Source organism: Haplochromis burtoni, unplaced genomic scaffold (assembly GCF_018398535.1).
Source record: "Haplochromis burtoni strain Fernald_Lab_line unplaced genomic scaffold, NCSU_Asbu1 Contig_46, whole genome shotgun sequence".
Taxonomy (NCBI): Eukaryota; Metazoa; Chordata; class Actinopteri; order Cichliformes; family Cichlidae; genus Haplochromis; species Haplochromis burtoni.
In genome coordinates, this window is record NW_024582407.1 from 1,047,243 (window position 1) to 1,118,383 (window position 71,141).

At 39.0% G+C, this 71,141-nt stretch overlaps 4 protein-coding genes across 7 annotated transcripts in view; 2 read left to right on the top strand and 2 right to left on the bottom strand.

Moving 5' to 3' along the window:
- The first annotated feature begins 1,938 nt into the window (after nt 1-1,938).
- On the top strand, nt 1,939-11,144 carry LOC102309946 (polyribonucleotide nucleotidyltransferase 1, mitochondrial). The gene is made up of 28 exons (XM_005930575.3): nt 1,939-2,150; nt 2,258-2,318; nt 2,791-2,865; nt 2,981-3,086; nt 3,199-3,248; nt 3,368-3,431; nt 3,531-3,578; nt 3,700-3,813; nt 4,238-4,424; nt 4,638-4,689; nt 4,786-4,843; nt 4,950-5,046; nt 5,140-5,242; nt 5,612-5,682; nt 6,181-6,217; nt 6,319-6,385; nt 6,480-6,569; nt 6,679-6,732; nt 6,931-7,040; nt 7,176-7,247; nt 7,588-7,651; nt 7,738-7,821; nt 7,921-8,004; nt 8,155-8,261; nt 8,697-8,752; nt 8,888-8,966; nt 9,056-9,103; nt 9,183-11,144. Exons 1-28 carry the CDS (start codon nt 2,032-2,034, stop codon nt 9,336-9,338), a joined length of 2,313 nt encoding a protein of 770 aa, XP_005930637.1. The 5' UTR covers nt 1,939-2,031; the 3' UTR covers nt 9,339-11,144.
- A 483-nt stretch (nt 11,145-11,627) lies between these two features.
- On the top strand, nt 11,628-23,250 carry LOC102309120 (protein phosphatase 4, regulatory subunit 3B). The gene is made up of 16 exons (XM_005930572.3): nt 11,628-12,082; nt 12,612-12,667; nt 14,719-14,817; nt 15,023-15,646; nt 16,362-16,439; nt 16,683-16,799; nt 16,913-17,029; nt 17,604-17,735; nt 18,222-18,324; nt 18,406-18,447; nt 18,839-18,997; nt 19,174-19,343; nt 19,424-19,563; nt 19,851-19,996; nt 20,080-20,219; nt 20,531-23,250. The coding sequence occupies exons 1-16, from the start codon at nt 11,941-11,943 to the stop codon at nt 20,633-20,635; spliced, it is 2,370 nt and encodes a 789-aa protein (XP_005930634.1). The 5' UTR covers nt 11,628-11,940; the 3' UTR covers nt 20,636-23,250.
- Nucleotides 23,251-23,825: 575 nt separating this feature from the next.
- Nucleotides 23,826-33,646, bottom strand: cfap36 (cilia and flagella associated protein 36). 2 transcript variants are annotated; one of them, XM_005930573.3, is made up of 11 exons: nt 33,264-33,646; nt 32,838-32,902; nt 32,610-32,711; nt 30,536-30,650; nt 30,359-30,446; nt 28,502-28,661; nt 27,827-27,917; nt 27,352-27,533; nt 26,288-26,452; nt 25,754-25,873; nt 23,826-25,321 (listed from the first exon to the last, which is right to left on the bottom strand). In XM_005930573.3, exons 1-11 carry the CDS (start codon nt 33,367-33,369, stop codon nt 25,238-25,240), a joined length of 1,278 nt encoding a protein of 425 aa, XP_005930635.1. In that variant the 5' UTR covers nt 33,370-33,646; the 3' UTR covers nt 23,826-25,237. The 2 variants fall into 2 exon arrangements, with proteins under 2 accessions (XP_005930635.1, XP_005930636.1); XM_005930574.3 differs by lacking the exon at nt 25,754-25,873 and having other exon boundaries at nt 33,264-33,642.
- A 3,655-nt stretch (nt 33,647-37,301) lies between these two features.
- Nucleotides 37,302-71,141, bottom strand: part of LOC102308412 (inactive phospholipase D5) — a 68,577-nt gene continuing 34,737 nt past the window's right edge. For all 3 annotated transcript variants that reach the window (XM_005930570.3, XM_005930569.3, XM_005930571.3), the window contains 9 exons: nt 58,813-58,949; nt 46,955-47,141; nt 43,915-44,014; nt 43,554-43,681; nt 41,627-41,824; nt 40,819-40,955; nt 40,520-40,685; nt 40,333-40,423; nt 37,302-38,598 (listed from right to left, as the gene is read on the bottom strand). In XM_005930570.3, coding sequence (XP_005930632.1) covers nt 38,051-38,598; nt 40,333-40,423; nt 40,520-40,685; nt 40,819-40,955; nt 41,627-41,824; nt 43,554-43,681; nt 43,915-44,014; nt 46,955-47,141; nt 58,813-58,949 — 1,692 coding nt within the window. In that variant the 3' untranslated portion in view covers nt 37,302-38,050. The remainder of the gene's footprint in view (nt 38,599-40,332; nt 40,424-40,519; nt 40,686-40,818; nt 40,956-41,626; nt 41,825-43,553; nt 43,682-43,914; nt 44,015-46,954; nt 47,142-58,812; nt 58,950-71,141) is intronic.

The window sequence follows — 71,141 nt, forward strand, 5'->3', positions numbered from 1 at the left end:
AAATCCAGGCCACAGGAGTCTCTGTTAGATGACCAGATGACTTAATGACTGATTGATACAGCCTGTCCGTTAACATATATCAAACTTTTGTATTTGTCTCTAGACATTTACATTTTCTCTTCAAGGCAAACAACACATTATCTTCCACTGAGTTATTTATATGATCCATGTAGTCCTGTGGAAAACACTGAGTGGTCCATTACACAGTAATAGTTTGTGGCTCTGCGTGGTATAAATGAGATCTCAGTGTGTCCTGGAGCCACGGAAACAAGATAAAACTAGTAGAAACCTTAGTAATAATGGGAATGAGAGCTTATGTGTTTCAGTGTGTGTGCCCGTGTGAAATCCTGCTGCTCACCCCTGCAATTAGCTTCTGTGTGTGCGCGTGCGTGTATGCGTGAAAGTAATGCCTGGAGATGCTGTTAACACTTCATCTGTTGCCATAACAACTGCACCAGGCTCAGTGTTAGTGAGCTGGCTCACTGACTGACTGGAAGGCTGTAAACAAACTTCAGGACTGATAGTCTCATGTGGAGGCAAGGTCACTGATTGACTGCCAGATGTACTGACTGATGACTGGACAGGGTCCATGCAATGTTTAATACTAGGTTTCAAGATAAATCATAACAGTTGATACAAAAGCGTTACTCTTCCTGAACAAAGGCAACTTTCTGAATATGGATGAGATAGCAACACAAGCATTTTTTTTCCTTATATGCTGTTATATAGGGTTGAAATAATCTCACCACTTTAATGAAAGTGGCTGGAGGTCGAGCAAACGAAAATATCAGCAGAACTTTTTAAACAAACAAACAAACAAACAAACAAACAAACAAACAAACAAACAAACAAACAAAAATCTATATTTCAACAGTGACGTCCATGGTGAAAATGGAGAGTGTCTGACCGTTGTGGTAGAACTATATGCCTTATATGAGCTTTTTAATCCTGACACCTAGTGGTGAAAATTTAAAATTTCATTTTAGTGACGCAGCAAAAACATAAATATCGCCTTGAAAAATTGTACATAATAATAATACTAATACTTCTACTACTACTACTACTACTACTACTAATAATAATAATAATAATGAAAAGATATAAATAAAAATAGAAAACTGAGGGTAATCTTTCATAAGATGAGAACTGGCTGATTTATGCAAATTCCCACAGAAATGCACAAATTGTCATTTACAGCACGATAATTTCCACGGGCATCTTAGACATCACGATTATTTGTTTGCTTAAGACATTTTGCATATAGCAAATGTTAGATGCAATCTAGATTTTAAGAATTCAGTCACTGACATATATTCTGGGAATGTGAAGAAAGAGTTTTTTTTTAAAGCAAACTTAATACTGTTTTCCCCTTAAACTTTTTACTCGGTCTTAAGAAAATGTGTTTTTTTTAATTTGTGGAATAAGTGGGTCAAATATATCAAACCATTACAATCAGATTTCATGGAGGTCTTAAGTGAATGATCGTGTCATCTTTTGTATTTCCTCTCTCCTCTAGCAAGTTTTACTCCTCTTTTTTTCTTATATTGCTTTCTAAACTCTCACTGATATTTTTTAAGTAACTAGACATCAAGGAGATTATAGGAAAATAAATACAAAAATATATTACATACGTCAAACAATCGAAAAATATGCCATACTTTTGAGCTTTTTTTAAGATTATAGAGAATCAAGTAAAATATGTAAAATGAAAACCTTATTGATTACTAAAAGCCAATTTGAATACACTTGTTTATTTATTTATTTATTTATTTATTTATTTATTTATTTATTTAATTATTCATTCATTTATTTAAATAGATAAATGTAAAGTAGATCAAGCGGAACTGTTGTTTACTGGATGGCAGGAAAGTCCGTGGATGTGACACACTCTCCTCGCTCTGTCCAATCAGAAGAGACAGCTTCTCTACGTAATTCCGCACATGTGACGAACTGTCATGGTAGCCTCCTCGCTCACATCCCAACTGTAAAGACAAACTGAGCGCGGATATTTTTGTTGTTTACTGGTTAAATATGAAGTATTTGCTCCGGCTGGGGCACTCGTTCGCCCGCCTTCATGTCCGGTTATGTCACCAGAGTGTTTACAGCCGCCATACTAACGCATGTAGAGTGGGAGTGGACCTCGGAGAGAAGTGAGTGGTCTTTCCCAGTTTCCATTCTCTTCCATGAACTGTGAAATAAAGCGAGCGGTGCAGGGTCACTGGCAGTTTCACGTGTTGTGTTCTTGCTGTTTTTGTAGGAAACTTGAAATCTCTTCAGGGAGGTTTGCCAGATTTGCTGATGGAGCTGCTGTAGTACAGGTACAAAAAGTCTTCTTTGATTTGTCTTCGCCCTTTCTTTTTGCTTCTTTGTGTATTGTTTCTATTTCTGATTCTGTTTACTACTAATCCTCCTTCTGTTGTGGTAATTCATTAAACACCAGGCATAACTTTGTTGGCAAAAGATCTTTATTACATGATAGTAAAGCATGGGCCATCAGCATGCAGAGAATCGTCACTTATGCACAGGAATCCCACCAAGAAAAAAATCCTTTCAACTGGTAGCAGCCGGTCTATTAGTTTGGCTTTATGTCCCATGTCCGTTTTACCCAGGACGTGTCAGCACAGCACAGCAGAACCTATACTGAGGCTTGTATTGTTCGTGTTCATATGTTCAACTTGTAATTCACCTCTGTGGCTGCTTATTAAAACAGAGCAAAGATGACCTGTGATTTTTTTTTTAAAATGTTGTTCTTCAGGTTTAAATGGTGACCACTTTTTCCTTTTCCCATAGCTTGGAGACACCTCTGTGATGGTGACCGCTGTGAGCAAAACCAAACCTTCTCCGTCTCAGTTCATGCCGCTTGTGGTACGACTCCATGTTTGTTACAGCCGTGTTCTAAGTGGATTTGACTTTATGAATCCCCGATGTAAGGAAACATCTGATGGGGTTCTTTTGATTTAATATCCTTTTCAACTGACAGGTGGACTACAGACAGAAAGCTGCAGCTGCTGGTCGGATTCCCACGAACTACCTGCGGCGAGAGCTGGGCACCACCGACAATGAGATCCTCACCAGCAGACTTATTGGTGAGTTAATAAGATAAGCGCTGTCCTTACTGAGTGTATAACATTGTCGTGGAGGTTTGGTTTCCTGTTTAATTGGAGTGACCTGACTAACTTTCCCGTTCGTGTTGCTCAGATCGGTCGATTAGACCTCTTTTCCCTCCTGGTTATTTCTATGACACTCAGGTAAGTTAAATTTGAAAGAATTTTCACTGTCATGTGGTGATTATGTTGCCACATTTTTGTTTTCTTGCACAAAGGTGATAATCCTCCCATTCTGTTTTAATGTATGTTCACTCCTAAAGATCCTCTGTAACCTGCTAGCAGTCGATGGCGCCAATGATCCAGATGTGCTGGCTATTAATGCAGGTGAGGTAAATCTCAGCTACGGAGATTTCTTCACAAATCAGATTTTTTTGTTTGTTCGTTTTATATCCTCGAGTAAAACATTATATTCTTCCATTAAAGCTTCTGCTGCCCTGGCCCTGTCTGACATCCCCTGGCATGGACCAGTGGGTGAGAAATATTGTTTTATTGATCTGAAATGGTGGTTTTCACTTCACTTTCAGTTCCTGGGACATTTTTGTTATTATTGTTTATCTCCACCTTGGAGCTACTTATGTTATTGTGTGTGCAGGTGCTGTGCGTGTGGGCATGGTAAATGGAGAGTTGCTGGTCAACCCCACGAGGGCAGAGATGGCTTCTAGCAGTCTTAACCTGATAGTGGCTGGAGCTCCCAGCAGTCAAGTGGGTAAGTTAATAATTGGTATGTGATAAGCAGCAGAATATCTAGTGTTTATAGCGGCATGTAGTTAAGCTGCTAAGTTTAGAATTCAAACACTTGATCAAGTGTTTGAATTCTAAACTTAGCTTACCTTTGCTGAGGAGATAGTGCCTGCAGAAGTATTGACTTCCTGTATTTATAGACTTACCTTTATGTAAATTGTCTTTTATTGCTTCTCCTTTATGGGGATTTATTCATAATAGCATTTTGTGTTTTAAATTTGACAATTTCTGCTAAACGTTACCTTGGACTTTTTTTCAATCTTTTTGTGGCCTGGATGTGTGGCTTTCTGTAATAATTCAGTTTCTGAGAATCCTACATTTTCCTGACTCCTGCTTCTCATGCCTGTCTTAGACAGCATCACATACTCATGTTTCTCTGTGTCTGCCAGTGATGATTGAGGCATCAGCTGAAAACGTGCTGCAGCAGGACTTCTGCCATGCTGTGAAGGTGGGAGTGAAACACACCCAGCAAATCATACATGCCATCCAGCAGCTGGCACGAGAGCAGAAGGTGACTAAGCGCACCCCGGTCAAGATGTTTTCACCCCCGGCTGACATGGTGGAACATGTTCGGAGGTAAGAACACAGCCTGAGACTGAGGAAGATGAAGGAAAAGGATGCTGGGAATTAAGCAGTGTATTTTGAAATGTTTTGATAAACGAGAAAACAAAATAATCTTGAGGCAAGGGTAATGATTTCATTTAATGGTTTGGCCAAAAATAGGACAAAAATAGGATTTATATTGTTCTAGCTCTCAGAAATGACTTGCTTTTCCTTTTCCTGTTGCAGATTAGCTTCTGAGAGGATCTACGCTGTTTTTACCGATTATACTCATGACAAGGTAAAATCTATCATCTTTATTCAGCTTTCTGCTTTAGTTTATGTATTAGTGAAGTTTACCTAAATAACTGTAATAATCTCATCATAATCTTTTTAGATTTCGAGAGATGAAGCAATCAACAAAGTTCGGCTGGAAACTGAAGAGGAACTTAAAGGTATTACGCCTTCAAAGTTATGGTGCATGGAAAGAATTTACAGTTGAGTTTCCAGTGTTGCTGTATTTCCATCTAAACCCTGTCAATTGATGTCGTCGATTCATAGAACAATTCCCTCAGGCCGAGCCTTTTGAAGTCATTGAATCCTTTAACACTTTGAGCAAGGAAATCTTCCGTAATCTAGTGCTCAATGAGTACAGGAGGTAAGCACTCTGTGTTGTGGGTGGATATTATAATGTCACATCATCTGGGTGTGGAAAAATGGAAACATTGTGTTTCCCATTTTGTGTTTTTAGGTGTGATGGAAGAGAGCTGACTGGTTTAAGAAACATTTCATGTGATGTAGATCTATTTAAACCGCTGCATGGCTCGGCTCTGTTTCAAAGAGGACAAACACAGGTATGCTAAAGCACAAAGAGCCAACAAAAGTCATAGTTCATTTGGTAAATAAGTTTGGGGTTTTTTTTGAAGGGATTGAAGATGTTTGTGGCTGTTTCTTCAGTTTTGAAAGTAAAAGTATCGCAGGTTTGAATACAACAGCAGGAACGCTGAAACTGTAGTCGAGATATGTCGCTTTAATGACTTTTACACAGGATTTTTTCCTGGCTCAGAGTAGGCCTGTTTGGTACACACTTAAGCATGATCAGTTTAAATAAAGTATCGTCTATGAGTCTGTGTTACCAGTGTACCATTCTGTGTTTAAAAAATCCTCTAAACTGGAAAAACTTGGATGTTACCTGTAACAAAGTCCTCCTCTGCTCCCTGTAGGTGCTGTGCAGTGTCACATTTGATTCCCTGGAGTCCAGCATCAAAACAGATATTATCACTACAGCTTTAAGGTAAAACAACCCGAACACATATCCCAAAAAGTTGATTCTGTTCATCTGGAAGTAGCGTTTTCAGCGGGAGAGAAAATTTCGTTACTCATCCAAGTGACTTCTTCAGTCACTTGCAGACCCCTGCAGGTTTCCCCTTAGATTCTGAGACTGAAGAAGTCACTTTGATGAGTGACTAAACATTTGTCCCGCTGAAAACGCTACTTCCAGATGAACAGAATCAACTTTTTGGAATTTCCTTACATGGATGCTCAGACGGGAGCATGACCATAACTGGATATTTGTTGCTCATGCTGATACTGTTTATCATGGATTAAAAAAACGGCATCACCTCATATACTTTATATATACAGATATGCAGTATGTTAATGTAGTATTGAAAAGGATCATTGTTCAGGAAGTTTCAAGGAATGTATTTCAAAAGCTAGTTATTAATTGTGGAGATACTTCCAGCGTCTACCAACATCTGCACTCCTGTGATGCATGCATTTCTTTTTGCAGTGGCATCAAAGACAAAAACTTTATGCTTCATTATGAAGTAAGTAAAATCATTTTTTAAGTCACATAGTTTATCAGATATTAAATATAATTGTTTTAGTTTTCAAATAGAGCTGTAAAATCAACTTTGCTTTCTTTTAGTTCCCCCCATATGCAACCAATGAGACTGGAAAGATGGGAGGCCTCAACAGGCGAGAGCTTGGACATGGTTTGTTTGACTTTTTTCATCCTCTGTTTGTATTCAGTCTAATAATCCCTCATTTCCATCAAGAATCTTTTGTGCATTGTTCGTGTTTTTGCAGGAGCTCTGGCCGAGAAGGCTCTGAGACCAGTCATTCCTAAAGACTTCCCTTTCACCATCAGGGTCACTGCTGAGGTGTTAGAGTCAAATGGTGAGTGCGGGGAAGCAATTTTATAAGTCGTAATATAAAAAGTCACAAATACGAATGTGTCCATTGCTCTTATTTTTCAACATATTTCCATCTCTGCATGTCCTCTCAGGATCCTCCTCTATGGCTTCAGCGTGTGGGGGCAGCCTCGCTCTTATGGATGCAGGTACTGTTCTGACTTTTTAGTTAATCCAGGAAAAATCCAGTTGTAAATTGCTCTCTGGACCTTAGACGTGCAGACAGCAAACATCAGCTTTTTTTTTTTCAAAGTGACCTGAATTTTGCATGTGTCTGGATACGATGCTAGTCAGATAATATGTCATATAATAATGATTAACTAATATATCTAAATCTGTGTTGCCAGGTGTGCCCATCTCTTCTGCTGTGGCAGGTGTAGCCATTGGTCTCATCTCCAAGGCTAACCCAGAAAAACCTGCTGAGATAGAAAACTACAGACTATTAACAGACATTCTGGTAAGTCCAGTTTGTGATCAGTTATTATCACTAACAAGTGGAAGAAAGATTATAGTTGAATGCTCAAAATGTTATTGTAGTTGTTCCTGGGTATGACAGGTGTTGAATATGAGCTCTTAACTGTTTCGTAAACAGGGAATAGAGGATTACCTGGGAGATATGGACTTCAAACTGGCAGGAACAAACAAGGGTATCACTGCTTTACAGGTACTGCATTGAGTAACTTGTAATAAGTGTCTAAGAAAGATTTTTTAGAAGTAAAATTTAATAAAGCTAGCTGAAGGGACATCACTTTTCATAGAAATGTTTTAATATAAACTGTACTCGATGTGTAAAATATTAAAGAAGAGACCAGTATAGTGTTAGAGCTTTATTTTATTATCTTTTTATTATAAGACAACACTAACTTGTCTCTGTAATGGCAAGTTAAGCAGGATTCTTCTTAGTGAAAGTGTTGTTCTGCTTAAAGGACTGCGTGGTGAAACATAAATGGCCTTTCTGATACAGATGAAATGTATTAACTACATTTTCTTTATTTTACCTCCAGGCTGATGTGAAGATTCCTGGGTTGCCACTGAAGGTGGTCATGGAGGCAATCCAACAGGCCACAGGTAGCCCCAAAACTGAGAAATATACTCTTTATTAAAATTTTATTTGCGTGGCTGTTTTTCAGCATTTGCCTGTTGTTGTGTTTCAGTGGCAAAGAGGGAAATCTTGGGCATTATGAACAAATGCATAGCAAAACCCAGAGAGAGCAGGAAAGAGAATGGACCTGTTGTAGGTAGGTTATGTCTGAATATTATATATATAGAAAGATGCAATATTTAATAGACAGTTTTTACTGTCATCTGTTCCAATATGTGATGTTTTCTGTCTTCAGAAAATGTCCGGGTACCTGTCTCAAGGCGAGCTCGGTTTGTTGGCCCTGGAGGCTACAACCTCCGCAGGCTTCAAGCTCAAACAGGTAATGTATAAGTAATAAAGTCTGAAAAAGGCAACTTGGAATGTGATGGTGACGTGATGCTAATCCAGCAGCACACAGATTTGTTTTTTCATAATAGAAACTGTTGTGCAGAATATAAAAACGTCACCACGTTTTCTTCTTCGCCTTTAGGTGTGACGATAAGTCAGGTAGACGAAGAGACTTTTTCCGTGTTCGCTCCAACACCAGGAGCCATGAACGAAGCCCAACACTTCATCAGCGAGATCTGCAAAGACGATGTGAGTCTCCCCCACTTGTAATTACCTTTATAATAGCAGTCTGTCTTTATTCAGAGCCTTTCAAAATTTGTGTTAAAATGTGCTCTACAGAGAACCCGAAACAGATTTAAAAAAAGAGGAATATAGTATAAAGCTTAAGCTAGATGGCATTTAAACAAAGAAATAAGAGAAATAATCCTGATCAGTACACTTAAAAAAACAGGAAAGCTCTCAGCATACTCTAATAAAACATAAAATATATATATCTATATTTATATATTCTAATAGTTTCTTTGCACCCTTTTATGCACATATATAAACTCAATTGCTGTTTTATATCACAATGCAAACATGACCTGCATAAACAAATCAAAACATTAAGAACAACTGCTTACACATATTACACATATTCATAATGTATGTAGGTGAAAATGGGTCTATTTCTTTGTTTTGCAGCAAGAACAGCAGCTGGAGTTTGGTGCTATCTACACTGCCACCATCACAGAAATAAGGTAAACTAAAACAACGCGTTATTTACCAACAGTGTTTGTTTACAGTTATTTCCCCACACTTGGAAACTGATTTATGTATAAATAAAGTATTGCAGCCTTCATACATTCATCTGTTCTTCTGCTCCTCTGCTTTAGGGACATTGGCGTGATGGTGAAACTTTATCCCAACATGACTCCTGTCCTGCTGCACAACTCCCAGCTGGACCACAAACGGGTTTGTGAATTTGTCTGCGTAAAATGGTTTTCCTTTTGAGTCTGATGGTAGGATTTCTACTTAAGTCACTTCCTTTATTTTCCTTTTAGATCAAACATCCGAGTGCTTTGGGTTTAGAGGTGGGACAGGAGATACAGGTGCGTCTCGGTTACTGCAGACAAGGCATTGCGTATTTCAGTCTGGGATGCTTGTATCTAAACTGTGTTCTGCTAACAGGTCAAGTATTTTGGACGGGACCCAACAGATGGCAGAATGAGGCTTTCGCGGAAGGTGCTCCAGTCTACCGCTGCAAGCGTCGTAAAGAGACTGAATGACAAACAGAGCATCTCCATGGGTTTAAGCGACATGCAGACGACCAGTACAGATTCGTGACACTCCCCCATGACTGCCTAACTTCTGGCTTTTCTGTCAGAGTAGACTTGGACTGAGTCAACTTTCCCTTTTCAAACAACAGATCTTGTTACGAACTATACATAAAGAAGGTTACTCCGCTGCTGAGAGTATGGATGTGGCTAAAATGCTGCTGACATCATGACTCTGAGAATTTGCACAAACAAACGGATAAGACGAGGAGGCAAACATTTTCAAAAATACAAGTGTCTACCCATTTTCATGCTCTGTTGTTTGACTGTATCAAAGTCATAAGATTTTTCTTTCATTACACAACAACAGTGCTTCTGTCATTCACATGTGTGATAATGTTGCCTCTTGAGGCATATTTGGTATCTGTTGTAGCAGCGTGTCCACTAAAGAAAAGAAAGGCAAGTGGGTGATGTGTTAGAGAGAGGCGTTTTCTTAATCTTTATATGGTGTTGCATTTATATTATATGTGAGTAATAAAATGTAAATAAAAAAACCAGCCACAGGTGGGCCACATGCCAGTGCACTCCTAGTGCTGTTACCAACCATGGATAAGTAGGTCAGGAAGGGGATCCGATGTAAAATCTTCAAATCAAATATGTGGATCATCAAGAATGAACGACTACCAATGGTGCTGTTGACCAGCAGGGTGCTGGTGGAAACTGCTGTGCAAAGACAAAGAAAGAGGAAAGAGGGAGGCAGCAGGAGAGAAGGAAAGGTTTGTAAATGAGAGTTTACAAACCCAACTAAAAGGAGTAGCAGTATGTAGACGTAATATGCAAATAAAGTCATTAATGATTTCTTTATTCATGTCTTTAAGTCAACAAAACACCTTCCAACCGTGCCAGAATGTACTGAGTGCATGCATGTAAAATTTTCTTCATAAAAAGCTGATTTAATTGCATGTTTCAGTGGCCACATGCAGGCACACAAGTACTGCTTCAGCGTGTTTTAAAAAAGACAGTTGCTTCACAATAGAAAAGGTTCATCCAGTGGGTCCTTAAAAGAAACTGAATGGTGGAGATGATAACAGGAGAGCTGTAAAATTTCAACATTTATTTAAAACAATTTATTGCATAATATTGGACAGGGAAAGATCTAATAACTCTTTGGAGTCTTACAGAAGAATTAAGTGTTTCTCTGTTCAGCCTTAATCTAAGAGTGTTAGTAGTAATGTGTAGGGTTGCATCAGGAAGGGCCTACAGATCTGGAGGGAGGAGGAATGAAAGTCAGTAGAAGCAGGACAGAATACATGTGTATGACTTAAATACCTCGGGGCTACCATCCAAAACAACAGACAGTGCACAAGACAGTATAGGCAGGGCGGAGTGGCTGTCGAGGTAATTTGTGGATATATTGGACAAAGGATGTTGAAGACAAAGCTTGCCAGACAGGAGGACAAGAGGATAACCTCCGAGAAGATTGATGGATGCAGAGGAAGGTTGATGTGACAGAGGAGGATGGACTGAGATGGAGGCAGATGATCCTCTGTGGCTCACCTTTCTCTGCAGAATAGTTTGAATTCAGTCATGTTGGGAGGTTCGTGAACATGAACGGCCTGTTTAAGGTCACGCGTCTAATTTAGGTCCCAACTTTGAATAGACCAATCCCAAACCTTTGTTTTGTTTTTGTTTTTTTGTTTTTTTGAGGCATTCAGTGAAGTTTTGGTGTTTTGGATCATTGTCTTGCCGCATAACCCAAGTCTGCTAATATTTCAGATGGCTGGACATTCTCCTTCATGATTTTCTGGTAGAGGACAGACTTCACGGTTCCATCAGCTGCATAAAGCAGCAAACCAGCCCCAGACCATCACACTACCGTCACCATGTTTGACTGTTGCTTTGATATTCTTTTAATTAAATGTTAGTTTTACTTACCAAAAAGTTAATCTTTTGTCTGAGGAATATTTTCCAAGAAGTCTAGAAACTTATGCCAAAAAACCCCATCAAGCTTTTATTCCTTTCTTTCTCTGTAGATCATGGCTTGAAGTGTTGCTTTTTCCAAGACAAATTCCTCGTTTGTGTAAAAAAACCCCCAAACTTGTCAGTTATGATTGTGATTAATTAACGTGAAAAACTCTGTTAATCTTCTGCTTAAGTAAGTATCTGCTTCTTCTATGAATTAAACAAGCTGAACAAAATCACATCTGTACATTATGCCAACATCTGCAAACGGCTGTGGGTGCTATTACCTTTCTCCACCGTTGGTGACGCGGTGAGCTAGAGGAGCCGCAGTTCTGCCATTGGACGATGCAGCCCGGGGGAGGAGACCCCGCGGCAGTTAGCGCTTGATTGACGTAGAAAAAGAAAAAGAACACAAGATCGGATTACAAGATGGCGGTCTGTGGACGTTAGCAAGAAGGCCGTTAGAGTTGTTGTGTTCTCTCAGAATTTTCCAGTTTAATATTAGGCCCCTTAATAAGTAGATTCACGTCGTAATATGTTTATGAAATACCTACTAATATATTTTGTTGCTATTGGGAACTAAATTTAAACATGCATGTTTTATAACATGCGGTTGGAAACAAAGTTAACAGGTCGAGGAAAACACTAGACGGGTGAGGTGATAGCTTGTTAGCAGAAAGCTAGCCTGCTAGCTCCGACTCGTTTAAACCATGTCGGACACTCGGCGGCGAGTGAAGGTATATACGCTGAATGAAGATCGGCAATGGGATGATCGGGGTACCGGGCACGTTTCGTCTACATTTGTCGAACGACTGAGGGGGATATCGTTATTAGTTCGGGCTGAATCGGACGGTAAGTTCCCTGTTAGCATAGTTGTTGCGGTGGTTAGCATGCTAACTCCTGGTTGTTCGGAGAGAGCGCTTCGATTGCCCACAGTGGGCACCAGATTACCTTATTAGACTTTTTTTCTACATGTGGGGCAGACTTCGCCGTCACAGTGCCAGAACTGTTAATATTAGGCACGTCTCTCAATAAATGGCAAATATTTATTGAATAGCTGTTGCTAGCATGCTTATTAGTTTAGTCCGACGGGATCTCTGTAGCATGGTGCCCCTGAAAGTCTGAACGCATAAACTTGTTATTGCTCTTTGTGGTTCATGTATGTGACAAAGAAAGTACATAACGTTATTACAATAGAATCTAAGGTCTGCTGTACTTATTTTACCTTTGTTTTTAAGCATTTTAGTTTAATTCGATTGTTTTTGTGTGTATTTGCATAGCCATAACTGTTTATTCCCAGGCAGAATAACAAACCTCGTCTTTAAAGAACCGGCTTTCTAACTGGTTTGAATATTTAGTCACCTATATCTCTGTGCTTTAGGATCACTGCTATTGGAATCGAAGATAAGTCCAAATACTGCATATCAAAAACAACAGGTAAGTTTTTATTATTACCTGAGTCTGGCTCAGGTACAGATAGCACACATATTTAAATAATCCCAACACTGGTTTGAGATCTGCTGCTGGATAGTTAATGTAATCTAGGCGAGACAGTAGAAATTGGCTGACTGATGCAATTGTAAACTTGCTATCGAGTAATAATCGGGTAATGCCGTGAGTAATTACCACATATGCACCACACCTGTTTGTAAATCAAGGTATCATTAGAATTATGGCATAAATATGAAGTCTTCCCACATTTATAGCTAAGTGTCTGAAAGTCAACTTCCACCCTCCTTTAACAGTGAGCTGCTGTAATTGATGAAACATTTAACTAATTCAACTTAACCTTAACCTTGTAACTCTGCAAGTTACTAAATAAAGAAAAATATTTTCCACCTTTTTCTAAATATTTTTGCACGTCTTTAAAATTACTGCTCTTTGTTGAAGGTTGTTGAATAACTTCCTTTTTTTAGGTATTGGAGGCTGACAGCAGCTCTTGTTCTCAGACATGTTGAGGCGTGTTTTTTTTTTCCTTTTCTTTTTTTTTGTTGTTGTGTTGCATGGGTTTTTTTTATGTATCACTGTTATTGTGATATGACACTTTTATATTACCTAAAAATTTATAGCATTATTAATGATTAGGGTCTGGCTAACTTCAGGTTTAATCCTGGATTTCCAGTGTTTTGGAGCTGGTTTACTTCTTATGGGGTACATTACTGTGGCAATTTACACTCGCCTAATCTCCTCAGGAATGGGGCATGTTTGAGACAAGAGACCAACATGTTTGAAATCGCGTCCCATGGAACAATTATTTCTATGAAATAATGCATAAAGATCAATTAGAGCTTAGTGTGCAGATATTAAGAAAATCTGAAGTTTGTCTCAGCATCGGTAAGAAATAGAGATTCTTGAGGGCAACTTTATTCCTTGCTTCTTTCCTGTTGCTTGCAAACAATATTAATGCAACTTTATTGTTGTATAGGCTGCAATACATTGAAATGATACTAAAACAGGCAATTTAAACCTTTTCGTTTTTGACGTCATGAAACATTTGCAAGTTGGCTACTTACCAGTTTGAAATCTTTTATTTTGTTAAATTTTGTCTCTACTTGTCCTTAGACTACCGGTATTTCAAATTGCGGAGACTGAGTGAAAGAAGCGGCAAATCTAAACGTCATTAGCTTCTTTTTATTGTAATATAGTAATGAGGTCTTCCCAGATCTTTGACATTAAGTTTGTTGCCTTAAATTATCAAAATTTGTACACACTTTACTATTTACTTTACCGTAATCATTATTACTTTAAGACATGTATAACAATACTTTAAAATGACACAGCGCTTTTCTTCTCACACAGACTGACACTGCTGTTTTGGCTACAGAAGTTGTGTTGCAGCGAGTCTGTATTATCGGTTTACCTACTTCATGTTATATAATGCTAATTTTATAGCATGATAGTATTCATAAACTATGCCCCTCAGCTGCTAATAGACCGGTTCATGTTTCTGGTTGGTCATGCTGCCATTGCTGCCTCTTTCATGTGAATGTGGTCATAGCTAGATCGAAAAACCCCTGTTTGACTTAGAGTTGATAACCACCTTGGTGAAGCTAGGTACAAAAAAGATATTCTGCATGTGTTTAGCTTGCTTTGTCTGTTGTAGACTTCTGTTCAAATCATTTTCATACTCTGTGGATAAGTCACTGTCATGCTAGAGAAGTGCATTCCCACCAGGATAGAAAGCTTTATCCTTCAGATACACTTTAAGGATTTGCACCCAAATCCTGCCAGCAATACGTACAAGAAGGCATAACGGAGCCACAAGATCCTCTGTCTGCAGGAGTTAAATGTTGACGTTTTTATTTTCCTTTGCTGTGTGTGTGTGTGTGTGTGTGTGTGCACACATTTGTAAGCATGTGTTCAGTTAACATACAATTTAATGAAGTGTATCTTGAATAAGTGTGTGTGTGTGTGTCTGTGAGTGCCTGCCATGAAAGAGTTAAGCGTGTCCGTGTGTAAAGTTTAATAATCCTTTGTCTTTGTTCCAGGACACATTGATTGTCTGGTCAGAAGCAGATAACTATGACCTTGCACTCAGTTTCCAGGAAAAGGCTGGCTGTGATGAGATCTGGGAAAGAATTTGCCAGGTAAAACTCAAACCAGGAACATACAGCTGTTTCGCTGATGCTAAAATTCCATTGAGCCTACCACAATTGGCAAGCTCTGTTGATCTATTTAATAGTTTGTGTACTGGACAAATTACTGAGAAACGTTAACCTGTGCAAAGAGGTGACTGTACACATGATACTATCAATTGTGTTCATTTAATAATAGCTTTTATTTGTGACTCAGGTCCAAGGTAGAGACCCTGCTCTGGACATCACCCAGGACCCCATTGATGAGTCTGAGGAAGAGCGCTTTGAGGAGATTCCAGAGACAAGCCACTTAGTTGAGCTCCCCCCTTGTGAGCAAGGCAGACTGGAGGAAATTGCCGACTTGGTTACCTCTGTCCTTTCCTCACCCATCCGGAGGGAAAAGCTTGCCCTGGCCCTGATGACTGAGGGCTACATCAAGAAACTCCTGGGTCTCTTTAGAGTATGTGAGGAAGTGGACAACAGGGAAGGCCTCCATCACCTCTATGAGATTGTCCGAGGCGTCTTATTTCTCAATAAAGCAGCCCTCTTTGAGGTGATGTTCTCTGACGACTGTATCATGGATGTGGTGGGCTGCCTGGAGTACGACCCAGCATTGGTTCAACCTAAACGCCACCGGGAATTCTTGACCAAGACGGCGAAATTTAAGGAGGTGATCCCTATCACAGACTCTGAACTGCGGCAGAAGATCCACCAGACATACAGAGTTCAGTACATCCAGGACATAATCCTGCCCACACCATCTGTCTTTGAGGAGAACTTCCTATCCACACTCACCTCCTTCATCTTCTTCAACAAGGTGGAAATTGTCAGTATGTTGCAGGTAAGGATTCAAACCAAGCTATTTATAAAACAACATTATGAGTTAATTATTTAATCCACTGTGTAGTTTATCCAGTACATATACAGTATTGCTGTACATGTTGTGACTAATTAAAATTTGTTTGACAAATGACCCTGCTTGTAGATTAGTCCACCAAGATGACTCATGCTTAAAACCAAATTTAAATTTTTTCTTTAAATGTATTTAATTCTCATGTGAAATGTTAAATCAAGTGGGAAAGCTCAAATAATAAGTGTGAACAGATGGAAATGTATAAGCCTGTAATGACTGTACAAATAATGTATGCGTAAGATGTGTGTGTCAAGTTTTGTATTGTGATGATGACCAATTAAAACTATACATTAAAACATTTTCAAAAATCTTTGAGTGAATAGGTTTAGGCCCATTGTAACACTTGTATGTGGATTGTAATATGGTGCAAATGTGAGGCATATGTTCTGAACAATAATTTTTATACCACACAATTATTTTCATGGTGTAAACAAACAGGACCTTAGAATTCTTTCATTTCACAGTCAGGTGACTGATTTTAATTTTCTGTACGGTTCTAGGACTCATGGGTTTATTGCTGGAATAATTTGCCTTTCATTCTTGTTGTGCTGAAATTGCAAGTCAGGATTAGATTTTCTGTTTATTTTTAAGACATGTTTCTTTATTGTTCTGATGTTTTAACCCGGCTTTAAATGTGCCGCAGGAGGATGAGAAGTTCCTAACGGAGGTCTTTGCACAGCTCACAGATGATGCGACTGAGGACAGTAAAAGGAGAGAATTGGCAAGTTTTAAGAAGTTTTTTTTGTTCTTGTTGTTGTTTTTTGGGGGTTTTTTTGGGGTTTTTTTTGGACATATGTTGAAACCTCAAAGTAGTTGTCTTTCATAACCATGTTTGAGAAATGAGCCCAGAAATGGCGGTAGGCACAGTGATTTTTATTTACGACCGGTTTAATTATTTTGATCTTTGCATTTCTCACTTATATTGTCATTTATCTATCTCCTTTTTTTCCCCTCCTCTCCTTAGGTGAACTTCGTCAAAGAATTCTGTGCGTTTTCACAAACGTTGCAGCCTCAAAACAGGGATGCGTTCTTCAAAACTCTGGCAAATCTAGGCATTTTACCTGCTCTTGAAATAGTAATGGTACGTTATAGTTCTGGCATGAATGTGTATCTGAGGTAGTCTTAATAAAAGTATTTTTTGATTGGTCAATGCTCAGTTGAATTAACTTCTTTTTTTTCTTTTTTTTTGTTCAGGGAATGGATGACTTGCAGGTGAGGGCAGCAGCTACTGATATCTTCTCTTACCTGGTGGAATTCAGCCCCTCCATGGTTAGGGAATTTGTCATGCAGGAACCTCAGCAGACAGATGATGTAAGCATCTAATCATTATTTTTTTAAAAAAAAAAAGAACTTTCTCTTTAATGAAAGCAGTGTTTTGGCAGCCCAGGCTCTCTCAGTTTCAAATAGTTCATTACCACATCAGGCATGTAGAACAGTCCATAACTGAGGTGAAATCTAAATAAGGAAAACTGTTTGCTTTATGAACAATGAGGGGAAACAAGAGGTGTTTTGTATTGTGACAACAGCCTGTCACTGTTGGGGCTCACGTGATGACCCAGTTGCTCGATTTTTACTACAGAGTCATAACATTTGAAGGCATTTTATAGCTGATACACAATTTACATGTTTGATAAAGTAGTATAAAAACACAGAACTGTTATAGAGAATTACTGAGACAAAGTTTGATTAACTTTCTTTAGTGTCCTCTGTTGATCTTCTGTTCTGTGTACAAGAAGGCTTTTTTTGTTTGTTTTAATACTGTGTGTTTGCCCTGTTTTTTTTGAGAGAGACAGTTTTATTTTCATGCCATGCAAAATTTATTTTTAATCTGAGCGCGCTACTGTGTTAACTTCTCCTTTGTTTGCTTTGTGTATTTGTGTTTCAGGATGTTCTCCTGATAAATGTTGTGATTAAGCAGATGATTTGTGACTCTGACCCAGAGCTGGGGGGAGCTGTCCAGCTGATGGGTCTGCTCAGGACACTCATCGACCCTGAGAATATGTTGGCTTCCACCAACGTAAGCGAAATCAACCAGATTTTTGTTGATTTCTTCCCCTTTCCTTTTTCTCCAGCCATTGCTCAATGTTGATCACTCTGCTTTTTGATTTAAATCAGTTGTTCTCAGACTTTTATTTGGTGTGACTCATTTCCCCACACTTTTTAGTCATTAACAATGAAGAAAGGATCCAATTTAGTCAAATTAGGGTCAGTGGAGTCTTCTGTATTTAAAAAAACAAAGTCTACAAAGTCAAGTTTATTCAACTTAGTTTCACGCATTATTTTTACCCACCTGCAGTGGGCTCTGCCAGTGAGTCCTGCCTCACAGTTGAAGAAACACTGATGTAAAGCAGCACATTTATGGTGCCTACCTCATTGTTATCTGACAAAATCCCCCATCTGTGTCTCCACATGTCCGTTACCACCGCTAGATTAAGTATATGTGTCCCCTGAGTGAAACCTTAAACACTTATTAAAGTTTTTTTGTGTTTGTTTTTTCTGCTAGAAAACTGAGAAGACAGAGTTTCTGAGTTTCTTCTACAAATACTGCATGCACGTGTTGACTGCTCCTCTGCTGGCCAACACTGCACTTGACAAAAATTCAAAAGGTGAGCTGGGAAGTTAAACTAGGGTACAACAGACTGGAAGAAAGGAAATTTCACTGTTTAATCTATGTAATCACATTTCAGATCTGCAGGAGGGATCAACAAAGGTCAACCCAGTGTGCCCAGGTGGGTGTTATTTAAACTGTCAACCATGAACTACTCAACAGTTAGAAATTTGTGCATTTGAAGTGGCTTGAAAGTACTGCTCTTGTAGTAGACAACATCATTATATTATTTGTTTTTACCTGAACCCTTCCAAAATAAATAACCAGCAGCTCTTACTAAGGGTGTGGTTCTTTTTCTTTTAGAGGACGTGAATAAGAAATAAAATGTTAAGCTAGTCACCAGACTATGGGAACAGCTTCAAATTATTAAGGAAGATGCTGAGGATCACAAAATCTGGAATGACTCTTAAAACCATATATTAAAGGATTGTACACTTGCTGTCTGGCTTGTATTTGGAAATGTACCTGGACAGTGCTGCATGTCCTAACACGATTTGTCTTTATTTGTATAGACAACTTCCAGACAGCTCAGTTGCTGGCACTGATCCTGGAGCTTCTGACCTTTTGTGTGGAACACCACACCTATCACATCAAGACCTACATCATGAACAAAGACCTGCTTAGAAGAGTGCTGGTGCTGATGAACTCAAAGCACACGTTCCTTGCTCTTTGTAAGTTCCCTGTGTTCTGATAGCGACTACATTGTGGTTGAACCTCATATACAGATATAACCATACCAGAGCTGTGTAACTGCTGTTTGTATCCAAGCTCACAGAAATAATACAGATAAGACTTTGAATCATATCGTGCCTCGTTTTTTTACAAAGTGGCTCTGTTTTTGTCCAAGGTGCTCTGCGTTTCATGCGCAGAATCATTGGTCTAAAAGACGAATACTACAACCGCTACATCATCAAAGGGAACCTGTTTGAGCCTGTCATTAATGCCTTGCTGGACAATGGGACCCGATACAACCTCCTCAACTCTGCCATCATAGAGCTCTTTGAGTTTATTAAAGTGGTATGTAAAAGCACAAAGGCTACTTTAACAAGCCTTTGTTTTTGCATTAAATATATAATGATCCACCTTTTGCTTTCCAGGAGGACATCAAATCACTCATAGCTCACATCGTGGATAACTTCTACAAAGCACTTGAATCCATTGAGTATGTCCAGACATTCAAGGGCTTGAAAGGACGATATGAACAGGAAAAAGACCGGCAGAGCCAGAGACTCAACAGGTCAGAAGCAAGGGTCATTCCCTTACTGTGATCTTTATCACTCATGCACTCCACCACATAAATTTACATGTATATATGCCGACTTTACATAGTTTTCTATTCCCATTTTGTGCACACCCCTACCGAATTTCTGCATGTTTTAGTCAACCTCTGTTAACCCTAGTGCTTGTCATCATTGTTCAGCTTCATAACCTTCATTTATATTTAATCAGAGACTTATTACCACAAGGTAGTACTTCCCCTTGTGTAGACACCTGTACCTCATGAAGCAGTTTTCTCAACTGTAGATATCGAAGAGATGCACGGTCTTTGGATGAGGATGAAGAGTTGTGGTTCAATGACGATGATGACGATGACGATGGAGAGGCAGTGGAGAAGAGAATGGGGGATGACTTCTCTGATAGCTACGGCAAGTACATGGAAGCCAAAAAAGGTAAGCTATATTCTCTTACTGTATGAATGTTGCTGGATAGTTTTTCCCAGATTGTTGCATGATCCTAGTTTGTGTTGTTGTAGGAGCTGCCAACGGAGCCAATGGTGCCAATAACAATGGGAAAGCTGCTGCCCTCCCACCTGCCTCACCAGCCGTCACTCCAAACAACAGTTCAGCTTCTTCTGTCAAAACTGTTCCTCTTCCTGCCACACCAGTAGTCAAGGTAATATTTCATGTTGCATTCTGAGAAAGACTTGAATTCCTATCCTGTCCTGTCCTAATCCTTTGTCCAATTTTGGGACAGTATAACAAAGGACAGTCTTTAATTTTCTGTGTTGCACAATATGTTTCGAGTGGTATCACAACATGAATGCAGATAAAAGTTACACAAGTTACTTGTTGTTTGACTTCACTGGTCAGAATAAGTAAAATGTGAGTGAAATTTAGAACACTATGTTTCAGCACTAATAGCTGTCCTGCGCTCCTGCAAAAGTACATGTTGAAATGAAACAGTCACTCTTGTTGTTGTCTTAGACTGCTCTGGTTGGTTTGGTGGACTACCCTGACGATGAAGATGAAGATGAAGATGATGAGGAAGAAGACCAGTCTCCAAGGAAGCGGCCTCGTTTGAGCTCCTAAGGCGAATTGCCCTCTTTGGTCATGGTGGACGGACATTGAGTCCCTTTGAAATCCCCTCCTCTGGTTGTCTCATTGGCTGCCTGCCTGTGCCACCTGTCTCACTGAAGAAATGGACAAAGATGAGCTCCCACCTCTCTCAGTCCCTTCTGATTGCTGCTCCAGCTTCTCCCTCGGCAAAAGGAGATGAAGAGTTGCTTTTGTTTTGTTTTGTTTTGTTTTTGTTTTTTTAAAGAAAGAAGGATCAATCTGTGTCTCAGCCTGTTTACCTCTTCCTTTTCAACAACCTCTTCAGGGAGATTCCCAAATCTCTTTTCTTCCACCTGAGAACCTCATTGACCCTTTGAGAATTCATCTCTCCCCTCTTTCACTCCTTCCTGCTCTCCTTTCCTGTTCTCACTTATTCCTCCTCACCCACAACCCTAAACACCAACAAGACATTAAAGTTTGAATTGGTGGCACAGCAGTTCCCAGCTCTACAGGGCTAAGGAAGCTGCAGTCCAACAAGAGCCCCACTGCGCCTGTCACCTCTTATTTAAAAAAAAATAAAATAAAAAAAAAATAAAAAGCCCTTCCATACTTCTCAAATCCAAATCGATGAGCTCCAGAGAGAGAGGAAGTCAGATCACAACCAGCCAGTGTATGAACTTGACAGCAGGTCAGTCAGGCTAGCAGGACTAGCCATCATAGTAATAGAAAGCTTGACTGGCTGAAGCTGTGTGTGCCGCCCTCCCAGAGAACTACTTACTTTAGTCATGGATAGAGGGACATCATAGAAAAATCCCCAAATTCTTAAGACAAGGGAGCTGACCAGTGAGACTGGGATGAAGACTAAGAGCGAGAGGAGCAGGACTCAAACCTTCAAAAGCCATGTTGTCAGTTTGGTCGAGGCACACACACAAACACACACACACACACATGATGATACATGCACATACAAGACTGTGTTAGCCAGGAAGTCCTGTATTTCATGACTTTGTTAAAAAGTACTGTACAGATCTTTTTGTTCCTCTTTTTAATCTTTTGCCCCTGACGTGATTTTTGAAAGGGGAGCGAGACCCCTACCTGCCTGTGTTCTTTTTGTTGTCGCACAAAAAGGTGGGGTCACTGTTCACCCTTTAGTACAGTTCATTTGATTCAGTGTACAAATACAGAGAAGTCCTAAATGCTGGTTTAAAAATAACAAAAAAACTTGCAGTAAAGTTGTTTCTTTTTTTCAGTCAACATTTCGAGGATGTCTGGAATTTTGTACTTAAGTCAAACTTGGCGTCCTCGTTACAGTGTGCACATCATCAGCCCAGTTTGTGTTTTAAAAGGGTGGCAAACCTGAGTTGTTCATCCTTCTCCCAGACAGATCTCAGGTTCAGAGTTTAACTTGCATCAGAAACAAAAAGCTGCCCACCTTGTTGTGGCACAGCTGGTATAAAAGATGGATGTAGCCAGTGGCGTCACCCACTGGTTTGTGAAGTCCTGTTATGAAGCCTTGAGCTTAGCCTCTTGTAGTTTTAAAACCAGGTGTGAGAAGGTGGGAGATGATCTTGCTGTGAACAAGGATATCACACACTGGATCCTACCCTGACTAATCCTCTTTTCGGATTCTAATAATGACTGCAATTTACAAAAGTGAGCTTCATGTTTTATTCAGTATTACCTGAAACTAGTGATTGAAACCATGAAGCCATAAACAAAGTGTACTGAGGTCATAGGGCAAGCAAGTTGAGGGCCGGTTTCCCATAAACTTCAATTTTTTTTGCAACCAGAGTTGGCCCCATCCACACTGGTTTCACTTTTCAGTCCTGGAAGCTGTGTCCATCTTTTATACTATGTTCTGGCCAGAGTAACACTACTAGATGGTGAATAATCAGATATTACATATACTGTGGAGACTTCTTCTAATGAGATTGAGGTGCTAAAGGGGGCTTTTGTTTTCATTTTGAGGGTTCAAAATGTCGTTCTGCTCTGGTTGAGATCTTCTTACTCCCAAAATTTAAAGCCTATTTCAAGTTTTTTTGTTTTGTTTTTTTCATTTTCTGTTTAAAAAAAAAAAAAAAAACACAAAAAGAAGAAAAATAAACCCTACAGATCAAAAGTTAGTTTAAGTCCTTTTTTAAAAAAAGTTTTCATTGACTGAATGGATGATCTGTTTTTATTAGGTATGATAAATATGATTTACCCCGCAGTCAATGCAGTGAAGTTTTTGAATCAAACAGTGGTTCTTGTGCGTATTATTTCTGACAACACACCGGTGTGATGAAGCGGGATAATTCTGTCGGGTTGGAACATTTCTTTCATTGCTTCTTCTCTCATGGTCCCAACACAAGCACATAGGAAGATGAAGGGAATCTAAACTGGGTAAAAAAAAATGCTAGATCAGTTGTTCATATACAACAACAAAAGCAGGAGGTAGGAAATGAGAGAATTATTGCCAATGTGCTTTTCAGGAGCAGCACCTGCAGTGAATTGTCTTTCCTCCTCTATGTTGGTTCCATCCAACAATGACTGTTTCTGCTCTCCCTTGATGAATTTGTACCAAGTGCATTTACTACCACCATCCATTCTTAACATTTGTATGAATTTATTTGATAAGTTTTGAAATTAAATGTGACCCTGACATTGAACTTGTGAATCTAGCTTTGTTTACTAACTTTGTACCAATTGGCAATTGGAGCTGCAAGCGTCCTAGATTTTATGTTAGGCATTTTGATTGCTTAATAAGAGGCCAGAAAATATTAAGAAAATGGGGTTTAACATCTGAAAAGTTATATGTGCTTTCTTTTACTATGCACTGTATATCAGTTGGCTGAATTGCATGGAAAGTTACAGAGATAAGAGCAGGAGAACAAAAAGCCTGCGCTATTGGCCCTCATGGAGAATGGTCTGAAAAAGAGAAGTGAGCAGCAGTTCTCTGGATGAAAATGCCTTGTCAATGTCAGAGTAGCCAGGCTGCTTTGTTACACTGGTAACAGGAAAAATGTGTAACACACTGAATCTTGCTGCAGCAGTAGAAGATCATATATCAGCTGAGAACAGAAAACAGGCTACTGTTTGCACAGGTTTAAAAAATTGGACAAACTTTGCCGCAATAATTAGGGCAGTTATGAAAACAAAAGGGGGGTCCAACCTAGTACTTAAAAGGTCTAACTACTGAAGTGGGTAGGTTTTTATATATATACATTCAAGTCTAGACTGCAGGTTGTTTCTAAAAAATATATTTTTTATTAAACAGCATACACAATAACAACATTACAAATAAACTGGTGCATTATGGTTGATTGAAGTGAAGACTCTTGATTGGTTTGCAGATAAATACAGCACTCGTAGAAAGCAGCGCACTGTTCTCTTGGCCCCTGTATGAACATGTGATTGGTCATCTTGACAACTTGCACAGCTCTCTTAACTGCCAACGACGTACCAGCTTCCTTGTGGGAGTGCTAACAGTGGAAAACAATCTGTGCACTGGATCCAACTAATACTGCCTTTACCTCAGCGTAGAGTCCTCCCAAATCTGTATTCACTGATTCATCACGTCATGGCCAGTTACTGTTAACTGTTGCTAGAAGGAAATCAGCCAGTGTCTGAATCCAAATCCAGCACTCCAAACATATTGACTAGTTTCAAAGTAGCAAAATGGGTTTCAGAAACTGTGAAGCAAGATTTTGTGCCATTACTGACGAGCATAGTGTTGCATATCTTCTGCTTATTTTCTTAATTGTCCTTCAATTTTAGAAAACCGAGGAAAAAAATACAACTATACACCCTTTTATTTGAAAAGTACAAAATGTCTAAATATCCTCTTTACCTTGGTATGTGACAAAAGAAATATTCAAATCTTCACAATTTTACTTAAAAATGTCAAATTATGACAAAAATAATTAATACCTGTTTGGATTGATTTGTTGTCCAACGGCTAGACATTTCTAAAAAGTAGTGTACAGACTGAAAAAACATTTTTATTCCACTTTTTCAACCAATGGTCTACAAATGTAGCAGTTATACAGCACATTTTAAGTAGTAGTGCTTTGAAGCTATACTCAGTCATGCATTCACACACCAGTGCAGGTGGAGCTGCCAAGTAAGGTGCTGCCTTGCCATCAAGAAGAAACTGGGGTTCATCGTTCTGCTCACTAAACACACTTTGGCATGTGGTGGGGTTGTGGCCGCACCACCAAACCTGCAATTAGGGGCAACCTACTCTTCTCCTGAACCCACGATCCCCACAGTATAATTAAAGTCTGTCTACAAATGAAAAGCAGAGGTTTCGGTACCGCTGGCAGGATATCGCTTGATATACAGAAGCACACAGCCCCTTGTGCTTTAGCTCAATTAACATTTTCTGAACTTAGTCCAATACAGAAAGTAGCTATCAGACCTTTAAATACTCCAGTGGTCTGTTAAGAGTAATGAGTGTCATTTAAAAACAAAGATGCTCTTTTTGCTACACAGAAAAGAACTCAGAAGATGGAAGAGCCCATAATTTTTGTCTTTAGAAAGAAAAGAGAAAAGATTTGCATTACGAAATATGCAGCAGTGTAAAGGAAGCCATGTGTTTGATTGCCAGAGTAAATAGATAAGATATAAGGGAGAATATTGCATTTTGAGGGGAAGTCATTTCTTGATCACTTCTTCTTTCAGCTTGTCGGCAAGGTGCTTTCTCTTCTCCAGCCTCTTTCTTTCCTCAGCAGATATCTCCTGTGAGAAGAGACCAGACCAGGAAGCAGTCAATACTCACCAGCAAAATAGGGAAAGTGGAAAAAGCAGCAAGAAAGGCGACTAAAATACAACCAAGCACATGTGTCTACATACAGTACACAAGCAAGAAAACTAAACACAGGCAGCTAGTACTGGAAACATTGGCATAGTAACTTTGAGGTAAACAAGGTGCTGTCAGAGAATCGCATCTAATAAGGAATAGGAACTGAGTCAAGATCGATGATTTCAGTCAACACAAATCAAGATCTGATTCTCTTCAGTTTGTGGCAATAAAATTATTAATTTAGGGGGGAAAAGATGCAGACCTTTAGTTGGTGATAATGAAGGGAATGATTACTACAAAGCAAAAGCAGATGAACACAAGACATGAACAAGTACAGTTGTTAACATCAGAGGCAGCTGATGGATCACCTTCTGACTGGAGGAGTGCTGTGCTGGAGAAGCACAGTGAGGAGTAGGTGGAGGAGGAGGAGAAGAAGGAGGATGAGGAGGGGAACAGGCCCCATTTCTCTGGGACTGACCCACTGCCTCCTAACAGGCCAGTCCAGAGCAGACACAAGTGGAAGTGGGTGGAAATGAAGAACAAGAAAAAGAAGCAAATAAAACAAGTTGGAAGGGGAAAAAAAACAAGAAGACAAAAAAATTAAATGTAGGTTTAAGAAAATCAGGCGAAATTTGGATAACTGGTCCTGGGTGAGGCATAATTCATAACCAGCGTCAAACTTAAATTTCTAATCTCTAAAGATAACTTTGAAGAACTTTAATAAGCCACTATGAGTATTAATGCATGAATGTGTGTCTAATCAAAAACAATGTATTCACTTCAACACAACTACTGCAAATCCCTGTTTCAACAGATAGAATTTGTGCCAAACTGCCTGCAGCAGTTGGATGAGCAACTTTATGAAGTGAGGTATGGAGAAGGAGGCGAGGACCTGCATTTACCGGGGTAGTGCTGGGTGCTGGTGTGGGACTGCTGGGTGCCTCCTCCGGCAAGGACGATTGCTTGGTTTTCTGCTGCTCTTTTCGGAGCGCGTGCAGCTTGTCCCTCTGCTGACGCAGATATGCCGCCCTCTGCTGGAGCTGCTCCTGCTGTGATACTGATAACTCCTGCAGAGAAACGCAGGTGAAGCTCAATTATTATATTTCAACAGCAATTACAGCTGCTCTCCTATCTCCCAAACTGTTTCCACAGTACATCTGCACATTTGATTTGGCACAGATTTTTACACCTCCTGACACAATCCTCACATTTATCCAGGCTTGGGACTGTTACTAGTCATTCTAGCATGCGGAGCTTTAGTCTCCTCCCAGTTTCAAACTGGCAATCTCTCACACATGAGGCATAAGGGCATGTAAACTTGTTATTGTCAAGTCTCTACATTTCTTTCAAACTCTTAGTTACACCCACTGCATGTTTGTTGAGTCCCTTTTAAAAACACCAAAAATCAAAACATGTAATCTGCAACATTAGTAATACTACTGATGCTGCTCGTTTACATGACTTCCAGCATTAAAAATGTATCTCATCTGACTATGTGGGTTGGCTGTAGCTCAGGAGATTACGCAGGTCACCTACTAATCTGAAGATTGGTGGTCACATTCACAACAAGACCTTACAAAGCATTGGTGAAATCACCGACAACACCTGTCTGTCTTTTATATACAGTCTATGCATTGGTGTTCCTCCCTTAAATTAATGCAGGTCATAATTTGTACTGTATTATGATTATCTGTATCTGTATCTATTGTACATATTTATGTTAGGTAGGGAAGTAAAAAAAATATCTGTATTTTATTTTGTTTTCTTTCAGTAATAGGTAATTCAGTTGTTTAAAACTAAATAATTGTTGTCTACCTAAAAGGAAATATTAAACCCTTCTGTTTAGAGTGCAATTGTGCTTTGGCACTGATCTTTCCTTCAGAGTGAGGATGAGGCAAATCGCTTTTTATGTTATGCGCAGATTTCCTGTAATCTATGGGGTACGTCAGCAGTCTCACAGACTCACAGTATATGGCTTAGAGAAGCCAGCCTCCCTGTGTGCTTCCTCCAGCCACGCCTCGCTTGTAGTCTGGCTGCTGTTGCTCTGCTCCCCGGCATGAGGACTGCTGCTGATGGAGGGCTCACCAGACTTCACAGGAGCTCTCACAGCTGGCAGAACTCGGGATCCCACAGCATCACTACCACGATCTGTGGGCACATACACAAATGACTTTGATGAGCTGCCACTCTCGTGTTGGTTGTGTGTTTAAAATAAAACAAAAGATTAAAAAGCTTCACATGTTATCTGCAACATTAGTAATACTACTGATGCTGCTCGTTTACATGATTTCCAGTAATAAAAATGTTTCTCATCTGACTATGTGGGTTGTCTGTAGCTCAGGAGATCAAGAATAATGTGGTATAGTGGGGTAATTTTATATAACAAGAAGAAAGAAAGAGTTCAGTTGGTCGCAAAGTGTTTGTCTTCTCTTCTAACTTACCTGTTGTGGGTTTAGAGGAGCTACTCCTCTCAGCACCACCTCCTGTAGCAGCTGTCTTGCTCCCTTCTTTTCTAACTGGGTTACTGTTGACCTACAGGTGGGGATATGGGTGATGGAAAGAATGAATGAACATTTAAACTGTCTCCAAATAATGTGCAAAATCCACAAAGCACAAACACTTCAAAGCTGCTTAATGATCCAATAATTAGGCTGGTATTTATATCTGTTAAGAGCAGAGGTCTACTATGCATTTTAGTTTTACCAGCATTTTCTCTCTGTTAGCTATCACAGACACAGCTGGATGGGCATTACTGTATTTCTAGTTAGTAAACTGCAGTGTACTTATTAATACATCCCTGATTAAAATCTTACTGCATGGATGGTTCAACTTTATACTGTGTTTTTCCAGTTACCAGTGTGGTGTGCTGATCATTAACCCATGCTTTCACCTTGGTGAAATTTAAATAGCACATTAATAAAAAAGTGATTTCAAGGTTAAAGGGGACTTCACAATAAGAATTGAGCTCAGGCACTCAATGGAAAAGTAGTTAGTGAGATTATGTGAGATAAAGTCCAACAAAAGGTAACACTGGCATGCACAAGAAGCCTCACTAAGATGCACCATTTGGCTAGTTCACAGGTCTTATTTAACTCATAGTGCTCATGATGCCTCACCTTGGCAGGGCTGATGTGTTGGCTGAGGGCGGAGGAGGTATTCTTGGCTTCATCACACTCTGCCATTAGCTTACTAGAGCAGCCACTGGAGGTGGAACCAACCTCTTTCTCTAATAGCAGCCTCCTGGACATTTCCTCATCATACTCCTCTTTTGACTTTCTACACAGGAATAAGCAGGAGAGAAAAAAAAGAAAGAAAGAGTTCAACATAAGCCTAGGACCAACTAACTGTTTAAACTTCACTATTTCAGCCCTGTTGCAAAGCCTTTGGTCAAGAGCCCTCTCGAAGGGGTTCACAGTATGTTCAGTAGTTCTGGTGTGATAAGAGCATTGACAATTTAGAGGTAAGCCTGTTCTATTGTCCAGTTAGCCCTTGGCTGACAGCACCAGTAGAAACTAGAAAAAGACAGCCGCGTCAGGGATTTCCATGTGGTAACCCCGTTTTGCCCCAACCAGCTCCCAGGCATCACCCGGGAATCACAGCCAGATCCTTTAATTTGATTTATTTAATAGCCTAAATTGTCTCAGTGGAGACTGCTGCAAAGCATTTACAAGTAGGTGTATGGAAACACAGAGATACTGTGACTGGAACTGTGCCTAGTCATAAATCCTGTGAGGATTTTTATAGGTTGATATTGACAGAACATAGATACATTTGAACTGTTGAGGATAAAACAATTAAACATAAACTTGCAGAATTATTACTAGTTTAAGACCCGTCATCAAAATAAGCGTCAGCTTCAGTGATGCAGTTCCAATCAGAGATTACGTAAAACAATTCCTTTATGATGCCACTTATATAGAAGAAACTATTGATAACCTGGAGAGGAGTAGGGGCAGCATAGTGGACCGCTGATAAGGTTCCCTGGTATGACAAAAGGGATGAAACCATCGTTTTTCTCAGCTGCTTGTTTAGTGTCAGTCCCTCCAACCTAAATTAGCTGGATCCTAAGGAGCTTAACTGTGGTCCCATTAGACTCGGTGTGTTCTACTTGGCCAGGCACTCAATAGCAAAATCCCATTAGAGAAGAGTGATAGGAGCTTCGGGAAGCCTTCAGGAAGTGCAATGGATGCATAAAGAAAATGTGGAAATTTCTTAATGGAGGAACAAAAGCCTCATATGTACTATAAAATTAACTGAATTACCTGAAAAGTAAAATTAGTAAACACCTACTGACTAATGTAAATGTGAAATTTCAGCCTAAATACAAAGAAAAAGAATCTATTCAGTTAGGAATAATTGAGAAAAAAATGGGGATTTAACTTCCTGTCAGAGTTGTTAAGCAAATACATTCCTAATTAATGTTAACTTGGAATACAAATAAATAGAGCAGCACTTTTTTATTCTGTTGTAGAAATGATCAAAAACTGTTTCCATGAAATTCCCGTCAGAGACTGTTCAAAATCTGGCTCATAGGACTTCTAAAATATCCTTTCAACAGATGTGCCATAAAAACACGAAGAGCCACAGCATTTAAAAAAAACATTAGAGTGCTCTTAAGTTGGCACAGTGAACTGTGAGGATGTTTCTAAGAAAGGGTGAATGAGATGTCAGGTTCAACAGAACTAGTGATGGTCCACAGTCAGTAAAAAACTATGTGGGGAAAGATAGTTGAGCAGGTACTGGCTCGTTTTGGCGTTCACTGATTGATTCACCTGTGAAACAAACTAACTGAACCAGACACTCACTAAAGGTTTTCTTACAGTCACATATTGAAATATCAACAATCCTAAATCTTCAAATCGGCCATTCGAATAGCTTTACACAACAACTAAAAGTTTATTTTTGGGACACCAGTAAATGTTATGTCAAACACTGAAGGAGTCAGATACCACAAGAATGACAGAGCGACTTACTTAAGAACCTCCTGCAGGATTTTCATCTCTTGCTGTTGCAACTCTGTCATGACGTCCACACCATCAGTCAGACACTCTGGGAGGGCCCCTATGCACACGAAGACATTTAACCTACAGCTGAGCATTTGGCTCTGCAAGTGTGTGTTTGGATTTGCTTTACATGTTAATCCAGCCTACCGTTCCTTTCTTTAATGACCCTGAGGGCTTGGAGCTGCAGCTCCATATTCTTGTGAACCATCAATGAGCGAAAGATCTGGAAGTCATCTGTAGCCAGAACTGGCTGGAATACTGCCTGAAGAACAAAAAAACCAACATCAGTGACGTAGTCCGTTCACAGGTTGTAGTAATGTGTGAAATAGTTGTTGTTTTCATTGACTGGCTTTATTGAACAAACTACTGAGAATTATTATGTATTGAGAAGACAATGAGGCAATGTCAATGTCATATCCAAGACGAATTTAAACTCTGAACAATGCAGGAGGAGAAGCAATTCTTGTGAAAATGAAAATTTTCCATAAAACAACCAATATCACCCTGACCTTAAACATAATTTGGGTGAAGGCTCATCAGGTGATCACTTTGTGCAAGTTTAGTTTATTAAATACTGCCATGGAAGAGTAGCGTGTCCTGTTGATCATGGACAAACCTTACTGGGCCTTCAGTCCAATAAAAACTATGTAAAAAGTTTGTGTTCATATCACATGATAATGAAGACTGAGTGTGTGCTTATAGAAGAGACACAAGTGTAAAATTCAAATTATATTCTGCATCAAAATCTATTCAATTAGACTTTTTTTTTTCTTCACAATTCCAATGTCGTCCAACTGATCACTGCCAGTGGTAATCCATGGACATGGTCTATATTTTTGGACATTTTTGCTTTAGTTCTGGCAACTCGTCAGTTTCACCAAAACAGTTTCAGTCTCTCATAAACACAAAAAAACAACTATATTGTGAAGTATTTGACTCAATAACTAAACACAGAGGAAGACTGAAAACACAGTGACTCCTAATGAAGTGCAGCTTGAAGATGATTTCTTTTGATAAGTCTGCTTTGTGTAATAAACATTCAGACACAGTATAACACTTCATGGTGCTAAGGTTGTAGTACTTACAGAGGGCTTACATTAATCTAAACTAATGTGATAAAATGGAAACAACCGTTTAACCCTTCCTTAATTGATGGCTCAATTCAGAACTAAGAAATGTGTTTTCTGCGGAAAAAGCTCAGTTTGACTATGTTTACAGCAACAGATAAAAAAGCAGAAACAAAAGACAAACATCTCAAACTAATTAGGTTATTTGGCAACAGGATAAGTAACAGAATGAGTATAAAAACAGTGCATTAGTGATCCCAAATCTTTTAGAAGTAATGACTGCAGAGATTCTCCAGTCTGTATAAAAGGGCTAGAGCAAATGTTCAGAAATACATTTGCAAAGAGTTTTCATCATTTTGATGTTTAAAATGGCTAAAGATTCAGAAAATCTGGAAAATGACCATGATTTCAGGATTTCAGGAGGGAATATCAGCATGGGATCAGGAATAATTCCAAAACAAACACTGTCAGATCACAACTTGCATTGATAAATGCAGCTTAAAATTATCATGCAAAGACAAAATGTACCTACACAAATCCAGAAACACTTATCTGGATGCTAAGCTCATTTAAGGTAAACTAGGGGACAATAAAAAAAAAAAAAAAACACAAAAAAACCCCCACTGCCCTCTGGGTTTTGAAGTTCGTTTTGGAATTTATAGATGTATAGATGTATGTATAGATGCTATGCCTTCAGCCAAAAGAGAAAGAATCATTTAACTTAGTGCACAGTTCAATCGCCAGTATCCATGGTGGTGTAGGGGTGAATGAGTTTGCATCTGTAAAAGCACAATATATATACAGGCTTTGCTTATTTCAGTAAGACAATGTCAACCAAACTCAGCATCTGAAAAGTAGTAAGTACCTGACATGTCAAGACCTGTCAGCTATTGAAAACATCTGATGAACTATGCAGCAAAAAACACAGCAAAGATGGCCTTAGACAGCTGGAATGTTGTATAACGCAAGACTGTGAATGTTTCAAATTAAATGGAAACCCCTCCAAACTCATTTTTTAAAAACGTGTTGTTGGCATCAAGCAGTGGGCTTGATGCCAGCAACACTGGGCTTATGTAAGCAAATCCTATCCCTGATTCTCAATTCAGGTTAGCTGGCAGGATGACAGTGGTGTGCAAGCAGGAAGCTTAGAGTACCTCCAGAGCTTTAGACTTGGCAAAGGGAGAAGTACACGCATCCAAAAACTGCTGCTCGTTGATGCCAACCTCCTGCATGTAATTCTCCAACAGCTTCTCCACCTACGAAAGCAAAGCAGCTCACAGCAGTCCATTCTGACGAGTCAGCAATATGAAACTACTACTGACTGATGCTGATGAGGCAATGCACGACATTAGCCAGATTGTAGTAATCACAATTGAACTCACCAATTTCTTATACTGCTCGTGGATTTCTGTGTATGCCAACTTATTCTCATCTTCGTCGTCAAAAACTGAAATATTGAAAACACACAGTTGACAGAAATGAATTGTGTCCACGGAAATATTTTATAGACTTAGCTAGATGCACTGACTTTAGCACGCAGAAAAGTTAAACATGTAAAACCTGTTTATAGGTCCGCTTATATGCAGATGTTTGTTGTATTTGGTGTCGTAAGATTTGCTGTCGCTGTTTCCGCTCGTATCATATGTAAATGTACAGGAGGAGAAAGTCTAGTACTAAACTTGAGTGGATAGACTATCATACAGCATCGCTGTTACACGTTAGCGTTAGCTTAGCCGCAGCGCTAACGGTGCACAGCTCCAGAGAGGCTTAAAGTCTCAGACTAAAATCACCTCATAACCTGTTTTTACCTGTGCATTTGTTTTCCAAAAAGTCCGTTACAGGAACGACCCATTCGGGACTTCCAAGGTAGCCAACGATGCTTTCTAAAACCCATTCACTGTCGTCCTCAGCCATGTTGGTCGTAGCTGGCGGGCGTAAGCAGCAGCAACAACAACAAAGGCAGCAGCGGCAGCCCTGACACAGTGTTGTTCTTCAGGTCGGCGCGTGCAGCACAGCTCACACAGATGGGAAAACACATCTGGTTTATCGTCCCTCATTAACTAGTCCGCATGAGTCTCGGAGGCTGCTTTTTCCATTCTGGACAAGGTGAGAAATGCGCAGTCATGAATTTGAGAATGGTGAGTGGTGACGCCTAATTGGTTGCTAAGGTAACCATTACGTCAGTCAGCTGCTCCTTCTGCCTGGACGAAGCAGAGCCCTCCACTGGCACCGAGACGGAGAAGCCGCTAAAGTAAGCATTAAAAACTCCCCACAGTCCCAAACCTGCAGTTGCTGGAAATATCACAAAAACAAGATAAAACAAAAGTTAATTCTGCATCGTTCGCTCATTGTATATAGATTACTGAGTCTTTTGTTTGTACTTTTTGTTACCATTTAGCGTGTGCTATCTCAAAAAGCAATGTATGGTGAACCAAACGTTTTCAGATTCTACTCCCTTTATTTGTTGTTTTTATGCTTCACATAAAAATGAAATTACATATAGTAGAAATATAAGTTAAAATGAAATAAATAGTATGAGTGTTAAATATTTAAAAATATTACTATGCAGAAATCTCGAGTAACCCCTCATTTCTTTATATTATGCTGGGAATCAGCCTTTACTATTCTCTTTTTTTGAAGGTCTGATGATGGAATTAATTTGTCCTCCTGTTCTCTTGCACATTTTGCCAACTTATGTCATGTTTTCAGCCACTAGCAGTTTGGGAAATACATTGATCATCCAAAAAATACTCTTTTGTGTTGATCAAACTATGTTATCTTTGGGAATTTTCATAGATTTAAAGAAATGGGAACAAATGATGAACCTTTGCAACAGGCTAGTGGTAACAAAACAACTTAAATTGGTTCTTTGTATGTTGTCTGTCTACAACAGAGGTTTAAGTGGCTTAAGAAACAACAACAACAATGACAAAAATGTTCCTTTGAAAATAATCGGGTACAAGAATTTGAAACGAGTGAGAAAAAAAAGCCAGTGCAAAAAGAAGAACTATGACTCAAGACCACTTTAACAATTAGACGAATGTCTGGCTCCTTGGAAGCAAAATATAAAGAAATGAGAGTTGACTCAAGACTTTTGCACATTACTGTACGTAGATTATGTTTTAAGTTGGCCGTGGTACTAATTTTAATCTCACATTAGCTTCATCCTGTGGCAAATCTAATTATTATGGTATAATGGTAAATATGATTGCAATTATTAAATATGATTATGATGATTATTGTTATTCGCCATCCTGTGGTAAGGCTTCTTTGATTGTCCATTCTGGTTACACAGGGCCTTGTCTGTGTAACCTGAATGTGCAGCGATGTACTAAGGATTAACTTCTGAGGTAAACCACTTTACTTAACGAAAGCCAGATCACTAAACAGACACACATACACACAAACGCACAGAGAAACATAAGCTAAGATGCTTATTTTTTATTAATAGTAAAAATCGAGTGATCACATAATTTAGTAGTGCGCATTGACAAGGATATTCAATAAATATACATTCCTTCTGTATCTTTAAAGGTACAAGATTTCATTATTAGCATCATCTCAAGAAAGGCTCATAGCTACTGTGCACAGCTCATAAAGGCAAGGCATGCAAGCAGCAGTCATGCCGAAAAAACATACTAAAGGTAGGCAACATTTAAAAAGCTTTACAGGCAGTATTTGAAATGTATCTCTCGGTAATAGTGCTTTGTTTTGCTAAAATAAGCAGTTCTGCCCTTCTGTGTACAAGAAAAATATGATCTGTTACAGAGTTTTCACTAAAAAATGAACATTTTGCTGGAGCAATGGACAGGCAGACAACACACAATTCAGAAACATTCCAGTTTGTTTTTTTGTTTTTTTAAAATTTTGCTCTGACTCTATAAGTTGCATGTAGCAGATTTTAAACCACTTAAATCTTGGCATCTGTGTACTCTGTACTGTGTACAGAGCTGAAATAATCCCCACTGTAACTGGAAAAAGATTTGTTTTCCAAAACAGAATAGTTACAAAACACAAAAACCATAAAAACCTGGGCAGAATGCAGTACCAGCGTTACCGCCCTCCCCATAGGACAATCATAGATTATAGCAGCGTATAGTAGTGAATCTGACTCCAGGTCAGCTGGCAGATAAGCATTACAGTGTGGTGACACAGTGTTTTACACATAGATATTATTATTGTCATAATCTCTTTATTTGTAGCATTATTGTCATAATGCTACAAATAAAAAACGACTGTGTTTGTCATTTAAGGATACTTTTATGAAGTAATTATTATAGATAGATACGTGGCTGTGTCTTGCACAGAAAGGTATAGGTTCTTAGGGTACACATAAGTAGTAAAAAAAAGTTTTTTGCTTTTCAGAATGAAATTTTTTTTTAAATGGTATTATTATTGTTTATAGTTTATACATTCTGGTGTGAAAGAATCGCTCTCAGGATAGAGTCAGTTAAGTGTTATCTGATAAAACACACACATGCTCATGGAACTGCCTGTTATGCATGTTACACGTGCATAAAATCAGCAGCTGTGAACCAACATGTTGCTTGATCAAGGCTGAATTTTTCATTTAACATTTAATAGCAACTTTTAAGTGAAAGCAAGTAACTTGCCTCGTGACATCCACTAGATGGCAGCAGCTACCCAAGTTTCAACTGACTCGATATTGGCCAACAAACATTTGAAATCCTAAGCCCCTGAAATGAAGAAAACTGGACTTCCTTTTGATCCATGTGCCAATTTAAAAAGATCCAGCTGCCTTCACGTAACATGCTTAGGACTACCACGGCGTGGATGACTGAGAACCTCGACAGAGATTCGTTTTTCAAATGGTACACAGCCTGAAAAATTACCAAACCCGAGATATTGTTTTAGGGATGGAACTAATGTTTTGTTTTCATTGCTGATTAAATTGCTAATATCTTTATTAGTTGGATCAAGAAACGTCACCTCATATATTAATGATAGAAAATTACTGTTTATGTAATTAATACATTATCAGAATACTTGTCAATTAATTCTCTACTGAAATCAGACGTAACACTGATGACACATGTGGCGCTGTCATGTTAAACACTCCATAGCAACACATATATACATTTTAGACACAGACATCCCTACGATTTTCTCTCTGGTGGTGTTTTTGACTTTACTCAGTTAATGGCTTTGAAAGTTGAAAAAAAACCTTCTGTATTATTATAAATCCCACAAGAATCATTTCTAAAGGTTACACTTGTAGCAAAGAGTGTGTAAACATGCAATCATTCGAAATGCAAATAAATGTTGCTTCAAGCTTTCAGTCAAGTATAAACTAAAGATGCTAGATTTGTAGCTCTATCTCCACAAGATAAAGGGAATATATATTCTGTCACAGGCATGACATTACAGGCCAACATGTCCTTGAGGTTAAAATACAGCAACTGCCTCTGTCAAGCTCTGTTAAAAATTCATTGTATTGATTTGGTTGACAGCAGAGACCCTCTGGCCCCTTTCGTCTTAACGCTACTTCAGTATGTGTTCAATAAGTCACAATGCTGGGTTTGAAAGGATACTACAGATATCCATGCAATCCACCTCTAATCCCAGGATTTGTTTATGGTTATCGATAATGATCTTTTAAGACCCTTCTGGATCATTAGCTCCCCCTCCTTCCACCATAAAAGACCACATCTTGCTTTATTGAAAGTAGTGGCTGATGGAGGATGCTAAGCCATCAAATGCATCATCTAATTCAGTCATGCAGTGGAACAATGCACCCATATTCATACTTCTGGAAATGGAAATAAAACATGGTGGACATGGTTTGAGCAATCCCTTAAAAGGCGCACTTCATCAGCTTTTTTTTCCTAAAACAACTAATGCTTACAATTAGAGATCAATACATTACTTGGCTCAGCCACATGAAGCTGTTTGTTTCCAGGAAGCCGATTAAACTTTTATTTCAGTCTCTGCTTAATTGTTGTTTTTAAGAATTTTGCAATTTAAATAATGTTCTGGTGTGAGTGAATACTATGGGAAAAGCATAAACCTGTTTACTTTAGGCTAACATATTCAATACCATTGAGAGCACAGAGGCAGTTAGAGATCTGCAACAGCTTAAGGTGTGTGGTAACCTGTGTGTGGTGAATTCTGAATGCCAGATGTAGCGACTGTAGCTACATATGCTAACGTGCCTCCTGCCTCTTCACATGCAGCTGTTATCCCTCCTTTTAAAGGGTGATTAATTATGAATGTTAGCTTAAGTGACATACAATATTTAGGCAATCAGTGCAATTTATTTCCTTTCCTGGGAGATCTAAACAAGGACAAAAAAATAATATATAAGTTGTAAGGTTGTAAAATATTATTAGCCTATTAATCAGAATTCTAAACCAAAATGATTTGGTTTCATTTGTAAAGAATCAAAAGTGCCAGCCTGCTGTGGAGCATTTACTTTCCTTCCTGAGTTCTTCCTTTTATCAAGTCCTGCAAACCAGATACCTAAATTTGAAAAGTGTCTTTCTATAAAATCACAATAATAAACTGCTACAAAGACCCAGTGTTGGAAGTCCATTGCCACTGGAGGAAAGAAGTTCTTCAAACATGATTTTTGTGGTCACACAAATCCATTGGCGATCTCTCTGCCACCACTGCTCTCAGCGGACTGACTGGGTACTTCCATTGGATTGTTGGCGTTACCTTTTATTTCTACCTGTTTTTGGTCAAAGCGACTCATTTTCATTTGACTCCTCTCTTGGTAGTTGTCCATAACTGGCACTAACCCACTAGCAGTGCCTTGTCGAGTAAGTTTGCTCAGTCTGTCGTTACGGTGCCTTGTTTCGTCCGGTGTCTGTCCAACAACTTTGTGATGATTTCTTGGTAGTATAGATCCTTTATTATGCTGCCCTTTCTGAATAGGCAGTGGTCCATCGCGTAGCTGGCTGGCTTTGAGTAACACCATTGGTTTGATCTGGTGCTTGTTGCAAGCCAGGAATTTATTAGCCTGCAGGGGGATGGTGTACTGTGAAAACCAGTCCCGCTCAAACGCAGCCTGTAACTGCTCCACGACGGTGAAGTTCCTGTCGTCGATATCTTCTAGCTTACTGATCACAAGGCCTGCTCCTGCATTAAAGGTAAATTCATCCCCCTCCCAGTCAAGATTACCTGTCAGGAAATAGACCACAGTGAGAAACACAAATGACATCGCAGTTTTGGGTAACTTGTAGATGAAACTGAAGAACTGAAAAGCATATCTGAGTTTATAGACTGTAAATAAAAGTGGAAATTGTACCGATGAACTCATTTGCAATCAAACAGTGATGATTGATATAACTTGTGGGTTTTAGGTCTGTATATTCAACCTGCATTCTCTTCACTTTTCAGCAGGGAGAGTCTCCTTGAGTGGGGTGATATGTGACAGGAGCAGCATGAGGGTAAGGTAAAGGAAGGTTTACATAGCAGTAGTGAGAACTGTTATAGTTTGAAGAGAGTGGCACAAATAAAAAGGCAGGAGGCAAAAGATTAGAAATGAGTACATCACCTAGACAACAAATTAGACACTTCCCTGAATATAGACGAAGTGCACAAAAAGCACCTCTTTTTGTTAAGAAAACTGCATCTTTAGTACAATGCTGCAGATGTTCTATCAGTCTGTGGTGGCAAGTGTGCTGTTCTGTGCTGCAGCCTGCTGGTGAGGCAGCATCAGGAACAAGGAGGCAAGAAGGCTAGAGGAAAGCTGGCTCTGTTATTGAAGCCAGACTGGACATGCTGAAGGAGGTGAAAGAAGGATACACACTAAAGATGTTAGAAGCCATCCTGAACAACTCTGAGCACCTACATTATAAAATCTTTATGGAACAAAAAAACATCCGTCAGGCTTTTCAGTTCTTATACAAATGGCAGATGAGCTATGTCACTAGAGAAAGGATGCTGAAGATGGAGCTGCCAGGCAGGAGGAAAAGAGGAAGACCACACAGGAGGTTCATGGATGTGGTGAAGGAGGACATGCAGAGGGCTGGAGCGATAGAAGAGGATGGTAGGGATAGGGTGAGATGGCGGCAGTGGTGACCACTAAAGGGAGCATCTCAAAGAAAAGGTTGTTCATTTTGTAACGTGTGCTCCCGTAGTAAGTAGAACAGGCAGCAAAGCAGGATAATCTTCGCTAAGTTTGGTTACCAGTATGGTGATGGTCAAAACACTCAAGTCGAGAGTTCAAAACAGGACTACACAAATCGATTTTGTTGATGATACAGTGGCTACATTAGGTTTTTATATTCAGTCGATGGGTGCCACGGACTTTCCTGTCTTGGATGCTCACTGTCTGGTTATTGTTTTCCATAAAAATGGATCAACATCCAGATTTTGGAGATGATTTAGCCGAATTTCAGAGACTGGACCACATGCCTCAAACACTGTTCATACTTGCACCATACGTACATTTGCTCTAGTTTTGTGCAACACCCTCCCTCCTGCCTCTAGCAAAGGTATCAGGTGAACTTGCCAGGGTTACGAGATGCAGCAGATCCTCAGCGAGGCTTTCCCCAAATCACAGTGTCTGGCCTAGCTTGTTGCTTCATTATCACTAAATTATTTTAATTTGTATTTAGGGTTGTTTTCCTGGTTAGTGATAAAGCTTAAACAAATGAAGCACACATATAATTAACCTCTGAACATCTGATTATAGTGTTTTTGACCTTAGAGTGCCAGTACAGTCATTTCCCCTTGTATATTTTTTTCATCTGTGTTAGGCAAATTTCCCCATCATATTGATCTTTTATTCTCACTGTCAGAAAGAAAACAAAAGAGGAAGTATTCCTTTAGGTCCACTAAAAATAGGTCATAGGCATAAAGTGAACAGACATATAGGCCACAGTCATAAAGTCTAGTCGATGAGCTCACCTAAATAAATGGCTCTGTCTGTAACCATAAACCTGTTGTGGTTTATTCCTTCGAGACTGACATCCCTCTGGCCCCTGGGGTTGAAGAATTTCTGCACACACGTACACACACATGCACAGTTATGCAGTGAGCTTTGATAAAGAGTATCTGTAGAGATGAAAATAGTGCATATTGGCCCTGAACTTACAGCTTCTAGTGAGCAGTTGGCCTGCTCCATGCACAGACTCCTCAGGGACCAGATGAAGTTGAAAGTTAGCGGATGAGTCTTTTCCGAGCAACTTATCAGCAGACGGACTCGTACATTCCTCAGGATCAGAGCCTCTCTTATAAGGCTGTCGATACGCGACCAGTACCTTGGCACAGATACAAATACACGCAGAATTAGGCATGCAGCTGGTCCGGCACATACGCAGTTTAAACACTGCACTGAAGCCGCTGGTGATAAATGCCTGCCAAGTCACTGTGCGGCAGCATATTTGCTCTAACCTGCTGGTGTTTCTGCCGATGAGGGGCAGGTAATCAGTAATGGAGATATATATGAAGTGGTTGGCTTCTTGGATGACCCTGGCAATAGCTTCCAGATCACTGCTGCGATGTTTGGGAATGAAAACATCCGGTGAGCTCTGTCAACAGAGAATTAGGGAATGTTGGTGTTGCGTACTCCTCTTTCAAGATACACACAACAGTGATCACAAGAGCATTGTGTAAACAGATAATTATTACCACAGGAATCTTCGTAAACTACAGAGTTGCCACTGTGATCATTAAAGCTGTTATAATCATAATAACTGACTGAGCTTTCCTCGTTATTATCATTGTAAATGAGCATCAGGGTTTCTCGTTGTGTGAATAAGAGAGGATTAAAGTTTCAGTTTTAACTTCCTTGCTGACAGGCACTGTACCCTATGAATGATTAACTCAGAGTGTGTGCTTGAGTGTGCTTTTTGTGTTCATTTTAATATTACTGAAATGGACAGCTTAGCCGAATCAGCATTTTTTTTCTGCTGGATCACCATCACTCTTGTCCAAGAAGATAAGGACACTGAAAGACACAGCATCCTGCAGAGGACTCTATGAAAAATTAACGTTCCCTCTCCTAAGCTGTCGCCACCACTGCAGGCAGCTTTTACACTAATGTGTACTGCACGCACTTATATTTATGTCTAATTTCAGCAAATATGTATTGTAATTTACCAAAAGTTGAGGTTTTGGACTCCAAAAAATGTGTGTTTGCTACATGAACCAATGAATTAATTCATTTATAATGCAAACTAATACTTTAAATGTTACTTACAGAAACATAGGCCAAGGCTTTTGTGCCATTGATTGTGAGATTCAGTGGCGTGTCTCTGTTGGATACAGCAAATAGGCGCTTGGACCAGAAGGAGGGAATAAAGTCTTTATACTGGAGACCCCAGTAGAGACTGAACACTTTGTGGAGGTCCAGAGCCAGACAGCTGCAGTTGTACACCAACACACCCAGCTCCTTCCTCTAAAAAACAAACAAAAAAATAAACAAACACATTTTGTAGAGCAAAACAACAATTGAAACCGGCAGCATTCACATAATTAAAGATGTATATCTTCATTTTTGCCTTTAGTTATTTGAATCAGCCTTTGCCTATCATCTCCATCAACATTTACCTTCCAACTAATATTAACCTGTTTTACTGTTTTAACACTTTTATGCATTCATCTACACACACACACACATTTCTCCGATATTTCCACGTCAGGCCATATTGTCCGCATGCCTAATTCAATTCCAAGCCTTAGTCTATCCTGACAAAAACAGCAGGGAATGTAAATATGTCGCAGTGAGCCTTTCTGTTCCTGATCTTCTTTTTTGCTCTCAGTACCATTTCAAAGTGGCACTTGTCATTTTTTTGATTCTCACCATGCAGTTCTTGGAGTCACCTTTTCTTTCTGTCATTCTACACAACCCAGCAGTGTTCACATGAGTAAAGCATTTCTAATAAATTCTTCTCTTGCAGCTCATGTGTTACTCATGTGTTACTTTTTAAAAAAAAAAAAACGCGAATATATGCACTCCTCAATAGACTAAAAATCTAGTCCATAACCTATTTTCATAGATATCTACAGAAATAAGGAAGGAAAAGAACAATGTCAGTCTGTTTGTTTTGTGGTCTAATTTAAATACAATGTAGCATCAATATAAGCCTGGCTGAGAATGCATCAAACATGCTGACCTGACAAATACTTTTGAATAGTTACCTTGTGCTCCTTGCAGTTCATCTTCCTAAATTAAGGCCCTCACTAACAAATGGTCTCACACTTTAATGAGCTGTCTACCTTTGAAAAACAGATGAAAGATTCTGGATTCTCTATTTTTGGACGCCACCTCCTGCGCTCACAAAAACATATACACAGATATAAACTGACTGTGTGCTAACTATTGTTCTCTGTTAGGTACACTTTGCTAGTAACGCTTGGACCTACAGAAACATCTACACAGATATAGTTGAACCCCCTTTTGCCTTCAACAGTTGCTTTAGTTCTTTGTGGCACAGATTCAGCAAGACTGTGGAAGGATTCTTCATTCCTCTTATTCTATATCGACATCGCAGAGCGGCTCGAACTTCAGCAGGTTGTCTTGATCTTATCTACATGCCTAAATGCACTGGGTAGCTGCCATGTGATTGGCTGCAGTAACAAACAGTTAAGAAAGTGTATATAATGAAGTGCCTGGTGAGTGTATATACAGCACTTTCAAAATGTTTTAGGTGTTTAAGTTCTAAAAGAACTTAAGAGTTTTCACACTAAATGTTGGTATGATTCAGTATTTCTTTCTAATTCCTGCATTGAGGCAACTGGTGGCGTGAGTCGATGCAATATAAATAAAATTGAACAGAATGAATTTGTGTACAGTTAGACGAATAAAACTATTTGTGTATTCATTAAAAAACATTCTAGCTTCCCTCTTGGTGCCTATAATATTTGCACAGCACTCTACAAATACATTAAATCTGAATATTCTTGTTTCGTCAACAATGCTGTTTTTAAGCTATACTGGCTCATACCTTGCGAAATGTAAAGTTTGATCCAATAGATCATTACGAGAACTTTACATTAACAATACCAAATTTCGATAATTTGTGTTACTATCCTGCCTCAGAAATCACAGAAGTAAAATTTGGTTGATTTTTCTCCAAAGTCTCTGTAAGTATTTCTGTGGGTATTGTAAAGTATGGTGGCAGTACGGTGGCCAGAGATCTCCAGTCCATGCTGGCACTGCCGATGTAGAAATGTTTCCTGTCGACCACCCAGAAGGAGGAGTGAAGGTTGCCTTTGGTCAGAGCTGCCATGTTAATATAGTGAACCTCAGCATCTAGAGATGGAGAGAAAAGGGAGTTACATGTGAGACATGGAGGAGGATAAAGACAAATCTGCCAGAAGCCATACAAATAGAGACGGGATAGGAAAGATGGTGAGAGACTGAAAGACTGAAAATGTGACCAGGGGGAGCACATGGCTGAACAGTCAGATCTAAACACAACATAACATCTTATGTGTTATGTCATAACATATAAAGCAATGAAAGTAAGAGCTAGGTGTGATTACTGAGTTTAGTGAGCTCAGTTGAGTTAGCTATTCCAGTTGAGATTTTCAGCTGAATTCCTCTTGCTTTCAGTCCCTGCAGGCTGGACAGCAGAGCCCTGCCCTAGAGGAAACAAACCAGCAAAGCAAGACTGTTACATGAAATCCATGCAGTATAATCAGATACACAGAGTTCAGACTAAGTGCTTACATTTTTTACATTCAAGTACTATCATAAGTGATAAATGTGCTATTTGTGTCGCATTCATTTTTTTCAAAGCACTCGTCTGCAGGCAGCTACTGTAATCTCTATTTTTCTTTTGGAGTCTTATTTAGAAAAATATTTATATGTCTCTTATGGTTTTCCAGTGATGACTACCTCTGATCACTGTAACTATCCAAAAACATGTAACCTTCTGTGCATATTTAGAAGCACAAATTTTACAAACCCACAAACGATGCATGTTATTGCTGTAACACAAAATAAAAAGCAACCTGTTCGACATAATTTACATGCATTCATCTCATGTCATTTAGAAACGAGCAAACTAACAATATATTACACTTGATATGAAGATTAATTTCCAGTTTCATTAAGTTTTCCTTCTTAAAACCGACCTGAAATCCACCCAGAGTACAAGACACCTCTCAATCTTTGAATTCAGGTCTTCTCAGAAACACAGTATGCCTTAGAAACATTCTTAAAAATGGGTTTATCCTAAAGAGCTCACTGAATTCAAGTATGATACTGATAATAGGGTGCTACAATTGCAGCAAATCAGTCTGTGAAATTTCTTCTCTGCCATATAATTTGCAATCAACTGTAAGTGAAATTATTGCAAAGTGGAAGTATTTAGGAACAACACAGCAGAGCCATAAAATGGGGCACTAAGTAAAGTTAAATCGGTGGTGCGTAAGGTTTAAAAGTCACCAGTGCTCTGCTGACTCAATACCTGCAGAGTTCCTAACCTACTTTGGCATTAACATCAGCACAAAACTGTGCACTGGGAGCTTCGTGACATGGGCTCTGTTTGCCGAGTAGCTCTTGTAATGTGTAAGTGACCTCGTACCACTATACTGACACAGAGATTTAAAGATGTTTGCCAAGAGTGTAGTGGAAAAAGGTAGATAAATGCAATATTTTCCAATTTTCAATTTTAAGGATTGTTTTTAAAAATGGTTATCTATGTCACCCCTACAACAGACTGGTCCAAATGCAACCCCCCAACCGCAACCTTGAATTGGATAAGGGGAAGAAAATTAATGGATGGCTCTTAAAAATCTATTTCTTTTGACTTAACTTTATTTCTGGGATTTAGTGCATTGTAGACAGACAGGAAATATGTACTAATATAATCAAACGGACCAGACAGACGGGAGACAAGCCAGGGATCCAGGTACAGAATGCTTTCTAGCGCAAAATCTATAAGCTATTGGTTCCCACCCTGTTTGCAGGACTGACAGATATTCTTTTCAGTGATGGTTTGTAAATACCCACACTGTGTCTCCAGGATTATTAGCTTTATGCCTGTTGTAGCCACACAGATGTTCACAATTTGAAGAAGAAAGCAGAGCACTTCCACCTGCATGCAGTGAAGCTTGCCCTTTTACAGAACATTACATTTTAAATTTCATATACAGCATGTTAAATTTTTAATTGAACATGTTGTAAAATTTTTAGGTTGGTGCAGACTGAAAGAGCATTAGCTCCTCTCTGGCCTGAGGGGAATGAAAGGTGCAATTCGTTTCTGACCATCAGCCTTAGGGTTTCATTAATTCTGACATATTCAATTTTTTATGAACCATGTGTTTTGCCAGGCTACACACACACACACACACACACACACACACACACACGATGGTCAATAACATTCATCCAGTCCAATATGAATGTGTAATTATCAGCAGGAAATATTGTACTTTTTCACGATTTGATTTACTGTTTTACTTGTAAATGTTTATCAAACACACTTTCTGTAACAGTCCAAACACATGGCTGATGCTAGGTTAAGTGGTGATTCTAAATAAGATGTGTTTGCCTGTGTGTGTCAGCCCTGTGATGGACTGGTACTCCCATCTCTCACCCAGTGTCAGTGCGGACAAGTTCTAGCCTCCTAAAAGTGGTTAGGAACATGGATGGATGGATATTGCATAAAGCTACACTTCCAGTTCAACAGGATGATTCACAGAACAGAGCATCAGAGCAGCTGATTAGCACCAACTGCATAAACACAGAGTGACTGTAGGAGTAATGGGAGTTGGATAAAAAGCAAAATAACATCAGTAACATTTCTGAAAGACGCACAAACATAGATTAAAGCCCATAAATTTAAATAAATGTTGCACAAAGAACAAATACAATGTTTAATAATAAAGATATATTCTATCATCACCCCTACAAAACAGAAGTTTTTTGGTTGACACCCTTTACATGTTATGCTTAGGACATTTTGTTAATCTATCAGTAAGCACAATCTCTTTAATCAAAATGATATGTTTAATGCTAAAATATAATTATTGTTGTTATACTTGAATATCAAATTCTGTTTTACAAAAAGCACAGAAAAATATTAGAAAACATTTCTTTGTAATCATCTTGTTTTCTGAAAGAATTTTTCTTTTTAAAGAAAATGTATCCAGTAAATGTATTTAGCAATGCAAGTGTTTAAAAAGGCCGAACAGTCAAATTATTCAATAACCCACAAGATTATAAACACAGCCATCTGCTTAAATTTAAAAATGTAAAACGGACTGAGTACATGTAAAGTAGTAAAAATAAGCTCGCTGATCAACTCTTATAAGCATAAAATCTGATGTTATCACATTTGGATAACATATAATTTACAGTAGCATTTTTCTCTGTGTAAATGTCCTTTTACTTATGAGGTTTAAAATCAGGATCTTGATTTTATTGAACCTTTAATGTATTTAAGGAACCAACTTTGTCTTTCACCAGTTTATACAGACTAACACAGAGAAAAAGAGAGAGAGAAAACGTCACAGGCATAAAATGTAAATACTACTCTTGCAGAATTAAGTCCCTGTTGATTTGCTCTATTTTTACCTGTCGGGCAGCAGGCTGGAAACTGGATTCATTATCAGAGGAGTTAAGGAGCCACTGCGGGGAAACTATCTCTACGACCCGGATAGCTTGGTTCAGTAGGTTGTACAGCCCTATGGAGAGGGGGAGGTGGGATGTGCTGTTGTTTAAGAAGGAAATGTCTTCTGGGATGTTCTCCACGAGCACGACTCTGTGAAATGGAAAGAAAAACATACATATTTATGTAGGAACTGCTTGATAACAGACGCACAAAGTCACAAAAGCATCATTTGGATGGTCACAGAACCCTGTTAATGGGAAAATGGATGTGAAATTAATGCGGGGCTTATGCTCTTTCACAAAGCAATTATGGGTGCACATCAATGGGAGATCTTGTGGTAGTGAAATAAGGTTATACTCCTTCTCTGTGACAAATTAGCTTACTTCAGCCTTCTTCCTCTCTCTGGATCGTTAGCTTAATGAGAGAAAGATTTTGAGACTACACAGGCCCCTTAGATTCTATTAAGCTTCATTAAATTGTGTACAGGTTGCCTCTGGCAGGGGTTGAGAATAATTGAAGGCTGATATGCAGAGTTGTCAGATATGTAGATTCAATTACAGCTAGTCAGGGAAAAATGACATTTTTTGCTGTATTGTCAGTGGTTTCTATTATACACTACTCCCTGTGTGGTCACATGGTGCATTTAATGTAAAGATCAGCAGTCTGGGGTTAGACTGCATACTATAGCTACAGCAAACAGAATATAATGATGTCATGTACAGAGGCAATTCATCCTTTAAATGATCTGATTGAGTGGCACCAGGTTATTTCCTTTTCTTGTAAACCCTTAGCACAAAGTTGAATGATGGGGAAAATGTTCTCTGTGATTGTGTTTTTCTTTTGTATATATCATCCAGTGACTCAGCAGTTGTCATTTTCAGATATCCTGACAAAAATAATAAAGGCATTAGCACTGGAGTAAACAGACTGAATTAGCTGTGGAAGCCAGGCCTAGATCTGCAGCCACTCAGAACCAAGCCATTACCAAGCTCCACTACTTTCTCTCTGCGTTTCTTTAAAGGCAGACATCGATTTATGACAATTGGATTTCAAAAGAGGGAAATACAAAGAGGGGGAGCGGCTATTTTCCTCGAGGGTAAACAGCTTAGCTATCAATTCGGCTGCACCTAGGTTGATTAAGTCTATGAAATAAATGTTGTCCAGGAAGCTAGCAGAACCACTTCTGCACACGACCTTTATGCACTTAAGTGAGAAAATGGATTAAAGTAAGAATTTGTAAGGTAAATATACTGTTGATTACTTTGATGGTTTATCCAGGGGGGTGATTAAATGCCGGAAATTACAGGAAGTCAATAACCACAGAGGCCAGGACCAGGGCTCAAACTGCTGACACTGCAGCGGAGAAACAATTCCTCTACTCTCTAAGGCACCAATGCCAATCTTGTTATTTTTATGAGTGCCTCCATTCACAGTGGAAACGGAAAAGTGTAAAATAACATGATGTCTGTGAAGGTTCTCAGTCATCCAGGTCATCGTAGTCAAAGGAGCTTGCAAAGAAAAGCGTCTGGACTTCTTTAAGTTACTTGAAGACGTTTCACCTCTCATCCGAGAAGCTTCTTCAGTTCAAAGGTCAAATGGTGGAGAGTCCCAGATATAAACCTAGTGGGAGTATCCCGCCACAGAGGGGCAAAAGGACCCCCTGATGATCCTCTAATCGCCTGAGCCAAGGTGTGAAACTGGGTGTGTCTGATCTTCAACTGTGTCTGATCAGACACCAGCGAGGGAGGATAAGAAGGACAGACGCAACAACATTGCCATCCCCTATGTAGCCGGTGTATCAGAAAAACTCAGGAGAGTTTTCTCCAAGCATGACATTCCGGTGCATTTCAGACCCAGCAACACGCTCAGACAGAAACTTGTTCACCCGAAAGACAAAACGCCAAAACACAGACTTAACAATGTGGTGTATGCTGTACAGTGCAGCGAGGAATGCCCAGACCTCTACATTGGAGAGACCAAACAGCCACTTCACAAGCGCATGGCACAACACAGAAGAGCCACCTCCACAGGACAAGACTCAGCAGTCCATCTGCATCTTAAGGATAAAGGACACTCTTTTGAGGATGCCAATGTTCACATTTTGGACAGAGAGGACAGATGGTTTGAAAGAGGAGTGAAGGAAGCCATCTATGTCCACTGTGAGCGACCATCTTTGAACAGAGGCGGTGGTTTACGACACCAACTCTCTGTCATCTATAATCCAGTTTTGAGATCCCTCCCCAGACGCCTTAACGCCCACTCACATCCTGGGCCATCTGACCTCAGGAATTCGCATGATAAGGTGGGGCCAGGTTTCACAATGAACACACCCGAAACTCTGGCTGATTGGGACCCACACCCAGTTTCACACCTTGGCTCAGGCGATTAGAGGATCATCAGGGGGTCCTTTTGTCCCTCTGTGGGGGGATACTCCCACTGGGTTTATATCTGGGACTCTCCGCCATTTGACCTTAGAACTGAAGAAGCTTCTCGGATGAGAGGTGAAACGTCTTCAAGCAACTTAAAGAAGTCCAGACGCTTTTCTTTGCTCCTTTGAGTAAAATAACATGATAAAAGCTCATATGACATACAGTGTATCCTGAAAAGTGGTGTAGTGGAATTTAAAAGTAGCACATTTGCTGGTAAAAAGAACAACAACAACAAAACTGTAAACATTTAAAACGAGTGCAGAGCTTTATCTCTATTCTCTCATGAAAAGGTTGATGGAAGGAAAAGATTAACATTAATGACACATTTATTGATTCATTTTATTTTGGGCAAGATAAGAAATTTCTTCCTTTTTTTGTTTGGCTGTTTTATTTTAGGCTAATTGTTGCACCTTCTATCCACTAATGCTGCAAAGCCAGTTTTGCTTTTCTGCCTTTTGACAAACAACCCACATTTTTGCTAGTTTTTAATACCAGTTGTTATGTAGTGTTACTATGTGGTGCATGTGCCAATCATTGGTAAATTTCTTATGGTAGTCTTTCCCAGAGCAACTGTGAGTGGTTGGGTCTGGCAGTTTGGTGTCGCCTTGATGTTACAAGCTTTTCATCACAGCTACCAGTCTTTTTTGAGTGGAAATGCATGAAATCGGCTGTAGATTGAGCGCTGGCACTGGTGGAACAGGGTTATTAGAGCGGAGCAGAATGGTTTAAAATAGAATACAGTGACTTGTGACTCAAAAAGAATGTGTGATAATAAAGGTTGCTGTTTTTGAGTGATTATTACACAAAAAACATCTGTATAAGCTTTATAATAAAGGTGAAGCCGAATATTAAGTATAAACCAGCTTATCAATATTACTAAGAGGATGTAAATAATATATTGTAATGATGTAATGCTGTAATATAATATACGACTCTGCAGTAATTTCTGAGTATCTAATACTTTGCATTTCATTAGAGTAACACTTTATTATTGACATGCAAAGTTTTTGTAGCATTGTTTGTATTGCATTTATTATTACAGAATTACAAATTGAAAAGCTATTCACCTTTTCAAATTATTTCTACTAACCAACAATGCAAAGTGCAGAAAAACAAACTGATTAGTATACATAGACCTACTTTGAGTACCTGAAGCTAAGTCGCCACTTTCACTCTTACCTGTATTTGTGTAAATGAATCTAATTCATGCCAAATGGATACATTTTAACTGTGGAAATATATATATTTTTTAAAATTAGTTCGTTTATAGGCTACATATTTTTAAAACTGTAGAATGTAAAGAATCACTAACAGCAATATTAAATAAAAGATCGCTATTGCTCTTTTCCATATTTACATTCATCTAGTTTCATTTTGGACTGTAGCAGATAAAGTTAATTATTGTTTCCATGTCCATTCGCGATCATTTGTTCTGTTAAAGCCTAATTTAACCTTTTTGTTTTTCAAATGTCTGCCTGCATGTAGAGTAGTCAGAACACAGGGTCAGCAAAAAAGTGACAGCTCGGGAGCTGGACTCAAGGGCATGCTGGTGGGAGTATGAGCTGCAGGTGATAATGTAGTAGCATCACACCGAGAGGCCAGTTTGCAGTTCACAGCTTGAAAATGTATTCCTGGCTAAAATAAAACAAAGTCAGGGTTTTGGAAAGTTGACAGTGGTCAAACAGTAGGATTCGTTCCCTCGACATGCTGATATCACCACATGGAGAAAAACTGTTAATGTTTAATAAAGCAGAGCAACACCAGTGGCGCTTGCTGAGTTTCTTTTGAGGGATTTAATTCGATGTGTATTCTGTGCTCTGCCATGCACGGAGCTCGAGGACTCGACACTGAGAGTGAGTGAACTGGAAAAGAAATATAGGGAACTGTGATTAAATTATACAGCGTTGCACCTCGCAGTGTACGTAGAGTATCCCTCTTTGTCCTAAATTGACAGCAAAAACTAGGACAGCTGCAGTAAACACCTCACAATGAGGAAAACAAAGATGGATAGGAAAACAGATTGAGGAAGAACAGGGGTAATCTCATTCTGAAAGGAATCCTCTCAGTCCACTTTAGTGGCTGTGAGATATGATAAATAATCACTCTGACCAGTTTAAACAACGAGACAGGATTTGGTATTAAAAGTGAGGGAAGCAGAGAGGCAGCGGTTGTGTCTTCCGGCAGAGGATTCATTGATTTATGCAGTCTGTGTTGTCCACGGCTGGTTCCCTCCTTTGTTACCCATCTGTGCACTTGTGAGTGTGATTCAGCTCAAGCAGCCAATACCTAAGTGGTGTAAACTTCACAGTGTGTGTGTGCATACACGAGGCAGTGACACAGAAAGAAGAACGAGGGTGTCTGAATGTAAAATCTCACACTCTGAATGATAATGGATTTCCAGTTTCAGTGCTGTAAGCGAGAGCAGTTAGATCACTAAAACGTATTCTCTTAAAATTATGCTCTCCTTCCCGATGTTTTGCTCCACAAGGGCTGAACATAAGAATACATTTCACACCGTTACAGGGCTGCCAGAGCTGAGACTGGCATCTTCACATGTTAAAGATACAGCACAGTAAAAAGTGGATACATCGTACGTCGGCATAATGTATGTAATAAAATCTGTTACATGCAAATGCTTTTATCAGCAGGCGCCCGCTGATCCACACCTATAGCATGTTGATATACCTCAGTGTGCCAGAGTCATTCCTGACATCTGATATAAATTATCCACCCTCTCACGAGCTGCCCTGAGCAGTGGGTGCACAGCAGCGAGGACATTAATATGGGTATCACAGAAGCTGCTGCTGCTGCTCTGCTCCCTGCATGATGTTCATTTTATTTTCACCAGGTACAACCAAAGCGCTCCTGTCACAGTAAACACAGCTAGGATGTTTATTTAAATTTACAGTGCTCCCTTCCTGATTTCTTAGTTGTTGTTTTTTTGTCACACTAACAAGTTTACATGTTAATGTTTTTCTAATATTATACAAGATAAGCTAAGTAAATACAAAACACCCTTTTTAAATGATGAATTACTTTATTAAAGGAAAAAAGTTATCCAAACCTGCTTCTACCCCAAGTAATTGTCCCCCTTGTTAAATCATGAATTAACTGTGATTAATCCAATTTTTTGGAAAACAGAGTTCAATTTCATTAACCACACACAGGCCGGATTACAGCCAGACCTGGGGACGCTTTGCTGCTTCAGGACCTGAATGATTTGTTTGACTGATGGATGAATTTTGTTCTCTACCAGAAAATCCTGAAGGACATTTTTGGGCCATTAGTTTGTGCCCTGAAGCTCAAGCTCACTTGGTTTATGCAGCAAGACAATGATCCAAAACATACCAGTAAACCCATCCCCAAATGGCTAAAAAACAAAACAAAATGAAGGTTTTGGAATGGTCTAGTCAAAGTCTGGGATAAAATTGTATTGACTTGCTTTGGTGTGACCTTAAACAGACTACTCATATTCAAAAACCCTGCAGTGTGGATGAATTAAAACAATGCTGCAAAGAGGAGTGAGCTAAATGTTCTTGGCAGAGATGTTGAAAGACTCATTCCCAGTTGTTACAAAAACTTGGTTCAATTACTTTTATTTTTTACACAGGGCTAGAAAGGTTTGGATAGACTTTAAATAATAAATAATAATTTTAAAACTGCATTTTGAATTTATTTGTGGTATATTTGTCTAGTATTAACATTTGTTTGATGACCTGAAACATAAGTGTGATAAATGTGCAAAAAATAAAAAAAATAAAAAGACAAACAAAGTAAATGCTTTTTCATACCTAAAATGATCTGGACTGATTGCCAGTTTGGCCTAAGTACTACATAGCTTTATTTTATACCTGTGTGTTTCAGATACTGGTTGCTGATTGGTTCAGGTAATTTTTTTAATTAGTTCAGCCTTTCATTTTTGGGGACGAGGGTCTATTTAAGGTTTTTGATGTCTGATAATCCATTTGTGCTGAGCGCTGCATTTTGTGCCCTGGAGGCAGGAGCAGCACTGAAAATTTAAACGTAATCTGGTTTGAGCTGAAAAAGGTTATCATTCAGTTTTCACTCGATTAAGCCACACAACACAAACTGCCTCTTATATTGTTATATACTAAATAGCAACACCAATTAAATACAAGTTGCTTGCTTGCTAGTGTTTAACTGATAAGACTTTGCAATGATAAAGTGGACATGATACTTGAAACTCTTTATTCTGGTGTACATTTGAATTAAAATGGATGCTAATGTCTTTGGTAAATAGTATAGTATGTGTGGCACAAGTAATGAAAACAAAATAGCTTATATTTTTATCAGTTTTCTGTCTTGCTGCTCTACGTCTCTTTTGCGTGGTTCACTGCATCCTCTTCCAGCTTTGCCCAGAGGGAAATCTGAAGTGTTTTAATGGTTTGGGTCATGTCAGGAATTGTCAGCAGGTAACAATAAATTGCTCCCCTCTTATTTTTACCTCAAACTAGTAAATCAGTGACCCGCAAACCCTGAGTGTTCCTTTCTGTGCTGACTTGATAGCTACGTTTACCATCATGTCACGATCTGTCGGTTTTAATGTTATTTTGTGGAGTTTTATTCTCTCTAGGATCTTGTTAGGGTGTCTTGCTTTTACTTCCTGTTTTATTTTGTTAGTCCTCTATTTCTGGTGCCTTGTCAGTAGTTTTCAGTTATTATCTTAATTAGTTTCTTCTGTGCTCTGTTAACAGGTTGTTTCCACTCTCCCCGATTACCTCCCATGTCTATTTAGAGCCTCATTTTACTTCCTGTGTCCCTGTTGTCTTGGTCTAAGAAGTCTGTATGTACATCTGCAAACTGCACTTCATGACAAGTCAAATCTTTGATTTGTAGACAACTCAACCTACTGCCTGAAACCCAGCTGCCAAGCTGCTTCCAGTGAGCTTTCCTCTGTTTTCTTAACATTAACAATCACAGTAGCCAATCTGATCCAATTGAAAATGGATATCCATATATATTGGCAGTATATCTGCCATTGTTTCAAATGGTTACTCACAGTTTTCCTGTGCATAGAAAGTACACGCTATTTAACTTTCCCAAAGTCCCAAATAATTAGTTGTTTGGACAGCAGCTACTTTAGAGGCAGTTGCATTGAGATATAGAAACTAGCAGACTTGAAAGACTTCATGCTAAAACCAAGACTTTGTGGACTTGATGTTGCTTGAGCATGCCAATTCTCAAATTCATTAAATCAGCTTATTTAAGAACTTAGACATGGACTTTAAAAAGAAATTAAAACTGAGCTGATTCCATTTAGTAATGAATTTTAAATGTATTTTTTATTTATATTAATAAACTTTTAATTAATTAACTTTTAAGTAGTTTGCAATATATGAACTTTAAACGAGATCTATATGATGTACTCCTTTACACACCATGATGCACCATTTAATCTGTCTTCATGGTGACCTTTTTAATCTTTGTCTGTTCAAGGCTTCATATTTCAGAGAGGTTTGAAATATGAAGCCAGTGTGGAAATGCCGAAAGTTACACTTATTCTCATGGCTGCTTGAGGCTGTCTCACAGTGAGTCAGTCCCCACAGACTCTGATGTTAAAATGGCACGTTTTGAAAACTGTGTTTTTAGTGAGGTACAAAATGTTTTTGGCCTCTATGGGTAGTTTCTATCTTCATAACAACTTTAGTACAGATGATTTTGATTTTGTGCATTGCATTTATAGTACAGTTTATGGCTGACCGAGCCTGAGAGCTTTAGCTAAAAAAGTGTTAGTCCTCTCCTCAAACCAATGGGCGATGCCATGTTGTTAGATCCATACATCATATTCAGATTATCTGTAAATGATATCTGAAACGCGTCTGATTTTAGGGATGAGGCAAGCGTGGTTCTTCAAGCGTACTTTCTGCATTTCCACAGTAGCTGATGGATCGATACTAACCTCCTTATTAGCTGTCTTACGTGAAGCAATTATAGACGTACACCAGGGATGGATCAGACCCGCATTTGGATGCGATGAGATGAGAGGAAAATTAATGCTCCCACTTTGTTCCAACAACAAAGCAACACACGTGCACATTGTTGTATACCTAAGAGGCTTCAAGCTTCAGTGCAGTTGTAGATTACACTGTTTATCATCGGAAGAGGTAGTATAAATCAAATTAATTATGTGTTTGATTATACTGCCAGGAAAACATGAAGCAACTATCTGCGTCAGCGAGGACACAGAGTGGCAGCAACTCCCATCTCATCCCACCCTGTTCTTTGGATGCAAGAATTAGCATCATTCATGATGGAGGCCAAAGCAGATTAAAAGGAAATCTACATAACAAAACAAACAGCTGACAAGTCAAAATTACAACATCACAAATAAAAGCTGCTGACATGTTATTTGGAAGCTCAAAGGGGGTTTTTAGTTAAAGGAGAGTAATGGCTACACAGCATCGAGGTTGCCTGGCTCTGTTCGATTGTTCAGTAGTTTCATTTTTTAAGTTAATCACTAGATCGTTTTCAGAGTGTGAACCTTCCATATAAGACATGCAAGTATGAGCCGTAGATGCATTTGCTTTGATGAATTCGCTTTAGAAATGTAAAGGGCTTGCATGAGCAAATCTCACCGCAACCCCATTACGAATGTGTCAAACTCACAGTGATTTATCATGTTTCAGACCTTGCATTGGGACTTGCTTTGAGCAAATCGCTTTATGAAATCATTAATTACATCTCGTAGTCCTTTAAAATGATGCATGTCACAGTCAAAACGTCATCGCTAAGCTCATGCAAAGTGACTAACAGTGCACGCGTAGAAGTCTGACAGCACACATTTCTGGAATTTGCCTGCCAAGCAAACAACATCTGTTCGTGTCTCACTGATTCAAGCTCCAAGTCTACCCTGATAACTTTTTCTTTTTCTCCCTCCACCTGGATCACCGTCCCTCAATCATTGCACTGGCCTTATATTTATCTCTCATTCTACCCACTAGCTTTAGGGGCCCTTCAGAGGAGAAGGGGAGTCCAATTTGTCTTTACAAGTTGGGACTACACTTTCAGCCTTGAGTGGAACAGATAGATGCCCGATAGAGTTCTCTAAAGGCTTGTTAATAGCTGATTGGAGGAAGAGGAGGGAGAGAGTAAATGGACACAGACTTAAAGAGAGAAGAAGGAAGTAATTCAAGACTGAATGTTAAATTGAATAATAAGAGTCTAATGGAGAGGAACCAGTACGAAGTGGCGAGCAGGAGAACAGGACTGCTGTATCAGCTGGATGCCTGCTGATCAGCCATTTTTACTCTGGACTACAAGGATGTGCTGCAGTGGCTTTTACACTTTTTTTGTCTGGGGATCTATAATCTTAAAACTTGGAACAGACTGTAGAAACTTGCTAAAGTCTGGTTTAAATTAACTGTAGGCACAGCCTGGTCATCATTTCACACCCGTGGGGGAGTGAATAGACATTTGTTATGTTCTGGTGCTTTAGGCAACAGTCAACTCACTTATAATGCAAACAATTCCAGACAGTTGGTTATTACAGTTGCCAAGGCCCAGACAAGCAAAAGAGAAGCTACTTAACTCATGTCAACCGAAGTCTCAAAAGATATTCATTTCTTAGTAAATGCTTCGCTCCTTTGTTGTACTTAACTGCTTCTTCTTATATCTCGCACGTCTACTTGCATCTAAACATCTCAGTGATCTCTAGTTTTGAATCACTTACTTATTTGAGTCTCAGCTGCTGCTCGGGTTTTGATTTCCAGGTGTTTGGAGCTTTGATTTGCATTATTTATTTATTTATTCCATTTATTTATTATTTTTAATTCCCGTGCCATCTTAGATGATTTCATTCCTGTTTTGCTTCATGGCTTTGTTTCTGTTATTAGTAGCTGAAGTTCCTTCACTCATCCTCCATCTGTTTCTTCTTTGGTCTTGTCTTTTTTTGTCTTCATGAGTCTTCTTGAACCCATGTTCAGTATTTTTCCTTTGGATTCGCTTGTCTCCTACTTGTTAAGCGTTAGTATTAATGTCTGTATTTCTTGTTTCATTTTGTCCGGTGTTAGTTTTGCTTGCTGTTTGTCTCCATCCAGTTGTCTTCACATTTGTCTCGTTAAACTTCTATTGACCATTTTGATACTTTTGATTTTGATGCTTCTTTAGTTTGAAAGTCTGCCTGCAGTGTACAGCATTTTGGTGCTATCCACATTAAACCCTGTAAAAACAGAGGAATCACTGTATGTCTCATTTTCAAACTACAGCTTGTTAAATTTTATTCAGCTCTGAGGTTTCTTTTTGTGTGTGTTATTTCCATCTGCCACCTGGTGATATCAGCGTAGAATGTCACAGGGATTTTTATTTTATTGTATTATTTTTGTATTACTTTTTATTTGATTTCAAATGCTAATTTTTAAGTCGCCTTGACTACATCAGAAAATAAGCTCAGTGGGAAATAAACAAAAATGCCACGTTTACATTTTTTGATGATCATCATAAAATGTTTTAATTGATTTAATTTGATCTCCACCACTAAACTTCTGTGTTTGGCATGATGCTTTGAATAGCCTGGACCACGTCCTTGACTTCTGTTGACTTGTTTAGTTACTTGTTACCAAATATCATAAAAGCTTCAAAGTTCAGGAGAGCGGCATTTACTTTTGTGTTTTGTTGCAGATGTTTGTTTGGTTTTTTGTTTGTTTTTTAATCTTTCTGAAGCTTGTGTAAATACAGAGCTCGTTTCAGGCATCCAATCAAAAGCCCTTAAAAAATTTGAACCCCAACCCTAAAAACCTGTTGACTCTGTGATGAGGGAATCACAAGTGAAAAATGCTACGTCATTTCAGGGCTGTAGGACTTGCTGCAGCAAGCCTTTATTCCTGATTTGTGAGCTCACTGTAGATCCTGTGACCTTACAATGCTGTCAACAGTGCACATACTGAATTTTAAAACATAAATAAACTTCCTGACTATGATATCTATACCCTTGCTGATGCAGCACAGATAGATATCAGTGGAAACATTGGAAACTGATGTAACTTTTAAATTCTGTAAATCTATTTATTATCAATTTAAACCAGATTTCCATTATAATTGACTAATGGGAAATGTAATACAATAGAACAAACACAATGAGAAGTACAGGCGAAAGGAAAAATGCTTGAAGGTCTTATGACAAAAAGTCAAAAGGGTCAAAATGTGATAATTATGAAAAACTACTGATATAATTCACAACATAAAAGAATGCCGTGTTTCTCAGCCTAATTTTTTTTTAGTTTCTCCAACTTTTCAGACCTCTTGCAAATAATTTTCTTGCAATTCTAATAAAGAAAAAAAAATCAGCTTTAGCTTTTAACTTGTGATGAGGCAGAAAGTTTGGAAACCACTCTGGGTGTTCTACAGCTGTGTGTTTACAGATCAGCAGTGTTCACCTGCAATCCTTGCTACAGTTCTCCTCTGTGATCCCGTCCTCGTCTTCACCCCAGATGTCCACGGCAGAGAAAATCAAGGCCACCAATACAGCAAAGCAGCACACCAAGGCAAAGATCACAATGCACTTCTGCTGAGACTGCAAGAAAGAATAAAAAACAACAACACTTAAATTATAAAGGCACATTTTCTGCTCTTCATCGCTACTGCAGAAACACAGCCAAAGTTCTTCAACCTTGGCTCCTATTAGCTGTCTGGCTGACAGAAGTGATTTAATGCCCAGCTCAGCGGGTCACTGGATGATAGAGGAGAATTGAACGCCAACATGTAAGAAGTATGACCTCGCAAGTTCTGACTTTCATATAATCCAGAAACAGGAATGAGAAGAAAAGAACAAAAGATATACAAGGAGGTGGTTTTGTTTCTCTCGCTGTCTCTAATTTTTTTAATTTCTTTTTGGTAATATTTATGGTCTCATGAATTTCAACATGCCATATAACTCAGAAGAAAATAAAGGTCACCTGAACTGTGCAACATGCAAATATGAAGTTTGACATCAAAGAATCTGTTTTGCTTGTTAATATTAATCAGCCCTTTGGAGAAATCACAAAGCCAAAATGTAATTTTGTCCCATGCATTGCTGACCAATTACAGTGTGAAAGGAAATGCAATATCTCTACCACATCAGCCAAACAGCCCCTCTGGGTGCAAATCTACTCTGAAAAAAGAACACTATCCAATATTGTTGACAGGAGGAGGAAAAGTTTCTTACTAAGAATATTTCCTTGGGGATTTGTCGACCTTTGAAAGACCCGGCAGTAGCAAAATAACTGTACAGTTTTCTGTTTACCTCCTGAAGATAAACACACCAGAAATGGGATAAAATGTATAAATAATTATAACCAGATTTGTTCCATTTGCTGTTGTTTAAACATACAAGATCTAAAATTGCATGACCCCCAGGAAGTAGAGGAAATGACATAGTACCAGCTCAGAGGTCATGGTAAACGTATCTTGTATTTTGTGTCTTTATATGCCACAAAGCATTTTTGTTTAATTCAGCACATTTTCACAGCATCATATTAAATACGATGTCACCTCTGCTTTTAACGTGCAGTGAAAGCCAAGATGACTTAGAAATGTGTGTGGTTCTGGTGATTATGATGGATCTATAGAAGAAAACTATTTAGGCCAAATATTGCACAAGCTTAAAAAATGATAATAGAAAAGACCTTTAAGACCATTTCAGACCAGTGAAATGAAATGAAATATGACACATATGTAAAATACAATAGTTGTAGTCCAGATACACGTAGTTTTCTATATCGGCTCAAAAGTTCCTACATCACGTTCATTTGCTGTCTTCTTAAGCCTTTGTTTGTTTGTTTGTTTGTTTTTTTAAAAAACCTGCTGAAGGTGGTTCAAGTTTCTTTTTTCTCCTCAAAAAATAGAACAAAACTAAACAAAAAAGCAAACGCATAACAACTGTGCTGTGGATTTTAGCAAAACGTTTAGTATCCACTTTGGATGCTAGAGAGAAGAGGTCCCGGGGACCCCTCCAAACAAGCCATACTTGTTCATTCTTTTTCTAAATGTATTTTTTATAAACTTTAACATTTAACATGCTAATTGAGGCTTGTGGACTCTGAGCTCTTGGGTTTCTGCAATTTCTCTGATCATTGCATGGTCTGAGCTTAGGGTGAATTTACTGGGACGTCCCTGGGAAGATGGTGTTGACACACACCCGAATGGTTCAGACCAACAACCTGCCTAAATGTTTGCCTTTATAAGCAAACCTCCAGCAACGACCTGCGCTGGGGGTCACATCTGCTGATCAGTTAATTAAGTGCAACTAATTAGCACCACCGCTGCTGTTTAGCCCCTTAATTCCTATAGAAACAACAGGGGTGCACTCATTTATATCTATGCTGCTTAACCTGCGTAGATTCCTATAAAAACTTTACTTGACTATAGACGTCTAGAGATAAATATGTAATCATGTGGCTAGTAGGCATACTGTGCATGTTTCCAACTTCTTATAGTGTGTAACTCTGTAAAAGTTTTGGTGATATTGAAGAAAATAATTCACGATACAAAAATGAAATATAGAACTGTATTGATTTTTGCTTGAAATCATATTACAACGCTCTACTAGTCAGTGAAGAAAAGATATTCAAATATTTATATCAGTATGTTAAAGATTTTAATCAACTTTACAACCAACAAGCAGTAAATGGGACATTATGTTTCTATTGTAGTCTCAAGGTACTGACTCATTTACAGAGAACTGCCATAGTTATTTGTAAAATAATAATAAATGCATCCTGATTCCGAGAAACCAGCCAGAAGAGCCCAAATTAATTACCCTTGAACACTTGCACAGCAGATCACTAGCACAGTCAGCTAAACTCTCTGTCTACAAAGAGAAATGTTATATCACAGACCATCAACCTCTGCAAGCCACACAAACACATAGCTTTGGTTGCTGTAGTGTGTTTATTGTAGCTAGAGAGATGAATGCCCACAGGTCCTCAATGTGGGAATTAAATTAATCTTTGAGCCAGTCAATGGAGCATTCCCAGAGAAGCAAAGACACACTAGCTGGGATATTCAGCTTCACACTCTCATTCTCACACAACTATCTGTCTGCGCTGATGTCTGCCATAGGAATGGCGTTTTCCACTGGTGGATGAGATATTACACCGTACATGTTCCATTTAAACCATAATGCAATCAGTTTACATCTTAGACTGACTGGACAAAGAAGATGAAGCAAGGAGATTAACTTAACTGCTGAACCTCCAATCACATGTGATTGGTTGTGTTTGTGCTTGATAGCAGTGATATGAAAAGGTCACGTTAGTGCACACAAGGGACCATGTTACCTGGCACTGGAGCACAGCTAGAAGTCAGTGCTCCTTAAATCATAGGAAGTAGCAGCATTAGCTAGACAAATAAAGAAAACTTTAATGCAATTATCAAAAAATGTGAACAAAATAATTGCTAGTTTGTGCTTCAATTTGTGAGTATACTAACTATACTAACATTAAAGGTACAGTGTGTAAAATCTCACCACTAGATGTCAGTAAATTGCAGATTTCAGTCAACTGAATCCGATCAGTTCAAATACATAATTCATCTCAACTACTGTATTCAGGATGCCGGGCAACATGACAGATTCACAAACTGGTGCTTGCTCCTATGGATCTTTAATAGATTTACGCTTTAATAGTTCCTGAGAACACAGTAATTTTGTTGGAAGACATAAATACAAACTAATCACACTAATCAATGTACTTATTTATAAGCACAACATTCTTGTTTTGTTTTAAGCAACCCCCTAAAATTGCTTACTGTACCTTTATGGCCTCAAAATGTGGAGTTCAAAAAGAGTGAGGCTACATCCTACTTTTACATATTTCCTTTATTATTTTTAATATTTATGTCACAAACCCTCCACAGCAAACAAGACCTCAGACCTCTTTCTCTCCAGCCACGTCCTCCAGCTTATCCAGGGCAACGCTGAGGGGTTACCAGGCCACACAGTCGAGAGATATAATCTCTCCACTTATGTTGTGGGTCACCGGGGCCTCTTCTCGGTAAGACATGCCCAGAACATCCAACCTAGGAAGCATCCTAGTCAGAGTGCCAAGCAACTTCAACTGGCTCCTTTCAATGTAGAGAAGTAGTGGTTTTATCTGGGTCATTCTCAAATGACTGGAGTCTTCACCTTATCTCTAAGGAAGAAGTCAGCCACCCTTTGGAGAAAGCTCATTTCCACTGCTTATGTCTTTGGTCTTGTTCTTTCGGTTACTACTCAAAGCTTGTGACCATAGGTGAGGGTAGCGACATACATTGAGCGGTAACTCAACAACTTTGCTTCTCAGCTTTCTCTTCACCAGGACAGACTGGTACAGCGTCCACATCACCGCAGCTGTGGCTGCAAACCAACTATAAAGACATTAAAGGCAGACCTGGCTCCAGGTGTTACACGTGCTGCTGATTGATATCCATCATAGATCTGCAACAAAATAACAAGCTGAGAGGGAGGCAGGGTACAGACACTATTCACCGTAGCAATGTCTGGCAATCCAATCCTGGTGAAATATGGAAAGATTTTTATGGTTCCCATTTAATCCCCAATTTCCCTGCAAAATAAGTGCATGCATTTTACTCCTCAGACTTCCCCTACACACAATATGCTTAATTTCGTTAATGTAATAGGGGGTTAAAACGGCAACAATCGTTGCCGGTGGGAGCTGATGATAAAACACTGTTCTATACTTCCCACATTGCCATTTCACTGAAAACTGAGCGCCGACACTGCCAGTATCATCTCTAAAACAATAACCCTAAACAGACGAATCCCACAAACAAAATTTCCAGCTAAAATATACAGACTTTTTTTCTGTCATCGCTTTCAAGAAGCTTTTTGGCTGTTTACAGTGATGGTTTTTGTGGCTTAAAAATTCCAATCTTATACCAGAAGCAAAGATAGCCTTGAGTGACTGAGGGGGAAAAAATCATAAATAAGATGATTTAATGAAATTGCTCGCTGGATGTTTTAAAAAGCTCCCCTGAGTCCATCTAAAAAAAAGCCCGTGCAAGGTGGATGGCACAGTGCCAGACTACACACAAAAACAAACACACTCTACACCTCATACTGTCTCCTTGCCTGCTTTTTGAATGCACAAACACACATGCAGACACAGAAGTAAAGGCCAGAGAAGGTGGATGTTTATAAGTGCAGATCAGAGGCAGATGTTTTAAACAAAACTGCCTGTCCTTTCCCTCTGCAACTATCTGCCAAAGCTCTTCTTAGTTGTTTAAAGTTTGCCCTTTTCTTCTTTTTCTTCTTTTGAAAAACTGGCTTATTCTAGTCATCTTATAACCTTTAAAAACTCTGCTGTAAAAAAAGCTTTACTAAAGTGTGGGGGTTATCTAAAGTAGACACTATCTTTCTTAAGTCCTACTTTTTTTGTACTGCAGTGTCACACTATAGTATGCTGAAGAAAAGCAGAAAGATGCTAGAAATATGCAGCAAGCTGACAGTTTGTGAAGGCATATGATCCCTGTGGCTTTGGAAGCACATTTAAGGAAATCTTAAAGTGCGCCTACAGAGAAGCAGAATGAGTTTCTCCACAGTACAGCCAGAGAAAAGTTTGAGGGGCCCAATTATCCTCTTAGGACTGTTTCCTTGTTGTCAAGGGAAGGGGACAGGAAGGAGCCATGTGGCTTAGAGGGGAAGATAAGTTTACACCATACAAACATTGCAACAGAAATATGGGAAAGCTATCAACAACAAATCCTGGTATAATTTGTCTAATGAGCGCTTGGAGTGCCGCAGATGTCGTGGGGATGTTAGGAGGGAGAAGTCAAAGCTCATCACAAGCCTGCAGACGTATTTCAAAGGATGTGCAGTTATGTTTTTATCCACTTCAATTCAGTTTTATTTATATGCCATCAGTTGACAAGGTGAAGACCCTGCAATCCTAGAGAGAGAACCCCAATGATCTGAGACATCTATGGTGACCAGCTGGGAGCAGCACAGAGAGAAAACAAAACAGGATAAAACACTACTGGAAAAAAGTATGCAAAATGAATGACATACAGTAGTGGCATATAAGCACATGGGAAATGAAATGGGGAGCGAAGTGCTGCTTGCATCATGAAAAGTCCTGCAGCAGTCTGTGCCTATAGTAGCAGAACTAAGAGATGGATGGTTCTGGGCCACCTGATTCAGCCCAAACTATATACTTTACCCAAAAGGATAGTTTTAAGCATAATTTTTAAAGTAGTGAAGGTGTCTTAACTGAAATTAGAGCTGCACAGGAGGAGGCCTGACAGCTGGGGGTCTGCATCTCATTCTACTTTTGGAAACTTTAAGACATGATGGGGCCTGTTATTCAAGTCTTTCTGTCGCTTGGTAGGTGAATAAGAAAACCACTAGACTGTGGAGCCAATAATTAGTGATAAAATATAAAATTTAAAAATATGTTAGTTTTTTGAGGAGCGAAATGATGACAAGTGTCCACTGCAGCCATTGTCTGTGCTTCTCGTGCATTTTCTCTTTCGTCTTCAAGATAACTTTTAAAGCAATCAGCAGCCGATGCAGAGTGTGTCTTTGAGGCCTATGCATTGGTTAAATTCCCACAATCCTCTAAAGCAGGGGTCCTCAACTCCAGGCCTCGAGGGCCAGTGTCCTGCAGTTTTTAGATGTGATCCAACAAAGCTGATTCAAATGGCTAAATTACCTCCTCAACATGCCTTGCTGTTCTCCAGGGCTGGTAATGAACTAATCATTTGATTCAGGTGTGATGACCCAGGGTGAGATCTAAAACCTGCAGGACACTGGCCCTTGAGGCCTGGAGTTAGGGACCCCTGCTCTAAAGTGTCTGACTCTGAAGTTCACGATGGAGGTCCGGATGAGAACCTCTGAGCAACCTCTTAGGTGGCCTAATGAATAAGTCCACATGTACTAGACTTTGAGACAGAACTTCAGTTTAATCAACGTAGCCATAAATTTTAACATGCCAAGCTGCTTGAAATACAAATGTGAGAAAATACCATTTTAGTAGTAATGCATATTCATAATGGTCATCTAACTCCCCAAAACAAAAACAAACAAACAAATAAACAAACAAACACTGACACTATAGTCTCTGTATGATCTAAACATATTTTTGGTACTTTTCCATCACTCTAACACTGCTTTCTCCACATTACACCATAATGGATGAATCTAGTAATCACATTTGTGATGAAACAACTGTCTTAAGTGGGGAAAAATCTGTTGTGCTTCAGGCTCATGCCTCAGGCGAAAGCAGATGGTTCACACAGCGGCTGGAAATTCAATAACTTCACATGCTAACAGTATTCACGCAATATACAAAAAAACCTCTCACTATTGTGGTTTTTTTTTTAACCTTTTTTTGTATTTTTTTGCTGACAGGTATGAAAACAATTCATGAATTCTTAAAAACAGTTTATTATTTTGTGGCACGAAAGCTTAACTGTGTTAGACGTCATAATGTGAACACCAGTGTCATCGTGCTGTGATAGAGGAAGGTCTGCATGTATTTCCCTGTAGTATAAAGTGTTACCTTATTTTCACTTTTTTCTTTCAAAATTTCATAAGTACAGGAGAAAGCCACTAAAAACTGCAACCAAATCAGTTTTACACCCACACACAGAGTCTTCAAAAACTGCATATCTGATAGGCCACTAATCAAAACAAGTTATGACATATGAAAAGTCTAAGCTTTACAACAATTTTATCAGGCTCACCTTCAAGCAGCGATTCCTTCTGTACCAAAATATTTTTTTAATATAGTCATATTAATTTTTCTTCCAGCCCTTCAGACTTCATAAATACAGGAGAAAGCCATTTGAAATTTCAGCGCTGAAAAACACATTTAAGCTTTTATATTCAATTGTAATTTTTTTCTATAACCTTTAAATAATTTCTTGTATCCTGTGTTTACCACTAGTCTGAAATCTACTTTAAATGTCTTTGTCTGTAATTATTTCTCTGTCTTGCAAAATGTTCAGATAAATAAAACAGTAGCAACAACAACAAAAATAACCTGTCTATCTCTGAAATGTGAATCCAGGATCAACTTTTCTGCACACAAACACGTAGTCAGCAGCTTTATGTGTTTGTGTGATGATGTGTGTATTTTGTACAGTGGCTTTTGAAAGCTAGAGCTGCACAGGGACTGACTGTAAAGAAAAAATAATATCAGACGGTGTACTGCCATGCTCTCCAAGTAAGTGCTGAGTAGGCGAATTTTTATTATGATCGTGTGTTTCTGTGTGTGTCTTGGAGCTGTGAGCAAAATGCTGGGAGTGCAGTTCATTTCCAGTCACCTATGTGCTTCCTCTCTCTTTTACTTGCTTCTTTTTTGGCTCTGTGTGTTGAGATAAGTCAGGTTATCACTCTAGTTGTGTAAAGTCTGACTTGGTATCTTTTTCTGTGCTGTCGGCTCTATTTTGAGCTCTGTTTCTCTTTCTTCTTTTCAGTGTATTCATCTATCTTTAACTTTATCTTTCCAATTATCAGGGGAAAAAAAGAAACAAGAGAAAAAACTGTGACATTTTCTTGTTGAGCTAAAAGTGAAAATTTGACAGATTTAAATGTGCTTTCTGATGGAGAGTTAGATGAGCAGGACAGCATCACCAGCGACACAGGCTGGCTGGCACTCATTTATTATACAGGCAATTAAAAGGGTATGGCCATAGAAATCTAATATCAAATTGCTTGCCTACTTGACATTATCACAGCCGTTTATGCACACAGAGTGCTGAGGTGAGGGTTTGAGCACACACACTCACATATACAGACCACCCATACAAACTGTTATTTGGTCAAAATATGCATAAACCTGGTTTAATGTGTACATTCTCTGTTTCTGGTGTGAACAAAAAGCTTTTATTACTTACATTTGTTATTTAACTCTCAACATTTTACTCTATAACAGCTGTTTTGTAGAACTGCTGGCACAACACAAAACGACTTTACCTAAATCTTTCATTTGAGGCTGGTTGGAGTATTCTAAATTACTGCATGACAGAAATGATAACACAAAAGACAAGGTGTGCCAAACATCCGGGCTGTCCCCTACTCATGCTTATCTTTATTTAAACGCAACACTGTCATGGAGCTTGGTGTCTGTTGTATTTGTCCTATTTGTTACTCTGTTAGCCTTCTCATGTCTCATTTATAGTCATTTCTTTCTTTATTTTGGTGATTGCTTTTCCTGGTGTATCTTCTGCCTCCTCATGTCTTCAGTTTTTTTCCTCTTGTGTTTTTGCTTTTTGGTTAAACTTAATTCCTGTACTTTTCTTTACACACTTAAAAGTTAAAGTAACTTATTAATTCGATTCAGTTTTATTGAATAGCGGCGTATCACAACAACATTTACCTCAAGGCGCTTCATATTGTAGGATAGACCCTACAATAATACATATGGAGAAAAAGCTAACAATTATATGACCCCCTATGAGCAAGCACTTTGGTGACAGTGGGGAGGAAAAACTCCCTTTTAACAGGAAGAAACCTCAGACAGAACCAGGCTCAGGGAGGGGCAGCTATCTGCCACAACGGGTTGGGGTACTTAGTATTTATTATTATCAAGTAACTGTCTGTAACAGAATATACTAATACATGACCATACTTATTTCTGTCTCAAATACCTGTTTTTCTGGTTCGTCTGTGAGTGCTGGTGATTCTAACTGTGCTCTTGACTCTGCCACAAAGTGCTGCTTGCATTTATTAGCAGATAATCCATCTGTCTGTGCTGCAATTTGGTCAGTATATGAAGGAATTCTGTTCAGAGGCAACGCTGGATGATTTTATGCTTCATTTTTAGGAGGCTTTCTGTCTTCATGAGTGCAATAAGTCTTTTTACTGGTCTGTGCTCAAGGTGACAGCAATGTATTACTTTATGAGATGATGGAAATTTATCAAAGCTGAAAAAACCCTTCTGAAGCAATGCTCAAAGTCAGCTTTCTGTGTAAGAATAGTGGAAATATTTACACATTTAGAAAAACATTCAGGTTCAAATTGAAAGACTGAGCAACATTCAGGAGATGTGCTGATGTTTTACTCATGTTGCTTTTGAAAAGCTGGGCATGCACATAGAAGACAGACATAGAAAGGAACGCAAACTGACAAGGCAGTGACAGCTAAAATGGACTTTGGTGCACAATATGATAAGCATTTCTGAAAGTCCGTATGCACACTCCTCTAGCATGCGTTCATAGAGTTCCTTAATAAAAAAACAAATATAACGCGAGTGTGAGACAAGAAGCAATTTAACTGAATATTTGTGAGGAACATCGCAGCATAATGTAAGGAATAGTTTACTAAAAGCTACATTTCAAAACTAAAATGTGTATTCCCTCTAACAGGGATTGCAGCAGACACAGTTAAAAGGTTAGCTGAAAGGCATGTCTTGGGCATGCCTTGTGGTAATTTCTTTAAACATTTTTCAGGAAGAGTTCTCCGGGCTTCTTAACCTCTGGGTGGTCTTGGGTCGATTTGTGCCATTTTTCATTGTTCGTATACACGCCATTTGCACTGTGTTGAACGGAATATAGCCAACTTTTCCAAAAAAAAGTCTGGTTACATATATTTCAAAATTCCAGTCTGACTCCCTTAAATTAGCTTCAGTGGCTGAGCTACAGATAAACTTACACTATTGGTCCTAGTGGTCGATTTGTGCCCCATTGAAACCCATTATAAACGCTATTTCCCATTCCACGGTCATTACAACCAAATAATGGGCCATCTTCCGAATGTTGGTGGTACTCGGGAGTCCGGGCCTTGGAATTGTATCTTTTGGGAAATATTTGATTTCTTTGTTTTTTGGGGCTAAAAAAACAGTGCGGCCATGTGACGAAACCGGGATATAAAGGGTTAAAATCCGCGAAATGTAATTAAAACTTGATATGAATATTTCAAGGAGAAGTAGGTCTAAAAGATTGGCTAATTTAAAGTGGAAAAAAATATTAATATATAGATATTTTATGGCACTTTTCATGGCGTGGTCGATTTGTGGCTCTAAGCCCAATAGTGTATGCATTTTTCTAGGACCCCCCAGAGGTTAAAGACATTCAAAGCTCTTTTTTGGATGCTGGTTGCCTTTGTTCTGTTCTATGTCAAGTTGAGCCAACACTACTTCAGTAATGTTCGGTTTGGGCTCTGAGAGGCCAATCAATGACTGATATTGTTCCATTGTGTGTTTTTTTCTAATCAGGCATGCTTTTACTGCACTGGCAGTGTGTTTGGGATTATTATAATACTGAAAAATGAAGGTGTTGCCAGTGAAATTGTTTCCAGATGGGATCCAGATGGTGGATGAAAATCTGATACTGGTACTTTTCTGCATTCATAATTGCATCAGTTGTGACCAGAACCCCAACAACACTGATTTAAATACATCCCCAAACCATGACAGAACTAATGGCTGTAGACACAGTTGTACCGCTTGCCTGATCTCATCTGTACAGACTGAAGATGATTTGAGCAAATAACTTTAAATTTAGTTTATCACTCCAGTGACTTGAAGTTCAGATACTGTTTATCTGCTGTAGATATTTTTAGGATTTTCTTTCGTTGTCCTCTACTTGTCCAGTTTCCTAAAAGGACACATTGCACAGGATGCCGAAAAATGGCACGTTTTGGGCTAATGGCTCTCTGAGAATCACCTTGGGATTTTGGTACTTGAAATTTTTTGTTTTTTTTACGTTATCTTTGGAATTTTTTATAGATTCAAGAAATGGTAAGTGGCAAACTATGCCTTTGTAACAGGCTGCTAGTAAAAATGACTTGTTACAAGATAAAATATTTTTTGTTGCAAATTCAAGTGTGGACAAAATACTGGTTTACCCTTTGAGTTAAGTGTATTTTTATGCTTTTTATACTTAAAAAATGTCCATAGAACATTTTTGATAGATCTTCAGAAAACCTGGAGAATTGCTGCTCAACACCATTTTAACAATTACAATGGAAATTTTGGGCGACTCAAGGCTATCGCAATGTAGAGATCTGTGATTAGCATGATTGCCCCAAGCTGTCAGTGAACTGAAAATGTGTCTATCTGGATAAAATCCACTGGCTTATACGGATCCATTTATGGTCCGTTTTTATCTGTTGCATGTGGTAAAAGGTGTTAAGGTAGACAACTAGCAGTTTTCTTGGTGAAATTAAACACCTGTTTGTTGTTACTTTATTGTATGTAGTTAATATGTCCTTGGAGCTCTTTGTCAGCTAAGATTATTTAATATTAGACCATACTTTGTTTGTTTTTTTCCTTTAAAAAGACTGAGGAAAATGTCAGAGAAGCAACATAATTAATCAGATTTTCTATCAAAAAACGAATGCTTTCCTTCAATCCTGCTGCCACAGTTTTCACCTCTGAGCTGTTGCCTGCTCCTGCCTTTTGGAAAGTGACATCAAGTGCTCCTCTCTTGGGAGACTGAGTGTTGTTAGAGACTGTCTGCTCTGGTCCCTGGAGTGAACTAAGAGCTCAAAGTGTTCTGCCAGCTGGATGAGTAGTGAAGCAGTTCTGCCTTTAGTGAAACACAACCACAGAAGCTTTCTAAAGATGTTATTCCATAATGACGGCGACCGTGGCTCAGGGGGTTGGGAAGCTTATCTTTCACCGGAAGGTCGCCGGTTTGATCCCCGGGCTCTCTGTCCTGGTCGTTGTGTCCTTGGGCAAGACACTTTACCCTACCGCCTACTGGTGTTGGCCAGAGGGGCCAATGGCGCGATATGGCAGCCTCGCTTCTGTCAGTCTGCCCCAGGGCAGCTGTGGCTACAACC

Coding starts and splice junctions, on each gene's coding strand:
- LOC102309946 (XM_005930575.3), top strand. CDS start 2,032: ATGAAGTATTTGCTCCGGCTGGGGCACTCGTTCGCCCGCCTTCATGTC. Junction 3,249..3,367: donor GTTATTTCTATGACACTCAG/GTAAGTTAAATT, acceptor TCACTCCTAAAG/ATCCTCTGTAACCTGCTAGC. Junction 8,753..8,887: donor GCCACCATCACAGAAATAAG/GTAAACTAAAAC, acceptor CCTCTGCTTTAG/GGACATTGGCGTGATGGTGA.
- LOC102309120 (XM_005930572.3), top strand. CDS start 11,941: ATGTCGGACACTCGGCGGCGAGTGAAGGTATATACGCTGAATGAAGAT. Junction 18,325..18,405: donor ACTTGACAAAAATTCAAAAG/GTGAGCTGGGAA, acceptor ATCACATTTCAG/ATCTGCAGGAGGGATCAACA. Junction 19,997..20,079: donor GTACATGGAAGCCAAAAAAG/GTAAGCTATATT, acceptor GTGTTGTTGTAG/GAGCTGCCAACGGAGCCAAT.
- cfap36 (XM_005930573.3), bottom strand. CDS start 33,369: ATGGCTGAGGACGACAGTGAATGGGTTTTAGAAAGCATCGTTGGCTAC. Junction 32,712..32,837: donor ACGAGCAGTATAAGAAATTG/GTGAGTTCAATT, acceptor TTGCTTTCGTAG/GTGGAGAAGCTGTTGGAGAA. Junction 30,651..32,609: donor CCAAGTCTAAAGCTCTGGAG/GTACTCTAAGCT, acceptor TTTGTTCTTCAG/GCAGTATTCCAGCCAGTTCT.